Source organism: Nycticebus coucang, chromosome 19 (genome assembly GCF_027406575.1).
Source record: "Nycticebus coucang isolate mNycCou1 chromosome 19, mNycCou1.pri, whole genome shotgun sequence".
NCBI classification, from domain to species: Eukaryota; Metazoa; Chordata; class Mammalia; order Primates; family Lorisidae; genus Nycticebus; species Nycticebus coucang.
Window position 1 is genome coordinate 22,921,327 of NC_069798.1, and position 72,089 is coordinate 22,993,415.

Here is a 72,089-nt window from a genome sequence, read left to right on the forward strand (position 1 = left end):
GGAAACAGCCCAAGTGCCCATCGATCCATGAATGGATTAATAAATTGTGGTATATGTACACCATGGAATACTACGCAGCCATAAAAAAGATGGAGACTTCACATCTTTTATGTTTACCTGTATGGAGCTGGAACATATTCTTCTTAGTAAAGTATCTCAAGAATAGGAAAAAAAGTATCCAGTGTACTCAATACTACTATGAAATCAATATATAATCACCTACACATTCATATGAATGGTAAAACATAACTATAGTCCAGAAAGTAGAATGGAAGAGGAGAGAGAGAGAAGGAGTCGGGGAGGGAGGAGGAGGCAAGTATCTGGGGGGACCTCACCTAATGTGCATCCTGCAATGGTACATTTCAAAACTATTAAGAAAAGATGGATGTGTTAATGTGTTAATGTAATTAATTGTGATGGATGTGTTAATGAGGTCAACGTAAGCATTTCACATTGTATATCAAATCAGTACACTGAACCCCATAAATGCATCAATGTACACAGTTATGATTTAATAAAAACAAAACAATAAAAAATAGAGAAAAAATTAAATATTAAATGCCATGTGCATAAACAAATGAAAAACTCTGTTCAGCACAGTCAGAAAGGAGAATACAGTGATGAATGCAACATTATCCCTGCAATAAAGGACATCACAGTTTGGTTGGAAAAAGAAAATAAAATCTTTTTGAGTTGAAGGATTGACGTAAACAAGGTTCAATGACTCGACAAAAATTTTTACACAGCAAGTTAATAAAACAATCAGTTCTCCTCCTTCTTAGAATAGTGGTTTCCAAAAATATTGGACTTCTGACTGGAGAAAATGAAAGAGAGTACTTTTAAGTGACCCATTATATTGGTATTTTTATTTTTATGAAATAATTAATATTCTGCTTTGAGGCTGCTCAAAGAACAATGGAATATCATCAAGGCTCACCAAATTTGAACTCTTAACCAAAAGAAAATGAGGTTCCCAAAGTAGATTAACTTCACTGAATTGTGACTTGGGTAACACAATTATTTCCATCAAATCTCCATCAAATCCACTCCCAACCTCTTGAGTTAAATATGTTCTAAATGTTGGCCAATAAAAAGCAAGTAAGAATGCTATGCATGAGACTTCTAGGTGGGTGTCTCTAAGGGTGCTCATTAAGCTGGAATTTCCTGTGCATACAGAGCTTCTGAGGGTCTTGTTAAAATTCACTTTCCGATGCAATAGGTCTGAGGTGGGACCTGAGAATCCACTATTCTCGCAAGCTCCCCAGTGATGCCAATACTGCTGGTCTGCAGACAACACTGAGCATCAGAGAGCTAGTGCTGAGCTGGGGAATAGAATAAGGCCCCAGCATCCTCAAACTTACTAGTGCATCAGAAATACACCAAAGGCTTGTTTAGACGCATCCATCCCTGCCCTGGCACTCCTGCTCACATTCCAAGTTTCCTGTTCAGTGGAACTGGGCTAGGGGCCCAAGAATTTGCTTTTCTAACAAGTTTCCAGGTGATGCTGATTCTGCTGGTGTAGGAATTACACTTGGAGAACCTGGGATTCAGAATTCTGTATGGCTTTCAAAAGGTGAGAAATATGGTGAGCAGAGATGGCAGCATATTCCTCCTGCAGGATACCTGTCATGGGTGGAATGTCCTTATGAACTTGGATTTTAAAGGTAGTTTGAATTATATAAATATAAACTTAATTCTTAATTTTCTACAGATTTTAGGAGACGTAAAACCCAGCAAGTAAATCCTCTCATTTCCACTTTGCATTACAGGGTTCCTTTTAGTTTTTCTGGTAGGAAATAACTCTACATGAAATTTTAGGTATAAATTCTAAGACAAACATCACACATCTCAAATAGAGCCTTGAAATTTTCTTTTAGTATTCCTACTTTCATATTCTATCATTTAAAAGCCACTGAACATGGGATACAGGATTTAATTACTGCAGTTACCGGTATTAATTACTGCACCATGACAAAAAAATCTGAAATCCCATGTATTCTTAGCCAAAATGTAGCCCAGAAGGTCACACTTGGTTTTAGTTATGTTTCTTTTTCCTCTAAAAGTAATAGAATAAATGACTTCTAATTCTATAGGTTAGTTTATAAAAGGTTTTTTTGTTCTCACAATCAAAAAACTTTAAGATGTGAAGATTGTAAAATAACTTGATTTATCTCAAAAAATGTAGATCATAAATGTACTTCATATATTTCTTTTCATAACGCTTCTTATCGGCTTAAATTAGTCTATTTGTATATTTGAAAATGGCTATTATTTTATTGTTGGTAATAAGGATTTGAGGTAAGGTAAAGTGTAGGTTTTACATTTTTGTGCATATCCTTTTGAAGAGTTTTTTTTTAAAAAAATATGCTCACTTAATTTTATTGGGCTCTATAAAATATGCAAGAATCGATTTGTTCTTAGTAAGGCTTTCTCCTGCGATACTAGATTTTCTTTTTTTAAAAAAAATTTTCTTACATAGAAAAACAAATACAGTATCTGGTCAAATCCAATGTTCATTCAGATTTATTAGGAAAGAAGACAGAAGAGACCAGAGAAATGCATCCGTAAACACTGTTTGTTTCATTACCTTAATTTCATTTAGGATTTTCCACCATTATAGGACTTCTATAACTAACATACTATAAAAGAGGAGTTAACTTTTTTGTGAAAATAAAAATCTTCAACTCTAAAACACCCAGTTTGAGAACTTTCCAAATGACATACCATATGACATTTTCTACAAGTAAGCGTATACATAGATATCAAGTTTTATAAAATACTTTTAATAAACTCACGAAGAATTAGAAGTTCAATAAGGTTAGAAAGTGTTTAATGAAACTCAGCTACAAGATTACATTGATTTTTTATCTATCTTGATGCTCCCATAAAATTTTTTCACATGAAATATTTGAGATCTGAAATAAGAAAAAGTAAATTGAATTGTGTGTTTTTCTCACTATAAACTGAATTACAGAAAAATAATTCATAAGCATTCATTTATGGACAATTAACTGACAATTAAATAAATCCACAAAATACAATCTTTTGTTTCTTTTATTAACAAACTAAATTTGTGAACAGTCTAGTGAAGTTTCATAAATTTTATCAATCATATGATTAACATTTAATTTGGGATATAATAAATGAAAATGTAGTCAAAGTTTTTCTGTGAGATAAAAGTTAATGATACCTTGAAAACATTGTAAACAGCCCAAAATACTTAATGAAAACTCATTTCCTACACTTTCTAATAATTCTTCTAACATTCTTAAAGGGTCTTTTCTTGGTGATTGAGAAATCTACGTTTGGACATTAATTGTCCTTTTATGTTGTTGCATATTTTCTCTTCCATACCTAAACAAGTATAAAAGAAATAGAAAGACAAACACATATAAATTAATGTTTGGCTAATGATTTTTAATTGCTCCAAGAACATTCTGTACCTACATTTAAGAATATAACTTATGATATTATATTTCCAAATTTATAATGTTATATTTAAAAAATTTTAGAACTAGGATCATTGTCTGAGTAGCATGACAAAAATTGCACCACCCCCACAAATTATCTTATAATGGCTATACAAGCATACATTACGGACACTTTGTAAACTAAAATCTGACTTGCTAAAATATTTTTTCTTGTGTTCCAACTTCATATCAAAAAGCATTTTAATAGAAACATATCTGAGAATAAGATGTCATGAAATTTAAAAGAAACAACCACTCATGTTCAATAGTTAACTAGTTAATAGATTAAAAAAAAACACACTTTTTATCTCGATGACAAATTTCCACGGGACATATACTATTATTGTTTATAGATTTATAGACTTTGCCACAAATGACTATTAAAATACTATTGAATTATATAGTTTCTTTTTATATCAGTAAAATATAATATCCTAATAAAATATTAGACCTAATAATGTAATTACTAATGTGTACATTCATTTATCCATCATTCAAACAATGTTTGATCAGTGCTGGTGTAATAGATTTTAATTTTTTAACATATACATGCCAGTCATTATTTCTGATTTTCTATTTTCTTAAAGCAATCACTAATGCAGACTGAGTATTATGTTCCAATATGGATGGTAACTCAATTTTTTGGCATATTCCAAAGGCGAATGTCTGTGTGTCAGAGTCACTGCCTAATGTTTCAGGGCTAGTCATCCAGAGGCTTGGAGATGCCAGAAACAGTAGGCCCGTCTCAAACTGGAGAATGAATGATGTTGGCAAGGTATTTACATTTTAAAAACAATAGTACATCATGTTGAGCAAACAAAACATATTTGTGAGCCTAAATCAACCCATGAGCCTCAGGGTTGCAATTCTTTCATGGAAATACTCTGGAGTAATCCTTGTAAAATCTCTGCAGCTCAGGTTACCATGAGCTTGTTCTGGTTCTTGTCTTTCCAACAATCCTAGCAGCGGTAGAAAACTGGTAACACATCTACGTGGGCAGAGAGCCGAGCACCCAGGGAGAGCACTCCGAGGAGTGCAAAGTGTATGAGAAACACACTAATTCACCAAACCCAAGACTGCACCTAAGAATACTTAAAAATCGTTTCTAAGCCCACTTTGGAGAGGATGTAATTCTCTGGCACCAAAGAAAATATTTCTAAGAACGTAATTCTCCCCCAAATTTTGAAGAAAATATTTAATTTGTACTTCTGAAATGCAAATTCATCTTTCATTAGCCTCCACAATACCCAGCTCTTTTCCACAGCACACAAAAAAAATAGTTTTCAATTACAAGGTGCAAGAAAGCCCACAGTACAGTCTTGAAAAGGGCAAAATATACATGCATATAAAAGGAAATTCACAAACAACACCTTTCTTTCTAGAGAACAGGGAAGTTACATCACACAAGGAGAATTGAGGGGAGTTTCATATTTATAGTACCCTTATCTCTACCTCCAATAAAAAACAATATTAGCAGAAGCGCTGTCGTTTCACATTAACTTCCACATATGCATTTGTAGCTGTTATTCTATTAGAAACCACATTTATTTCTTTACACAAGTCTTTGCCAACGTCCTAAATTTGGGTTCTAGATGATCTAGAAACTCGAGCCCCTCTTCTTCCTGCCGATCACTGCAACAGCCTACTGAGCCGGCCAAAGACCCTTTGCCTTCATAGTTATATGCGCGAACGTAGTCTTCAGAATGTTTCTGCTCCTCGTCTTGTCCACACAGATACACCTTCTGTATCGAAAAAGAGCACATTGTATTTTTTTTTTAAAAACACCTAAACATATTAGCATAAAAATGATATCTTTGATTTACCTTTTACTGTTTAATTTTTAACCACAGTGTGTCCTCTAATGGATTCCTACATATAAAAAATGCACATGATTGGTCTCTATTATAGTCATTCGTAAAGTATAGCAAGTAAATAAATGCTCCTGGAGAACACATGAATATAAAGGTTACACGGAGACCTAAAACTAATTTCCCATTTTACCATAAGACACGTATAGTAGAAATTTACCTCTGTAGTTTCTTCACATATTTGAGGAAAACCAATACAAGCTATGATTCTTATATATATGGCACTATTATATACCTATAAAAGTATAATACATTAAACTGTCTAACATCCGCATATACTGATTAACTTGAACATAAAACAAGGAACTAAAACCCAAAATAAAGCTTAGCAATCTCTATCTTTGGATTTCAACACTCAGGAATTCATAACCACATTATAAAGTATTTATTATAATTTATGATCCATTTATTCCTCTATAATAAATATTTTCATTCACATGGCTTTCCTGGTAACTTTTAGGGAAAAAGCGATCACTCTTTAATCTTTTCTAAACACACCTACATATCCCACTCATAGATACAGTTTTGTAAACCCTATTATAAAAGTTGAACTTTAAAAGATCGTTTTCCTCTTTGAGATAGACCTGACATCCATGTCTAGATAATTCAACATTAAAAACATGATGAGTTCAAGGTGTATGAAGAGTACAATCCTTGGGAAATCCTGATTGATAACTACCATTTATCTTTCACGTAACATGAACTTGAAGACATCGGAACTTACTTCACCAAGCCGAGGTTGAGTGAAGCTCTGCCAGTCTGTGTATGTGTATCTGCCAGGATCCTGCCCTACTGCCTTGATAGACTCCAAGGTCTGATGTCCACCTCCTTTGCTGGAATCCAAAGTGTAGCCTCCTTTGGTCATCTCAAAACTTTGCTGTGTTTTGATTCCCTGGCCACCAAGAGTACCAACAGACATGCTTGTGTCACAAATGTTCGATGTCTGCATGGGGAGTCTAATATTTGCTTCCTAAAAGTGAAATTAAAATTACAAAATGAGTAAATAAAATTGAAATAAACAATTAGCTTTCTTTTCTTTCCCACCATAGGCAAAACGCTTTCCTGCTATGCTTCTCAGTTCCCTATACAGTAGAACTTCTGTAAGTTGACCATCCAAAGGACTGCAACAACGGTCAACATACAGAGGTGGGCAGGGCAAGGAACTAGGCCTGCTGTACTGATACGTTCATGTGCTGCATGTCCGGTCTATGATAAGTAGGTCAACTTAAGGAGGTGGTCAATGTAGGGAGGTGGTAACTATGGAGGTTTTACTGTGTATAAAATCACAATAATTAAGCATTATGGGTTCAATTATATCTCTCCAAAATGCCTATGTTGAAGTCCTAAACCCCATGACAACAGACCTTATTTTGAAATAGGATCATTGTAGATGTAATCAGTTAAGATGAGATCATACCGGATTAGCGTGGCTCCCTAATCTAATCTAACCAGTGCCCTTATTAAAAAAAAGGGAAATCTGGATACAGACAAGTACACAAGGAAAATGCTGATGATGATTTGATTTATGATCCCGTAAACCAAGGCACAGCCAAAAGCTAGGAGACAGTCCTGGAACAGATCCGACTCTAATTGCTTTAAAGGGAGCATGGTTATGCGACAATAGAATATGACATTTAAATCATTTAAAACATCAGGGCAACTGGAACTATCTATGCTTAGCATAGTAAGTGCTCGATAAACATTAACTGTTATTATTTATTGCTATTATTATAGAATAATTAAATTGTCATCCCTGGGTCACCACACAGTTCAAAGGGAAGTGAAATCTGATTCACCATCACTTCTTCTCCGGGTCCTTCAGTGTTTGATACAATTAAATTTTGCTGGGCTACATCTTCTGGAAAACATTTTTTCACTACCTTCTTAGTGGTCACACAGAAACACGTAAACAGAACACCTAAAAAATAAAAAGGATCAAAATATTTTTCATGCTAATATACATTAAGTCATTTTTAAATGATTTTTGAAATGTTTCTTTGTAAAACTTTTTAAAATGTATTCCATAAATTGAAATGTCTTTGGGTCATACAATTTAAAAAAAAATTTCAGACAACATACATAGGCTATCTCTGTCTTAGTGAGACACATACTAGCTCACTTTCTAGATCCAGAATTAAGTTACATGTGTTTTTTTATTTCTTGTACATTGAAATGCTAACTTCATTTCACTGAAATTTAAGACAGCATTATTGGTCTTTAAAATCACACATTACATATTTAGAAGGGGTTAGAACAGCAAAATAAAACACATTAAGCATAAATACAAACAAGAAGGGCAATTGCACAAAATTTATGTCTGGTTTTGAGAGCAGACATTAACTAACACAGCGCTGAGAGGAATATCCAGTTTAACCTGAAACTTACATCAATGAATTAGGGCACAGTGAAGAGCAGCGGTAAAGTCTGCAAATGCAAATGGGACCTTTGTAGTCAAAAAGTATGAGAAAAATTGAGAGTAAGAGAGAGAAATTGAAGGGAGGAAAGGAGGAAAGAAGGAGAAAGAATGAAAAAGGAAGAAAAGAAAGAAGAAAGGAAGGAAGCTTACGTGTAGCAATATTGCTATTATTTTTGCACCTCCAAGTAACAGTTGCAGGATGCAAAATCTTAGCACTCTTTGCAGGCATTACTTTTCCTGTGGCTCGTGTGGCCATTTTTCACTAGGGAGTGTTTTTGTTTGTATGCTAAATCACTTTACAAACACCTGAGCAAATTTCTGAACAGCCTACTTTCACTAATTCTTTTCATATTTAGATATTCTCTAAATAAGCGTGGCTGGTAGAAAAACTATAGCATTTTATATGAGAAGGAATCTAAATTTTATCTACCTTCTTCATTTTCCATATGGAAAAATGATTTCAAAGAAGAGGAAATGATTTAATGTCTCACAGCTAATTATTGAAGAACTCAAGCTACCACCTCTGAAACTTACTTTCAATTTAATCTGCTGTTACTGGTAAGTTTCTTCATGATTCAGAACCTCAAGTCATCAAGTAAATCCAAAAGGACACATTTGCCAAGGGCAAATATCACTGATAAAAAGAACTGCCATTTAAAACATACGAGATAAAACTTCATCTAACACATTCTAGATAATTATACTTAATATACTTACATAACAACAAGGTAGCACCCAACACCATGGCAAGAATAGCCCATTTTCCAAGAATCACTTTGGGTGGTTCAATATCTCTGACACTTTTCTCAGTCATTCTACAGTCAGATGGAGCTATACAGTCACACACTTTCACTGTTAACACATGTTTTGCAGCTAAACCATGTCTGTCCTTTATTTGCATAATCACAGGGTAATAGTCATAATCAAGATTTTGCCGTTGACGAAGAATGGCAGTTTTACCTACAGGGGGATAAAAGAGAGAGAATACAGGGTGTCCATAAAGTTCGTGTGTAATTTAAAATAGTTGGCCATTGACCTTTCCATAGCAATCTTATTCCTACTCAGTATTCTTCTGGGAAAACATTAATTTAAAATACTCTAATGGTTAATTTTTATTTTTTTTAAATAATTTTGATTCCTCAGAAAACCTGGAAAAATAATTGACAGTGTTTTATACTCTATTAGATACTACTTAAAGGTTAACTTAAAATGGACATAATTTTTCATATAAGATTCGGAAAAAGAGTCCAAGTTTAACATAACTATATTAATTTTGTTAAAAGAAAGTGATCATCCTTCTCCTAGGGCCAATAAAATAATCTCCTAAAACAAATACGTAGCTATTATGATAAACTATCTGGAGTCCCTATTGATTACAAGATTTAGCAAAATTACATACCATCCTTTGCTTCTAAGGTCCACAGTCTGCTGGAAACATTATCCAGAAGAAATTGAAAAGGTGGACCATTTTCAGGCCCATCTTCATCTATAGGTTGCAGAACAGCATAATCCTTATCTTGCTGACAAATGGTCACTTCTTTATCAATTTGGGGTGGGTGATCATTATAATCTTCCAAATGAACTACTAATGTTCCAGTGCACGATCGGCCAGCTGAGATAAATTACAAGTAGGTTATTTCTTTAGTTAAAAATATGTTTATTTTCAACAATTTATACAGAGTGGCAGTCTATTTTAAATTGCACATAAATTTATGGCCACCCTGTATAATAGCAGTTGACACCTACTTTCTACTAGCTGTCTGAACTTGATTTTGCACATATGATTCCCAGATCTCAGACACCATTACTACAAAATAGTGTCGTATCATTGTGCCTTGAAGATTGGGGGTGAGATCAGACGGTCTCTTTCAGGTAGTTTTCAAAACTAAAAGGTTATCAGGAATGTCACTATAGATTAACTTGTTGAATATAAAATCGATTTTCTTACAATTTTATTTACGAATAGCATATATTCACCCTTAGAATACAAACCCTGTCTAGGTAGCTCTCAATCACCCTGGCTTCTTCTCCTTTTCCTCATATATTCTTTGCTTGAACCTTATCAAACTTCTCATTAAATCCCCACAGTGAACTTCTTCCTGTTTGCTTTGGCACATTTTGATGCCATTGCCAAGAATACTTTTCTCCTCTTCTTGGTCAGATAAAACCCTATTGTCTTTAAGAATCTACTCAAATGTTACCTCCTAATGAATCGTATGACTTCTGCAAACAATGATAGCATATGCTTCTCTTTTCTCAGAATGTTTTGCTGATCCCTTGGCTCACACACTGGACTCTGAACACAGTGGAAACAATAGTAAGTCCTATTCACCTTGACAGCCTAGTGATCTGCCCAGTGTTTCTTGGCTGACTATAACTTAATACTAACTCATTGAACATGTTACGTTTATCATTTTTAGTACTTGAAAAAATTTAACTAGATAAGACCAAAAAAAGTTTGCACCCCCACCTTCGTGCGATTAATACGTTGTTGTTGTAGTACTTCTTTTGTTGTTTATTTTTTCTTGTTTATCTTGCTCTATCATTAGAGTCCTAGTGGTATGATCATAGCCCACTGTAACTTAGAAAACTTAGAACTCCTGGACTCAAAGAATACTCTTGAATAGCTGGGACAACAAGTGTACACCACCATGCCTGGCTAATTTTTTAAAAAAATTTTACTCTTTGTTTTAGACATGGGGTCTCACTATGTTGTCCAGATTTATTCATCTTTATTATTTAGGGCAATTTGTCTCAAATGTGTATGGATGTAATTGATGTGATAAAATGAAAGAGTGTAAATTTTATTTATTTTTTTAATCAACCTCTTTAATATCTATTTTGTGTATTTTTATGACATATACAATATATTAGCATAGTAGCACATATATTTAAACATACTAACAAAGTTTTTAAACCTATTAATACATAGATTTAAGCATATTATAAATGGTTTTATTGATAGTAGTAGATGTTCAAGGGGTTTCAAGATCATGACTTCACTGTATGTGGAAGCTATTCTTTACAGAATAGGTTCTAGTATCAACCTTGAAGAGAGGTTGCAAACCACAGTGAAGGACTTGAGTCATTATTTGACCATTTCTTTATGAAATAGGATAAATTATTTGTTTTTCATTAAGCTCAGAACAAATTTACCTTGAACCCAATTGCTATAAGTAGGTTGAACACTTTCAGTAAATTCCAGTCATAATAACCTAAACCTGTGGTTCTGAAAAACAGGGAGATGTAACCTAAACCTGTAGTTCTGAAAAACATGGAGATCCTGGAGTACCCCACCTTTTCCTCAGTGGAAACTAAATAACATATAAGGTCCTTGAAGCCCTAAACTCACCACCTCATAGCTTTGCATTCATTACTGACGCACTGGAGCCTAAATTGGAGTCCTCCAAAAAAATGGGCAATAATAATGCAAATATTGTTTAAATCTAGAAATGAACATTTCACCCCACGGTATATATCCTATATTTATATTTTATTTCTAGAAAATGGCACTCACCTGCATCCATTGCAACAACTGAAACATTGTATTGATTGTTTTTTACGAATTTCGATTCTCTGTCTAGTATTTTTAGAGTTCTCAAGTTGCCAGTGTGTTCATTAATTTCAAACCAGTTATCTTCATCTCCTAACTTCTTATACCTGAATTTTTAGAAATCAAATGTAAACAATCAAACCAAAGAGGGCACATAGTCTTAAAATTTGTCATTTTGAAAAATACATGGAACTTTCCTAAATTTAAGAGACACTCTCATGAAGGAGCTTTTTGAAAGTAAGTTACCTTAAGCCTTCACCACTGTGTGTTTCTGGGTCCAGTGCTTTGTACCCTAGGAGTTCCTGGCCAGCGGGGACGCCATCTGCACTCTGAATAACTTTTACTGGTGGATTGCATTCAGGGCCCTCGTCTCTGTCTTTGATTTTCACAGTGACAGTTGTAGTGCACATGGTAGGAGTTTGTGAATTGGCTGCTTTTGCAAACTGTGCTTCATTAAGGACACCAACCTTCAAAACCACCTGGCGAGTGACTTCATAGTTCAGTGGCTGTTCAATAAACATGCTTTAATCAGTCAACATATGCCCCGTAGAAAACTTATGAGTATCATTTCAAGCTTCCATACAAAGAAAAAATCGTATTTGCATTTAAAATTTAACTAAGATTTGGCACTAATATGGTTAAAGACTAAAAAATTTGCTTCCTAAAATGATAAACACCGTTGAATGCAAAATTGTTGATTTTAAAATTCAATCAATTTTTCTTCTCACTTTTCTTTCAGAACATCCTGCCTTCATTGTTTTCACTACAAGTGTAAATATTAATAGAGATACAGAATAAGCATTTGAGAAAATGCAAATTATCTCATTACTCATCATATGGGATAGGAGTGTTAACTAAAGTTCTTCCAAGTATAAAATAATTAGAGATTTGCCTGTAACACAGCAGTTACTCCAAGAAACTGAGTCAAAGATACAATATTATTTGGTACTGTGGTCCCCACCCTGCAGGCTATGGGATCAGTACCAGCTTGTGGCCTGTTAGGAACCAGGCCAGGCAGCAGGCAGTGAGCATGGGAAAGTCGGAGAAACTTCCTCTGTGTTTACAGCCATGCCCCATCACTCGCATCACTGCCTGAGCTTCACCTCCTGTCAGATCAGCGGTGACATTAGATTCTCATAGGAGTGTGAACTCTGCAGTACACTGCTCATTCAAGAGATTTAGGCTGCATGCTCCTTATGAGACTCTAATATCCACAAATCCCTACCACACTCACATCCTCCCCCATCTGATCCATGGAAAAATTATCTTCCATGAAAATGGTTCCTGGTGTCAAAAAGATTAGGGGCTGCTGGTTTAGTATCACCTTTTCAAAGCATGTTGGATTTGCATCTGCTTAGTTCCTGATCAAACTGTTCAGTACCAAACTGTACAATTAGAAAGAATCCTAAAGGAATTGTTAAACAGTGGAGGAAAATCATGAAAAAGAAATCTAGAAACTAAGGTAGGGGACAGAAAGGAGGAGAGGAGAGGAGAAAAGAAGACAGGAGAGGAGAGGAGAAGAGGGGTGTGGGGTAGGGAGGGGAGGAAGACAAAAAGAGAAAAGAAAAGTAAGAGTAGATATTGCATTAATTAAAAGACAATTTCAGGAAAATATAAGTTCTGCATAAAGCTTTTAAGATCATACACTAGCTCTAAGAAATTAATGAAGGAAAATATGCAAGAAGTTAGGGAGAGCTATGGATAGAAGGACCCAAAAGGAACCACATCCACTTAAAGGAATTATCTTCAGAGAGAATAATTGCAATTTTATTTCAAAAATTCGAAAGTACTGGTTACCTGGAATTTAGGGGGACATATAGGAATAAGTACTGAGTATTTAATACAGTAGTTTTCCTTACAAAATACATAGTAAAGAGGTAGAAGTCAATGATAATAGTAACATGAAATGAATTGAAAAGTCAAGGTTTGATTTCCAGTAGCAATTCTTCCATTTCTCTCTGTTGTGTATTTGTATAAAATAGGTATTTGGACAAGTGAGTGTCTATGACTACTCCTGAAGTTAATACCAGATTCAGTATTCAGTGGCCAGTACTTCTTTATTTTGGTTTTCTCATGTAAGAACAAAGAGTTTTGTATCTTCCAGGACCTTCCTCTAACAGAGAAAATGTGTGTAATGTAACAGAGAAGAAACAGTTTATATAAACAGTCATTTCAATCTTTCATTGAAGTATTCTCGTCATATACATAGAAAAAAAATTTTTTATATAAGTATAAATTAAGATGCTTTAAACATGGCTTGAATGTTTAAATGTTTTTGTTCGTTTACCTTGACAACACACAACACTTCCTAAAATTTTTTTTATAAAAGTATAAATTAAGATGCTTTAAACATGGCTTGAATGTTTAAATGTTTTTGTTTGTTTACCTTGACAACACACAACACTGCTTCATTTGTATTTGGGTCTGTGCTGATTTTGAAGTTTTCGTGTTCATTTCCCTGCAGGATCGTGTACACAGCCTTTGAGTGGGGGGTGTTTGGCAAATCGTTGTCATGAACCTTCATTCGTAAAATCTCAGCGTCAACTCTGTTTTCTTCTACTTCTGTAACATACTAAAAGATGCCTCTTATTATTATACGTAGACAGTTTTAACAACGTGTTTTTTTACTTTAAAACTTGCATTTAAAGGAAAAGTAAGTAAAGTGGGGGGATGTGCACTCGCTGGGGAAGAGTTTATGAATTTAATGCACAGCTTCCTCCCTTTCCCCTAAACTGCTCTTTGTGTCTTCTCCAGCCATCAAGGCTACCTCACACCTTAACACCTGTACTTCTCTGAGGTGATTTTCCTGGTCATTCTAGTCCTCAGATTTGTCTCTCCTCTGAATCTCTACAATCTTCACACTATATTTCCAATTTTTAGGCATAGTAAGCACTAAAATGCTTTATGTGAATGTATTAAACAGTATTTGCAAATGATGTTTGTTTCTTTTCTTGAGACAGAGTCTTACGCTGTCGCCTTGGGTAGAGTGCTATGGCGTCATACCTCTAAGCCCAAACTCTTGGGCTTAAGAAATCCTATTACTTCAGTCTCCTGAGTAGCTGGGAACACAGGAATGTGCCACCAGGACTGGCTAGTTTTTCTATTTTAAGTAGAGATGTGGTCTCTTGCTCAGGTTGGTCTTGAACTCCTCAGCTCAAGCAATCCAGCTGCAGTGGCCTCCCAGAGTGCTAGGACTACAGGTGTGAGCCACTGCACTGGCCTAAAATACACTGATTCTTATTTCTGGATGACTTGTTTTGACACCAATGTTTTAACGTTTCCTTCTGATTCACTGGTAAACCCAGTGAAAAAATTTTAGATAAAAAAGATAAAGAATTAAGATAAAAAATTTCCCCTTTTTTTGAGAAATTCAATCATAGCCTCTCCTCCAGAAAAGAAATATGATTACCAAAGCATATGATATTAAATGACTTTCAAGTGGTAAATCAGAATTTGCTAGAGATGTAGGAATCCTAAAAGGATGGCAGACATTGGAGCCGAAGGGATATAAATTCAAATCCTAGTTAATCATTTCATTGTACATGGTTCGTATGTGTAAGATCTTGGGCAGGTTACTTAACCAATCTTCCATTAGCTCATATGAAAGATGGGATGAAACAGATCCTCAGACCCTGTGAGGACTGACACAGACAAATATCGGACTGTGACTATCATTGTACTCGCAGGTTCTTTCTTTCTCTTTCCATTGCTTCCTTTTTTCCCTTCCGGAACTTCCCTTCCCTCCCCTCCCCTCCCCTCCCCTTCCCCTCCCCTTCCTCTTCCCTCCCCTTCCCTTCCCCTCCCCTCCCCTTCCCTTCCCTTTTCCTTCCTTCCTTCCTTCTTTCTTTTCTTCTTTCTTTCTTTCTGACAGAGGCTCACTCTTTCCCCTAGGTAGAGTAGAATGGCATCACAGTTCACAGATACCTCAAATTCTTGGGCTTGAACAATCCTCTTACCTCAGCCTCCCCAATAACTGAGACTACAGGTACCTACCACAACACCTGGCTCATTTTTCTGTTTTTAGTAGAGACCGGGTCTCACTCTTGCTCAGGCTAGTCTGGCACTCCTGAGCTCACATAATCCACCTGCCTCAGCCTCCTAGAGTGCTGGGATTACAGGTGCAAGCCACTGCACCTGGCCTGATAGGTTATTTTTTCTTTGACATATACTCTGGTGTAGATTAATGAAACAAATTAATGCTAACAAAATCTCCTTGTAATTGCAGAAGTCGAATGTGATTTGAGTATTACAAATTTCATACATTTTTTTGGTACCCTCTGTGTATATCTTATATGTTTGTTGTCTGGGGGAAGTTTGCTCATACATGATACAAGAGACTTGCATGGAGTGCTGGTGGGCTAGTCTGTACTACTGGCTCCATTACAGGACAGCTGAGCAGAGGATATTAACCTTGTCCCTTTTTCATCTCAAGCAGGAGAAATGTGAAGGACAGCAGAGAAAGGGCCTCTTTTCCTTCACACCATAAAAGGAATTTAAGTCCCAGGAACCTGATACTGGAGCTTAACAACTAAGAAAATTTCAAGCACATGAACTTCATCAAGAGCTAAGAAGCTGTTCAGTAACCAAGAGCAGGGTTATTTTCCTAGCATCCACTTTATTTTTATAGAAGTGATATTTTTCTCCTTATGTTATTTGCAGCTATTTAAATCAAAATGCATGATCTCACAGAGAAACCAAATTCTACATTTGAGTTTTGAAAAGTACATGAATCTAGATGCATGAATACAGAGATATACTCACAAAAGTTTCTGTGAAATATGGTGCATTGTCATTTTCATCTATAAGTGAAATAGTAATTGTTCCAGTATTAAATAAACCAAAAGGTTGGCCTCCCATGTCTCGTACTTCCATTATTAACTGGTAAGTATCACATTTCTGGAAAAAAAAAAAAGATATACTAAGGAACACTTCTATTTCCCATAACTCAAAATTCTCATAGACACTGCTTAGGCTGTAATTATTTTATGCATATTCTCTTTTTTATGAAACAGAGTCTCACTTTGTTGTCCTGGGTAGGGTGCTGTGGAGTCATAGCTCATAGCTCATGGCAACCTCAAACTCTTGGGCTCAAGTGATTCTCTAGCCTCAGCCTCCTGAGTAGCTGGGACTACAGACGCCCATCACAATGCTCAGCTACTTTTAGAAATGGGGTCTCACTCTTGCTCAGGCTGGTCTCAAACTCCTGAGCATAAGCAGTTCACCTGCCTTGGCCTTCTAGAGTGATAGAATTACAGGCGTGAGCCACTGCACCAGGCCAAATATTCTTGATACACACACACACACATTATTTTAAAAAACCACATAAATACAAGTACATAGCAAGAGACTAGCCAATCGGTAAACTGAGTAGCTGATACATTTAATATGACATTTCGAAAGTTAAATCTGCTTTGTTTATAATTGCCAAAATTTGGAAGCAACCAGAATGTTCTTCAATAGGCAAATGGATAAATAAACATCCAGACAATGAAATATTATTCAGTGTTAAAAAGAAATAAGCTATCAAGCCATGAAATGTCAAGGATGAAATTTAAATACATATTGCTAAGTGAAAGAAGCCAATCTGGAAAAGCTACACACTGTATGATTTCAAGTGTATGACATTCTGGAAAAGGCATAACTGTGGAAACAGGGAAAAGATCAGTAGTTTCCAAGAGTTAGTAAGGGGGGAAGGATGAAAAGGATTTTGAGGGCCGTGAAATTGCTGTGTATGAAACTATAATGTGGAAACCTGTTGTTATATATTTGTCCAAACCCATAGAATACACAGCACCAAGAGTAAGCCCATAAACTATGGACTTGGGATGATAATGATGTGTCAATATAAGTTCACTGTTTACAACAAAGGTAGCAATGTTGCACCATGGTGCAGGATATCCATAGTAAGGGGGTGGGTATGGGCGTGTGGGAACAGAGCATATGTAGGAACTATCTGTACTTTCCACTCAATTTTACTGTGAATCCCTAACTCCCCTAACAAAGTTTATTAATTAAAAAACAATTACACATACTGGAGTCAGAATACTTTTGCAAAACAAAAATAAAATAAAATAAATGTAAAGCAATTTTTGTACCAACAGATCAAGTTAGGTCAGTGATCTCAAGTGTGATCTTGTCTAATATCTTGAACTTTCCAAACATCTCTATAGAGACAAAAGGCATCTCCAGAGAAGCCCTACAGAAGTAGACTTAGAGCTCTAACAGCCAGGTATTGTAACTCATCTTGGTATTTTTTTTTTCAATTTAAATACAGATTAAAGACTGAAAGATTAGTTAAGGAGTTCGTTACTTCTCTGTCCAGTAAAGGTGTAGCTGTGGTGATGACGCCAGTGTCTGGATGAATGGAGAAATGCTTTGGGTGATCCGGGATTTGCTGTAAGATTTTATACTTCAGACGAGTGTGCAGTGTGTCAGGTTCATCAAGGTCTATGGCAGTCACTTGTCCCACGGAAGTTCCTGTTTAGATAAAGCCAATATTGCCAAAAATTTTAAGTTGAGATAGAATTGAATTGTAAACAAAAATAAAATCAAGACATTGCTAAAGCAAACCCTCTCCCAAAGCACAGGCAGATTAGTTTTACAGATAAGTGGAAGAATAGGTAGGTTTTTCTTCCATACTTCTCCAAGCCCAACTTGATAGTGTTAACCAGAGGAATAGTCCATCTTTGCCTATGGTAACAAAGCTTTTATACTTTTATAGTTTAATACATGTGCTGGACACAAACATAATGCACAATCTGACTATCATCGGCCGGGCCATGACAGTGTTAGAAATGTTATCTATGTGTACGCACTTGGCAACAGAATGGAGGCCATATGAGTTAGGAACATTTATTGCAGATTTTTACATTTGTATGTTTTTAAAATAAACTGGACAGTCTTGTTACATCCCCTGGTAGGCCTACCCAGATCAAAATCTTGGCTATATGTAGCAGCAAACCAGTTTAATTAATTTTTTTCCCATTAGTTTGGAAGATATGCCCCCCAAAAGCAATGTATATGTTATTATAAATCAGATCAATGTTTCCAGGCCATAATATATTTCTGAGTCCTTGAAAATGTATTGAAACTTTATAAAGATTCAAGTCATACATTGTTTTATAAGTGCATATAGGACACATCTGTACATGGTGAAAATAGAGGATACAAGCAGCCATTTATTGAGTGTTGAGAGCCATTGTAGATTCATCTAACTAGCTAGTAACTTTGCATCAGGTAACTACCTTTTATATGCATACAGGAAGATGAGAACTAAAAAGGCTTGCCTTTGAAAATTGGAAGATCTTATAGGACTAGAATGTTTTATATAATACATCCTTGAAAATAAAGCATTTTACAATGTTCTACATAATTGTTGTTAAGACAATGAGGCATTCCACTGAAGGAAAAAAGGTAGTGTTCCTAAAATTGCCATCATACTAGATAAGCTTACAAGCTTAGGCTAACATGAAAATTAATATCCAACAGTCATTTAATAAAGAGAATTCAGAAAAGCAACACTGACATCATAAAATTTCAATAAAAACTGATATTTTGTATGCATACCCTGGAAAAGTCAAACCCCTTGAATTTCAAATGTTTTTTAAAAAAAATTCCCTGACATCATAAAATGGATATTCCTGTACTTTTTGTCATATCACTCTCCTTTGGAGTATTTTCTTTGCTTAGAAGGAAAGACTGACTTTTTTTCTAAATGAGCCTTTCTCATATCCTTAGGTAAATAATAATTTTTAAAAAATGACTAAATAAATGAAAAAAAAATCCCTCATTTTGCTGAAAGTTAAAAATGGTTTTTGGTCAACTCATAATTTCCTTGTTATATTCTTTCCACATTCCTAGCTAGTCCTTTTTATACTGAACAACTAATTTCTCCCAGTGGAAAAACTGAGCAACCCTCTGTCCCCTACAGACTTTCTGAGCATTCCCATGGAGATCAAACACAAACTTCAGCAACAGCCTCAAAGAACTATTACCAGAACTATAAAGTCATGAAATAAAAGGTAAACTGTATGAAATTTTATCTTTTGAATATGTTTCAATTTAAGAAAATTTGCTCATAGTAACTTAAGACTCTTAATAGTGATGTCATATAACATGAATTTCTAATGGGAGAAAAATCTTTATGTTATCAGAAATATCAAAGAAAAAGGTCAAATGTGGTGGTTCATGCCTGTAATCCTAGCACTCTGGGAGGTCTAGATGAGAGGATCCCTTGAGCTCAGAGGTTCAAGACCAGCCTAAGCAAGAGTGAAACTCTGGGAGTAGTGCGCCAGCCACAAACCCCAAAGGTGGTGGGTTGGAGACAGCCCGGGCCTGCTAAACAACAATGACAACTACAAAAAATAATAATAATAGCGTTGTGGTGGGCACCTGTAGTCCCAGCTACTTGGGAGGCTGAGGCAAGAGAATCACTTATGCCCAAGAGTTGGAGGTTGCTGTGAGCTGTGACGCCAAGGCACTCTACCAAGGGTGATATAGTGAGACTCTGTCTTAAAAAAAAAAGGGAGGCAGAGACAGGAAGGCTGACTGAAGCCAGCTTTCCACAGAGGCTCCCATCCAGAAAGAGAGTTAAAGGACAGAAATTTAGAAAGTAACCTGGTAGATTAGAGCTGCACCAAGAGAGAAGGTTGAAGAATGCACATCAACCCTGCTGAAGCGAGCTGTGACCCCAGGGATACAAACAAAAGGTACAAAATCCAGCACCAAGCGGACGGGAGTCCCCACCCCCATAAGAACGGCTCAGAGTGCCCCACAAACAAACGAGCAGAGTTCAAAGGTCCTCCCACTACACTACAAGGGAGAGACCCTCTAAAAACTGGACATACATCCCCTACTACCCTGTTTCCCAGAAAATAAGACAGTGTCTTATTTTAAGGTGTGGTCCCAAAGACGCGCTAGGTCTTCTTTTCAGGGGATGTCTTATCTTTCCTGTAAGTAGGTCTTATTTTCGGAGGATGTCTTATTTTCGGGGAAACAGGGTAGGGTGCCATGGCGTTCTCCTGCCAGGCATAAAACTGTATATATTCTCTACCTGCAACCCTGAGCTCCCAGCACTCCCCTCCACTCTCACTCTGAGGTCTGGAGGCCTGTCCCCCAGGAGTCCAGATTCTTGGGTGATTTCTCGAGGGGTGTGGACAGGGCCTAAACTGCAGCTGGTCAGTGCTGACTCTACGGCACGGGAGTGAAGAGAGTATGGTCGGCTGAGAGGGAACCACACTGGAGTGGCGGTGCCCTGAGGCACAGAGCAGCAGCCATCTTTTGGCAACAATAGGGCTCACTCCCGGATAATTTGAAGCCACACCACCTGTCTCCCTGGGCAAACAGAAGAGGCCGGGCATCTACTCAGGTGGAAACCACCACGGAACAGATCTGGGACGTAAAACGCAGGCCCCGTGAGGAAAAGGTTTGCCTGAGGCGGTACCAGCCTGGGTGGAACGCGGGGAGTAGAAACGCACGTGCAGAGCTGGAAAGTTCCCAGGGTGGGGCTGATCCAGAGGACCACTCTACTGAGCTTAAGACGCGCCTGGCCCTCAGGGGATCGTCAGCCTATAGACAAAGGAAGACAGGAGGCTAGACAGGTAACCGAATACAAACCTGCATGAGCAAGACAGGGCCTGAGGCGCAGGCTCTGGGAATGCAAAAAAGCTTCTCTTCTGCAGGGGAATTTAGCAGGGACAGAAACAAATTCCCACAAAGTTGTTCTGTTCTGTCAGTAACATCAATCAGGGGCGGGGCTGGAACTCAGTGAACACTCCCCAGCCTCCATCAAGCACGTGAGGTTGTCAGGCCTCACCTCCCCCTGCTAGATAGAGGCAGAGCACAGTGGCCAGGCTGAGCAGAAATAGATTTCCCTGTGATTCAGGCAGGCGCAAACCCCTGGAGTATCTGTTCACTACAGGCAACTGGGTCAAAGCCCTGCGGGACTATCAGTGACTGGCTGTGACAGAGGTGCAAGGTGGGGAAGGAAGAATCAACCTTCCCAGACTGATCTATTTGCTGGGTGGGTACTCCTGACTCCACAGAGCACTGGAACAAGCCATATCTGAGTAGTCACCAACCCCCTGGGAGCCAGTTGCCAGAGACATTTTAAACTCTCCCACCTAAGACAGGTGCTGACTGAGACAACTGATTTGGACCTTTTGAACTGAGCCAGTCGCCCGAGGTCTATTTAGGTGGTGCCCTGGCTGCGTGGTTGTAGGAAGGTTTGATTTTCCTTTTCCAATTGTTGCCTCTGGGGGGGTAGGATGACTTAATTGCTGGTATTTCCCCACAGCTGAGACTTAAACCCAGAGTAACTGTTTCACTAGGGTTGAACAGAGACCAGCTGAAAATAAGACAGAACCACTCAGCCCCACCACACCAAACAGGTCCCCAGTTTCTCAGGCCATAGCACCGTATGAGTCCTCGACAAAGCTCCAGGGGAAAAATCAAACGGTGTAAAACAATCATGGGGCAGAATCAGCTGAAAAACTCTGGTAACATGAATAACCAGAATAGATCAACACCCCCCAAGGAAAGATATGGCAGATGTAACTGAAGATCCCATTCATAAACAGCTGGCCAAGATGTCAGAAATCAAATTCAGAATTCTATTGCAAACAAGAGTAATAAAATGGAGGAAAGTTTGGAATTAGAAATTCGAGCAGCAATTCAAAAGTTGGAATTAGAAATTCAAGGAGAAATTCAAAAGTTGTCTCAAGAATTTAACAAATTTTTTTTTTTTTCCTGTAGAGACAGTATCTCACTTTACCACCCTCGGTAGAGTGCCATGATGTCACAGAACTCACAGCAACCTCCAGCTGTTGGGCTTCCGTGATTCTCCTGCCTCAGCCTCCCGAGCAGCTGGGACTACAGGTGCCCGCCACAACACCCGGCTATTTTTGGGTTGCAGTTCAGCCGGGGCTGGATTTGAACCCACCACCCTTGGTATATGGGGCCGGCACCCTACTCACTGAACCACAGGCGCTTTAAAGACAAAAACCACCAAAGATTTTGACGCACTAAAGCAAGAATTTGCAGCCTTCAAAGATCTGAAAAATACAGTAGAATCCCTCAGTAACAGAGTGGAGCAAGCAGAAGAAAGGATTTCTGACATTGAAGACAAAGCCTTTGAACGCTCCCAAACTCTCAAAGAGGAAGAGACATGGAGAGCAAAAATGGATCGTTCTCTCAGAGAGCTCTGGGATAATTCGAAGAAGGCTAATATCCACCTCATTGAAATTCCCGAAAGTGACGAAGTGGCCTCACTAGGCACAGAGGCCTTTCTCCATGAAATTATGAAAGAGAATTTTTCATACATGCCAAGAGATTCTGAAATTAAGATAGCAGACAGTTTCAGAACCCCAGCATGACTCAATCCCAATAAGACATCCCCCAGACATATCATAATTAACTTCACTACAGTTAATATGAAGAAGAAAATTCTCAAAGCAGCCAGACATAAGAAATCCATTACCCACAAAGGGAAGAATATTAGAATGACTGCAGATCTCTCTGCTGAAACCTTTCAAGCCAGAAGAGGGTGGTCATCAACTTTTAATCTCCTAAAGCAAAATAACTTTCAACCCTGGATCCTGTATCCAGCTAAACTGAGTTTCATTTATGATAGAGAAATTAAATACTTTAATGACATTCATATGTTGAAGAACTTTGCCATAACCAAACCAGCTCTTCAGGATATTCTCAGACCTATCCTCCATAATGACCAGCCCAATCCTCTACCACAAAAGTAAACTCACTCAGATACTTTTGATCCAACTCCAACTTCCGCAGTGGCAAAAGGATTAAAAATGTCCACTGGACTTTCGAAAAACTCGAAAGCCAAAATTTTACCAGACTTATCAAAATTCTCCATTAATGTGAAAGGCTTAAACTTTCCTCTAAAGAAGCACAAGTTAGCTGACTGGATACAAAAACTCAGGCCAGATATTTGCTGCATACAAAAGTCACATCTTACCTTAAAAGACAAATATAGACTCAGGGTATAAGGATGGTCATCCATATTTCAGGCAAATGGTAATCAGAAAAAAGCAGGTGTTGCAATTCTATTTGCATATACAATGGCTTTAAACCAACAAAAGTAAGGAACGATAAGAATGGTCACTTCATATTTGTTAAGGGTAATACTCAATATGATGAGATTTCAATTATTAATATCTATGCACCCAACCAGAATGCACCTCAATTTATAAGAGAAACTCTACAGACATGAGCAACTTGATTTCCTCCAGTTCCATAATAGTTGGAGATTTCAACACTCCTTTGGCAGTGTTGGATCGATCCTCCAATAAGAAGCTGAGCAAAGAAATTTTAGATTTTTTTTTTTTATCGTTGGGGATTCATTGAGGGTACAATAAGCCAGGTTACACTGATTGCAATTGTTAGGTAAAGTCTCTCTTGCAATCATGTATTTAAACCTAACCATCCAACATTTGGACTTAGCAGACATCTACAGAACATTTCATCCCAACAAAACTGAATACACATACTTCTCATCAGCCCATGGAACTTACTCAAATATCAGTCACATCTTAGGTCACAATTCTAACCTCAGTAAATTTAAAGGAATAGAAATTATTCCTTGCATCTTCTTGGACCACCATGGAATAAAAGTTGAACTGAGTAACAACAGGAATCAAGATACTCATACAAAAACATAGAAGTTAAATAACCTTATGCTGAATGACAGCTGGGTCAGAGATGAGATTAAGAAGGAAATTGCCAAATTTTTGGAACAAAACGACAATGGAAACACGAATTATCAGAATCTCTGGGATACCGCAAAGGCAGTCCTAAGAGAGACATTTATAACACAGCAAGCCTTCCTCAAGAAAATGGAAAGAGAGGAAGTTAACAACTTAATGGGACATCTCAAGTAACTGGAAAAGGAAGAACATTCCAACCCCAAACCCAGTAGAAGAAAAGAAATAACCAAAATTAGAGCAGAATTAAATAAAATTGAAAACAAAAGAATTATACAACAGATCAATAAATCAAAAAGTTGGTTTTTTGAAAACGTCAATAAAATAGATAAACCTTTGGCTAACCTGACCAGGAAAAATAGAGTAAAATTCTAATCTCATCAATCAAAAATGACAAAGACAAAATAACAACAGACGCCTCAGAAATTCAAAAAATCCTTAATGAATATTACAAGAAACTTTATTCTCAGAAATATGAAAATCTGAAGGAAATTGACCAATATCTGGAAGCACGTCGCCTTCCAAGACTTAGCCAGAATCACGTGGAAATGTTGAACAGGCCCATATCAAGTTCTGAAATATCATCAACCATACAAAACCTCCCTAAAAAGAAAAGCCCAGGACCAGATGGCTTCATGTCAGAATTCTACCAAACCTTTAAAGAGGAATTAGTACCTATATTAGTCAACCTGTTCCAAAATGTAGAAAAAGAAGGAAGACTACCCAACATGTTCTATGAAGCAAACATCACCCTGATCCCCAAATCAGGAAAAGACCCAACAAGAAAAGAAAATTATAGACCAATATCACTAATGAATATAGATGCAAAAATATTCAACAAGATCCTAACAAACAGAATCCAGCAACACATCAAACAAATTATACAACATGACCAATTCAGTTTTATCCCAGGGTCTCAAGGCTGGTTCAATATACGTAAATCTATAAGCATAATTCAGCACATAAACAAATTAAAAAACAAAGACCATATGATTCTCCCAATTAATGCAGAAAAAGCTTTTGATTATATCCAGCATCCCTTCATGATCAGAACACTGAAGAAAATTGGTATAGAAGGGACATTTCTTAAACTGATAGAGGCCATCTACAGCAAACCCACAGGCAATATCATATTGAATGAAGTTAAACTGAAATCATTTCCACTCAGATCAGGAACCAGACAAGGCTGCCCATTGTCTCCTCTGCTCTTTAACATTGTAATGGAAGTTTTAGCCACCGCGATTAGGGAAGAAAAGGCGATCAAGGGTATGCATATAGGGTCAGAAGAGATCAAACTTTCGCTCTTTGCAGATGATATGATTGGATATCTGGAAAACACCAGGGATTATACTACAAAACTCTTCGAAGTGATCAAGGAATACAGCAGTGTCTCAGGTTACAAAATCAACATTCATAAATCGGTAGCATTTATATATACCAACAATAGTCAAGCTGAAAAAACACATAAGGACTCTATTCCATTCACAGTAGTGCCAAAGAAGATGAAATATTTGGGAGTTTATCTAACAAAGGACGTGAAAGATCTCTATAAAGAGAACTATGAAACTCTAAGAAATGAAATGGCTGAAAATGTTAACAAATGGAAAAACATACCATGCTCATGGCTGGGAAGAATCAACATTGTTAAAATGTCCATACTGCCCAAAGCAATATACAATTTTAATGCAATCCCTATTAAAGCTACATTATCATACTTTATAGACCTTGAAAACATAATACTTCTTTTTGTATGGAATCAGAAAAAACCTTGAATAGCCAAGACATTACTCTGCAATAAAAACAAAGCAGGAGGAATCACGCTACCAGACCTGAGACTGTACTATAAATCAATAGTGATCAAAACAGCATGGAACTGGCACAAAAACAGAGAAGTAGATGTCTGGAACAGAATAGAGAACCAAGAGATGAATCCAGCTACTTACCGTTATTTGATCTTTGATAAGCCAATTAAAAACATTCAGTGGGGAAATGATGTATTTAACTCATGGTGCTGGGTGAACTGGCTGTCAACCTGTAGAAGATTGAAACTGGACCCACACCCTTCACCATTAACTAAGATAGACTCTCACTGGATCAAAGATTTAAACTTAAGACATGAAACTATAAAAATACTAGAAGAGAGTGCAGGCAAAACCCTTGAAGAAATCGGTCTGGGCGAGTATTTTATGAGGCAGACCCCGCTGGCAATTGAAGCAGCTTCAAAAATACACTACTGGGACCTGATCAAACTAAAAAGCTTCTGCATAGCCAAGAACACAGTAAGTAAAGCAAGCAAACAGCCCTCAGAATGGGAGAAGATATTTGCAGGTTATGTCTCCGACAAATGTTTAATAACCAGAATCCCCAGAGGACTCAAATGTATAAGCAAGAAAAGAACACGTGATCCCATTGCAAGCTGGGCAAGGGACTTTAAGAGAAACTTCTCTGAAGAAGACAGGAACACGGCCTACAGACATATGAAAAAATGCTCATCATCTTTAATCATCAGAGAAATGCAAATCAAAACTACTTTGAGATATCATCTAAGTAATCCATTAAGATTAGCCCATATCACAAAATCCCAAGACCAGAGATGTTGGCATGGATGTGGAGAAAAGGGAACACTTCTACATTGCTGGTGGGAATGCAAATTAATACATTCCTTTTGGAAAGATGTTTGAAGAACACTTAGAGGTCTAAAAATAGATCTGCCATTTAATCCTATAATTCCTCTATTAGGCATATACCCAGAAGACCAAAAATCTCATCATAACAAAGATATTTGTACCAGAATGTTTATTGCAGCCCAATTCATAATTGCTAAGTCATGGGAAAAGCCCAAGTGCCCATCGATCCATGAGTGGATTAATAAATTGTGGTATATGTACACCATGGAATACTATGCAGCCTTAAAGAAAGATGGAGACTTTACCTCTTTCATGTTTACATGGATGGAGCTGGAACATATTCTTCTTAGTAAAGTATCTCAAGAATGGAAGAAAAAGTATCCAATATACTCAGCCCTACTATGAAATTAATATACGGCTTTCACATGAAAGCTATAACCCAGTTATAACCCAAGAATAGGGGGAAGGGGGAAAGGGAAGGGAGGGAGGGGGGACGTGGGAGGAGGGAGGGTGATTGGTGGGATTACACCTGGGGTGCATCTTACAAGGGTGTATGTGAAACTTAGTAAATGTAGAATGTAAATGTCTTAACACAATAACTAAGAAAATGCCAGGAAGGCTATGTTAACCAGTGTGATGAAAATGTGTCAAACGGTCTATAAAACCAGTGTATGGTGCCCCATGATTGCATTAACGTACACAGCTATGATTTAATAATTAAAAAAAAAAGAGTGAAACTGTGGCTCTACTAAAAATAGAAAGAAAAAAATTAGCTAGGTATTGTGTCTGACACCTGCAGTCCTGGCTGCTCTGGAAGGAGGCTGAGGCAGGAGGATTGCCTAAACCTGGGAGTTTGAGGTTGCTGTGAGCTAGGCTAAAGCCATGGCACTCTACCCTAGGCAACAGAGTAAGACTCCGTCTCAGAAAAGAAAAGAAATAGCAAAGAAAAGCATGAAATGCAATGATAAAATTCAACATTCTTAATTATACTACTTAATAAGTGTCAAATAATCTTATCTATTGTATCATTGTAAAATGTGAACTCACCGCTTCGGCAATTTTCAGGCACATTAAAGACAGTCTTCTGGTATTCGAAATATGGGGCATTATCGTTATCATCTTCTATCTTCATTAACAAGGGGAGGGGATACTCTGGTGCATAGCCATCTGCTGTTGTCGCATAGCCATACAGCTGAAAGGAAGAAAAATACCATCACACGACAAATCATATTTAGGAGTAAGCCTAGCAGTGGAAGGAAATGTGATGCTTAGAAAATCATTCATGGAGGTATCGGGAACCAAGAAATGAAGCAACAGGGAGATAACACGTGGGCACACCCTGAGCCCCCCACGGGGCCTTGATCCCCTCTTGGCAGTATTTCTCATTGTTCTCCAATGTACTCCAGCAAGTCCCAGGCCCTCTGTTACTGAGCACTGCTGGTGTCCTCTGAGCTAGCAGCATGGTGTTCTACTTGTTCGAATGCATGTAGCCTTTCCTAGTCATGTTAGTAACAAGAATTTTTTAAAAGTATATAAAAATATATGATTCTATTTATTTAGGGATTTACAGATACCATATAAAAATACATCACAATTATTTCTAGATGATTCAATTATGAATTCTTTTCTCTACTTGTATTTTCTCATTTTTCTTCCATAAGTATTAATTTTTTTAAAATAAAAATGCAAATAAAAGTGTACACATTGCCGGATATGGTGACTCATGCCTGTAATCTGGGAGGCCAAGGCAGATGGATTGCCTGAGCTCACACGTTCAAGACCAGCCTGACCACAAGTGAGACCTCATCTTTAAAAGTAGCTGGGTGTTGTGGGGGACGCCTGTAGTCCCAGTTACTCGGGAGGCTGAGGCAAGAGAATCGCTTGAGCCCAAGACTTTGACGATGCTGTGAGCCATGATGCTACAGCACTCTACCAAGAGCAACAAAGTGAAACTCTGTCTCAAAAAAAAGAAGGGTAAATATTTTACAAATTCCATTCCAAATATGGTATGTCTTATCCCCAACTGCCAGGATTTAATGTCTTTTCCCTTTAAACTGCATTAGATTATTTCTGCACTCTCCGCAGGTGGTTTTTACATAGTAAATGTTCAAGAAATAGGTGTGGAACAGATTTTCTTCACTGACAGACCAACTAAACATGCCCCAGTGAACCCTGTGTTGACTCAGTTCTTTACCATGCCTAGCTCTTCTTTTCCTTCCATAACCATTCCTAAAACACGAACTAGGATTAAAATCTCAGGCATCAAACTTCTCCTTTCTCTTTAGCCTGATTCATCAGTTACCAACTTCTAGAGACTGTGGCATCTTCTTTCTGTCATCCAATTGTCTCTCCTATTCCCACTGCCATCAGCCCCGTGTAACTCCAAAGGTATCCTACAAGTTGTTTTACCAACTTTCCTGCAATTGTTCTAACTGACCTTCCCTTCTCCGATCTATATTGTACTCAAAAGTCAGGATTTATTTTCATAAAGCACAATTGTAATCCTGATACTTCATTGATCCACTTCTTATCTGCTAAAGCAATCACAAAATCCTCACGGTTGTGTTAAAAGGCAACAGTCCCTCTTCACTCTTCGTGCTAACCCGGAGAAGAAGAAACTTCCACAATAACATTTGCAATGGAAAGTATTAAGATAATATCCATGTTCTCTCTGCTCTTTTATTCACTTTCCCCATATAACTACCGGGTGGTATTTTCAAGTAAAAAAATATTTTTTTATTTCCATCAGCCTGATATCTGTATCTTATTTATCAAAAAATTCCAAACTCAGGAATGGAATATAGGGATGTATCATGACCATTTATCACACCATCACCACCATCACCACTATGCTGACTGTCAATGTCCCCATTACTGTCACCAACAGCACCACCATTGTCATCACCATTGTCATCCATCCCATCATCATCATCCCCACCAGCACATCCAGATGTCACATGATTTACTTTTCCTAACAATCCCTCCCCTTTTCTCTGTATAGATTATGTGGATTTTTCTTTTCTAAAATGCTGCTATTTTTATAGTATTGTCTAGAAAAACCTACAAAACTGTTTTATATTTCTATTACAATTGTCCTCAGGCAGTAGGCCTGAGACTTACTGATATTTGTATTTCTGAGGCACCTAACACAGTAATACTGAGCCTAATGTTGGCTAAGTCTTCAATACATAGGGTTTTTTGTATTAAGTTTTATCCGTCTTTCCCTTTAAGGAGATAAATTGCCCCTTAAGTTTGCCCTTTGTAAATGTTATCATAATGATTCTATTGTACCTCTTATAATGAATTCTTCTACTTCAACACAATGGAATTAAAATGTTTCCTTACCCTATCTGAACTAAGTCCATCCTGCTATAATTTACACTGATTTTTGATAGTTTTTCTTTTCGGGGAAAATGAAGATCATCTGCTTCTCAACATATGATCACTTATACTTTGAAATAATAATATTGCTTGCTATGTGACTACAAGTAAATATTATTTTACATTCCGCTGAAATATTATTTCACATTCAGCTGCAGTGATTTTGCTTCAGGCTCTATTCTTGACTTTTTATTTGTTTGTTTTGCTAATATGAGCCACATATCTCCAAAATGAGTCAAAATTGGAACCATTATTGTAAATAGGAAAATAGAAACTAGGAATATAAGTAAACATTAAAGCATGACATAGCTTTACAAGAATCTACTTATGTTCATATACTAGAATAACTGATTATAAATATTTTCATACTTAGTCATGAAAGCAACAGTTTAAAAAATCCAGAGAGGTAATGGTTTTTTAGTCTAGTTTCTATTATTGTATATTAAAGAATATACAACAATAATTATACTTAAATGTTATAAAAAGAATAACATAAAATCTTAATAGTCATATTCTTAGCTGGGTTAGAAAAGTGTCATTTAATATGTGTTATTGTGAAATCCTTTCCCTTCTGAATTCTTCTGTAGCTTGTAGAACCTTATATCTTTTAGCCCTTTCACATTGTATCTTGCTGCAATTGTTGTCTTTGGGAAAATTCAAACAGCTACCAACAGGAGCTGGGACTTGACTTTGGCCTTGAAGTGAGAGGCATTCAGGAAAGAAAGCAGTGACACCAAGGGGAGCGGGAACAGAATGTGAATTAGCAGCATACACATGAAGACCAGGCATCAACCTGTACCTCTGGAAAAGAAAATCAACCTTACAAGATAGTAAGGTTCTGGCTGAATAGTCAGAATGGGCCAGACTGAAATTGACTTATCCCAAGTTACAGATTCTCTCAAGTATTCAAAGAGGAAGAGAGTTTGAAGCTGCTTTCTTTCAAAGACTAAGTTGGAATTGTTGAAGAAATCTCTTTTTATACAACTGTTCTTTGAGAAACTTGGAAAAATAGCTTTGTATGAATTTCTGAAAAATTTTATGATTTTAATGGTTTAAGACAAACTCTCCAAACTACAAATAATGAAGTGACTCATCAAAGAAAATCTTTGCAAAACAACATGGGGGTAAGAGAGAGACCGAGGACACAGTAAGGCTATGTCCAGAGTTGGATCCATGGCTACCATTCTCAACAGCTGATACAATCAAATTATTTCAAACAATAATCCTCTATTATTAACACTTACTAGGTATATAGGTTACAGAAAAGAAAATGATTGGGTAATTATATTAAAATCTCCAAGTTTGAGGACAACATTCTGGAACTTATACTTTGTTCTACCATTACAACGGCTCTAAAGACCTTTACACTGAAACAGTGGTATCAGTAACACCATGACATTTACTGATCACAACCACTTGGAGGTAGGTAAGACAGCTACCAGCAGCCCACAAACAAAGAAAACAAATTCTTGTAGGTTGTTACACGTCCAAGTCTACAGGAAAACTGGGCAAATACTTAGGATCTACTAATTCTACGAACATGTTTAGAGAATTTGTGAGGAAAACATATCATGAAAAACATCTCACTATAATTCCACATTCATTTTGTATTTAATTATGTATTAACATTAAATATATTTAATTATGAATTAATATTAAATACAAATTATTTTATATTAAAAATGTGTAAAGTAGAAAATTTATGTTATATCAAAAATTTCACTATCTGATAGTGCTTTGGTGAACATGCGCAGGAGAGAGTTTGGTCTCCTTGGTATGAATTTTAAGATCTTTCACACTTTGGACTTTACCTGCCTCTCGAGCTTTGAATTTCACACTCTTCCTTAGCTTCCAGCAACACTCTAGCCACGGTTTGTTGTTGCTATTATTACTGTTGATTCTTTTTAACAAGTAAGTCCTTCCATTGTGGATGAATATACCTGGAACGCTTAGCCACCTACTTGTCCTCCCTATAGTCGTTAACTTCTGTCACAGCTTCCTTGTTGTGGACACCAACTCTTACTCATCTCTTATGTTTGCTTAGATATCACTCGCTGAATCATCCAACATGACACAAGTTTCTCTTTCATATCCTCCTTTAACAAAGAATTTTACTGTACTCTCTAATAATTCAGAACAATTAGCCCATAATTAGTTTCATTACCCATCACCCCAAAAACCAATGTGAATTCCTTTTACATGTCAGATTAGACATTAGAACACCAAAGAGATATGTAAAAATTGAAACAATAAACAAAAAAAGGACTTGATTTATGAAAGAGTTACAATTGTTAATGGGTAGGGTAAGATAGAATAAGATACCCTGGTAAATTTGTTCTGCATTACTAAAGAAATAAAATGGTAGCCAGGGATCTCATTGCTGAATAACAATGAAAGAAAAGAAGCAACAGCTTTATGCATGGGCTAACATAGTGAATCCAGTCCTCATATACTTAGAGCTTGCATGACTGGGGCCCATCCCAGAACAATTAAATCATAATTTCTGGGTACGGGCCCAAACGTCAGTACTTTTTTAAAGTTCTCATGTAATTTATAATGTACAGCAATGACTGAGAATAATTGAGCTATTTTATCATAAAGAACTTAAAACTTAATAAAACTGTTGTTTCCACAAGATTCTACAGATCAAAATCTATCCTTTAACATTACGCCATTATATTTTCTACACATGATCTTAGCCAAAAGGCCGAGAAGCGATGCGCCATTATATTTTCTACAATTTTCACTCTACCTTAACATCCCTAATTTTATACACTGTCTTTCTCTATCAATGGCACCAATAGAAAATAGGAATTCATATCACACATTCATAATATTTTAAATATTAAACCAAATATTTGATTATAATATGCAAGGAAGCAGAATTGAAAATATGAATAAACCAATATACAGGTAAAATTCTGAATTAATATTTCAAGAATCCTACCAAAAACTGATCATATTGCTCACGGTCAATGCTTCGTGTACAAAAGATATCCCCAGTGTCTTTCTCTATGAAGAACAAATTGAAGGGCTCTTTGTCCACACCAGGTCCACTTATGGAGTAAAAGATCGTGTAGTTCTGTGCGGCATCAGATTGGATCTACAGTGAAAATTTAAGAAGAGAGCAGATGTGTCATGATAAATATCTTCAATCCAACCTCTTATGGTAGTTTGACTTTTAGCAATTACTCCCTTTCCTACTCCCTTGTCTGTCTTTTTTCTTCTTAGCTACTTATCATCCGCCATTTTTTTTTGCAATGTTCGAAGCCACAGATTCTGCCATTTATTTGATCCCAACTTATTTTGTTATTTGCATATTTATACAATTTGTGGAGTAATACACCTTTACAATTCCTATGTAGCTAGTCTTACTTTGACAGAAGTATAGTGACAGTTTCAGTATTTTGAATTATTTGGCATTGAAAATTATGTGATTAAAAAAAAAAGTGACACAACCTTCCTTACACAATTAATTCTTCAAGAATTGCATATTTTCAAAACTGTCTTTATGTTTGCATTCCAGCTATGTGCAGTGGGATAATCTTGGTAAACAGAAATATGGGGGATTTTTTTGTGGATGTTAATTGAAGTGAGAGATTAATTATGCAAAATCTGCAGGCATGCCTTCTGTATGTAAGTGCTAAAAAGTCTAGCGTAATATTCAGGCAAATTAGGACATAGATGTAAAGGGCATCTGGAATTCAAAATATAAAACTTATTTCTAAACGTCTAAATATTTTTTCTTAAAGGAAGTGATAAAATGTAGCATACTGGATCACTTCTGTGTGACCCTAGTTCTGGTGAATAGATGATCCTTCTAAGTACCAATTTAAAGCCTCAATTCCGTATACTGTGCAATTCAAATGGAAAGTTTTAACAACAAAATAACTCTAATACATATAAAATCAAATAAAGTGAAATATACCTGCTGAACATGTTGTGGAAATGGCCCCAACGAGTTCTCCATCAGAGAACATGGAATAGGAGCCCATCGTCTCTTGCCACGCTTGAGGGCTGTGTCTTTGGTATGCCTCTTCTTAGGCCCCTATATTTGATGAGAAATAAAGAAATATAGCATTGCTTATCATTCTTGGAATTGTAAACTTTCATGCATACATCAACAAGGAGAAAATAAGTAAGGCTTATGCATAACAATATCGTGGTTAATCCCCAAAGCATTTCTAACACACACATAAAACCTCAGACTGTGCTATACCCCCAACCCCACTTATTTCCTGAATTAGTGATTTAACCAACAATAAATGTATAGGGTATTGGTAAAGATGCTACCTTCAGAAGGTACAGACCTCCCTAAAAATAGATAACCTGCTAATAAACATTTAAGAATTGATTTTATTCCACTAGGAATGGTGTAACCGAATTCTGTTAAAACCCTTGCTACAGTGCAGCTATTTTTATGCCTATATAAAGGTACAGTCAGCGTTTGTTCAAGTGCACTTTATTTTATGTAATGTAGAGATTCTTTAAAATTTGGATATAAAATATTTTATAACCCCTAAGTATATTCTAAATTCAGTGGAAAGTAGTTCTTGTAATCAAAAAGAATTTAGCTGGGAAATCTTTTTATAAATCGAATCACTTACTAGTAAATGATTTTACAAGAGCAAATTCATTATGCTGAGTTTGCCTCATGTAAGATGTGAATTTCAGAAACGTTTTTCCTTCTGCTCCTTGAACCAATCACCACCCCTCCCTATAAGAAAAGGAGCCCATAGTCCAATAACCCTGTACTCTCTAGAAGACAGGGACTCAGTCAAATTTTGCATTAAGATAAGAGGAAGCTTTAGAGGATAGCTTCACCTTTTTGTTTTGTTTTGTTTTAGAATTTCAAACATTTTATTTACGGTAAATATTGTATTTGTATGTATACAAACCAAAAAATATTTTTAACTAGTGAAATTTAACTAATAAACCTATTATTAAAATTTTACCACTTCTTCCATAGTAAAAATTCATTATTTAACACAGCTGAGATAACTCCCCACAGTAACTTTTTTGTGCTTATGTGTGACTGTGGTATGCTTCTCCTTTTTAAAGAGACACCCAAACCCACCGTCAGTTGGCAGAAAGCCGCAGGCAGGGTGGAGGCCATTTCTCCAGTCAGAATCACTTTTCTCCACGTTTTAGACCCACCCGTCTTGTCCTAGTTCCTCAGGATGGTCGTTCCTACCGCTACACGAAAAAGCACTGTCTGAAACCCTCCTATAGGTTTTCTCCCTCGCTGCAGAGTTGTCCATTTTATGAAATTTTGCTAATCCTCTACTACTCCTTAACAGTCTAGTCTTTATTTATATTAATTACAAGTGGAAAAAGACAAGCAAATGATCATTCAAGAGCGATGATTTTGACCTGAAAGGAAGCATACAAAATGAAAGACTCTTCCTAAGCAGATTAATGTTCTAGGCGACTTCAGTGCTTGGCTATTATACCTTGTTGTCTCTCGCTGACAGTACAATTTCTATCTGCTTTTGTTCTTGTCTCTGACTGTCTGAGAGAAAAATGAAAAGGCTCTTCCTTTCAGAAGGCAAGATGAAGTCACGTGTGGTGTAAATTGAGCCATCTTCTAGAATGGTGAAGGCAGGGTCACTGGACAGGATTAGGCTGGCCGACTTGAGACACTCCTCCAGATTCACTGCAGGGAAGAAATGGCCCAGCAATTTGTCAGATGAAACAGGAATAGAACAAGTTTTACAGGAATAGCAACCGCGAGTCAGTGGAGGAGAAGCAGAAAGAGGGAAGTTACACCTGGAATGTGTGTGCACCTGCTATTCTAAAACTTAGTGGCCATGAAAATTAAATAACACAATCAATGGAATTAGCTTTTCCACTACCTTCATTATAAATTAATTTAGGACATAAAATATTTTCCTAGCGTCACTGGATTCATTCTCCTTATTTTTATGTCTCATTTAAAAAGGGTATGTATAAGTAGGATAACTTATGATATCAGTGGATTTTGAACTTGTTTGGAGTAATTTTTGATAGCTAAAATGATCTTGCTACCAGCGAGAAAACAAGTCTATTCTTAAGGAATGTTTCTCACTGATGTTGCATATAATCTTTCTGTAACACCTTTTGAAGGTTTAATAAAACCAATGACTTATGTGCCTTGTGGCTGTTGTCAAAATCTTTCCTTTATAGATTCATATTTAACATATCTAGTGTATTTATTACATGTCTTTAGAGTGTGGATGGTTTATATGAATTCAAAACCTTAGAGCACTGTGAAAAACACTGTCTGACTTAGAAAGGATACTATTTCTGTATTCAAGGTGTATTTTTCTAAATGTGCACTCAAGCCAGTGAAAAAAATTGATGAAAGCAATGTTACCTTCGGATTCAGCACAACCCACCTACACGTCAGGGATGGTTGTAGCAGTAAGACCTACTGGAATTGTATTTGCTTTCACAAGCTACTCTATGAAATATATCACACACATTCTTGGTGGATACTTAATTGTTGTAATCAAACTTAAGAACAAATTTGGGGCATTTAACTTTTGACACATCCATTTCATGTCTGATCAATCAAAGAACCTTGGCTTTGGAATTTTGGCAGCCCATTAGTTTATATTAATTAAAATATGCTTCTGGTGTTGGAGTCTTGCTGTGTTTGAACTAAGCCAAGAGAACTTAGCCCTCTGATGTTTGCTAATTTTTCTGGCAAGAAAAGCATACAACTAACTTTGCAAGTTTAATTATTTCTAACCACTGCTGAAACAAAAGTAGCCTACTTGTATTATATGTCCAATTTTAATGCCAAGGAGCTACTAGGTGGCTTTTATCCCAAACTTTATACACATGAGAGCAGCCTAAAGCTAGACGTAGAAGTTACAACTAGACATTCTTTATGTTGTTTCTCACCTTTGCCTACAAGTGTTTCAGCTTGAAGATGAGAAGGAACTCGAAGAGAAATTTTCTGACAAGCATCGCAAAATAGTGTTAGAACCTCAAAAGAAAGAAAAAAATAAGGAATTACATTTGATCATAGATTCTCACAATACAATTTTGTCTTATTGGTAAAAATATTGTCAATTTTGGAAAGAAATTAATCTTTTAATCCTTTAATTGTTTTCATGTTCATCTCAAAAGGAACCTGCAAAGAAAATGGCATAAGGGGCGTCACTACCATTTAATATGTATGAAAAAATGAAGTGAACAGTAGTTTTTAGGACCTAAATCATGTTGCATCATTGTAAGAACATGTGTTATAAACCTTTGGCTTTATGAATAGGTTATATGTATATCTCTAAGACCATTAATAAACGCCATTCTGATTTTTTAACTTGGAGAAAATACTTAACTCTAGAATAGAATAATCACATGTCTATAATAATTCTCAAACCATCATTTTCACTATTAGAGGGTATAGTTGATGAAATCTTTTTTAGATTTTGAGCCTTTCTAGTATTCGAGCCCTTTTTTAACCTCATAAAGGATAATGCCTACAGATACTCCAGTGTTTTCAAATCACTTTTCAGACTGACTTGGCAAAAACTTCAAAGTTTAAATGATCTCAATTTACATGACTAGTCTAACAAGAAATATATTTCAAAATATAGAGAGTAACCTTCAAATGGGTAAAGATTTGTAATTAAAGACATAACTATTGTGTTTAAAAGCTAGGTAGTTCAAAGAAGACAGATATTATCTGAAAAATAAAAGCTAGCACTTCAAAGGTATCAAAAAATGCAAAACATATTTTCTTCTTCTTCTTGCCATTTCCTGTTCATTTTCTTTTTCTTTCCTTTATCAAAATTACTGCTCTTTTATTACTTAAATATAAACTAGAGCAGAACTAGATTTTTCTGAAATGTATAGGTCACTTTTCTGATCAATTTCTCTCTGAAGACCTTTCTAGAATTATTGGTCCCATTATCTGTGAGCAGAAAAGAGAAGGATGTTCACTTCTTTTCCAACTCAATTCAAGTGTATTGATTATGCTGTAATAGCCTTTTAAAATAGGTAATTTCATAAATTGCGCTTAGGCAGATAACATAAAAAGCTAGAATTTTAAAAGTCACACTTGTGTTCAGTTTTCATTTAAATAACTACCTTTTAAAACTTGAGAACTTCTTATTATTTGACTTGTTAAAATGTGTTTATCCCTGATGCTAGGAAATCTACTAAATTATATACAGAGGGTATCAACAAAATGTACACACATTTTAAGAAAGAAAAAAACTGCAGTAAAATTGAAATACTCAACTTGTGTTTGACTTCTGCAATTATAAGAGATGCAAACAAACATTATCAGTATATATTTTGTATTACAATTTTGCAAAGAACTTTATGAACATAAACCATTCTGTTAATAGTGGTCTAAATATATAATGTGGAAATAGCATTTTGTAATTGGAAACATACACACGCATACATAGGCATATTTATACATATAAACAGGTATGCATACGCCTGTACATAGACCTATATGTGTACAAATCTATATTCATATATATAGAGAGAGAGAGAGACAGCCATATGTTGCTTAATCATGGAGATATGTTCTGAGAAATGCCTTGTGAGTTGCTTTTGTCATTGTGTGAACATTATAGAGTGTACTTAAACAAACCTAGATGATACAGCCTGCTACACACCTAGGCTATATGGTACAGCCTACAGCTCCCAGGCTACAAACCCATATAGCATGTTGCTGTATTGAACACCGCAGGCAATTGTAACACAATAGTATTTGTGTATCTAAACATATTTAAACATAGAAAAGGCACAGTAAAAATATAGAGATGAAAGATAAAAAATGGTACACTGGATGGGGCAGCTCCATGATGATCTTACAGGACCACCATCATATATAGAGTTCAAAAGTGATTGAAAACTTGCTATGCAGTGCAGGACTATATTACACACACACACGACATGACCATAGGGTTACACACACACACTCCCATTCCCATTCTCATCTTTTTTCCCCACTGTCCTGGACCCCAACTGGCTGGTCTTCCCTCTGCAGGCAGAGCCACTGAGTGTTTCCACCCATTACACACTGTTCCAGTCTTCAGATTAAATTGGCAGCTAAGTAAAGTGGAGGGACTTGGGATCTGGTACCCTTTTAGTCAGCCTGGGGGCCAGGGATGAATGGACATGGGATGATGGGTCAAGGGATCCTGGATAAGGCAAGGAACCAAAGCAATATAAATTTGTCTGGAAAGCAGCCTTGGAAAATTTGTACATTTTACCTAACTAATACCAACTTAAAATGTTCTGACTTCTTATAGTTACAGGATGAAAAGTCAACATGCATCATATATAAGGGAAAAAATGTGTATCACACCTTCAAATTCTGCAAATACAATTTAGAGCAAAAATATTTTGCTAAAATGAAGGGCGGAAAGGAAATTAACAGCTTGGAAATGCCAGAGGCAGATGTGGGACAATTCCCCTCTTTTTCCCTCTTCACCAAAGAAAAAATAGCATCTTACACACAATTACAAAGCTATTAAAAACCCATGTGGAAACCAAGTTCATGGTGTTTTCAATGACTACCACATCTTCGTTATTATTCATAAGTTAAAATGCTTGCCTGAGAGTTTTGCCATTTCTCTTGGCATTTCCTGGTAAAATTCCAAAAGTCCTGGGTAATTTGCATACTCACCCAGAATCCTTTTCCTCTTTTTACAGATCAATGGGACCATGTGAACTAACATGAGTCTATTTAATGACTAGTAGCAAAAAACAAACCTTAGAACGCTGTGGGCCAATGGCCTAAGGAATAAATTCATTTGACTACTCCTTAGAAAAACACTACAGCAGAGGATTCCCTCGAAAAACTTTAACATCCTTGTTGTGGACATTTGCGAAGTAAGCCAAATTCATCCCCTCCTAATCCCAACTCTCTCAACTCTTCCCTGCATGATCCTCAGATCTGTTTTTGTTTTTCCCTGTCGGTCTCCTCTGCCTTCCATCCACACCCCTTGTCTCTTTCGGGCCCAGGCTGAAGGGAGGAAGCAGGTAGTAACATGCTTGAATTCACTAAGCCTCTGTTTGTTACTCACCAGGAGAGAGAAAAGGAGCTGCTTACAGAAGATGCTCCCTGGGGCAGCGCAGGCCACAGCCATCAGAAGCAGTCCCAATGGCCAGGCACGGTGACCAGAGAATAGGGCAGCCTGGGTCGCACGGGGCAGCTAAGCAGATGCTGGCACTTGGGCAGGAAGTCTGCTGCCAGCGTGGTGCAGCTGAGCTTGGACGAGAGTCAGAAGGCGAGTGACAAATGAGGGAGCTGCAGGAGAATCGCTTTCCCCCTGGTCCCTGGCTGGAATCCTCCCTCCAGTTCAATTACCTCTGAATGCAAAGAGGTTTTCCTACAAGTGACGAGGGTGGGGTGCAAGACACCCCAAAACCCAGTCACTAGCTCCTCCTCACAGCAGCTTTCAAAATTTCTCCTGCCACTTAACACATCGGCAGAAGCAGAAGGGAACACCCTCCATGCTTGGCCCTCCTCCCTTACCCCCCCACCCGGGTTGATGGGGTGAAGTCCTCCCCAGTTATTACTCCCACAGCCTCCCCTCCTTCTTGGCCTTATTATTCTGTCTTGCCCCTGGGTACAAACCTAAACTGTGCACAAACTCCGTGCAAGGAAGCGATGCGTCCTGGCTGTTATTGGCTAATCAGGGGACATAAGCGTGTGTGATCACACCCCTCAGAAGTTATCTCCCCATCGAAGCGCTTAGGTGGCATCTATCAGAGACAGCAGTTTGGTTCTGCCAGAGAGCTGCTGTTTCAGTTTACAGCAGAAACTTCACAGCAGCCCTGCCTCTGCCCCCACCATCGCCTGCCTGTCGTGTTTTGGTCCTCTAGATCTTACGAGGAGCTTACCAGAGTGTACAGACCTTGTAAATGCAAAAAAATAAAAAAATAGCTGGGATATAATTTCCTAATTGCTTTCTTTTTATTCCATGTGAAGCTATTATTTTTATCCTTATCTTTTTTTCAAAGATGACTGTGATCTGGGATAACAAGTCCCTTGGAAATCACTCTCATGGTACAGTACCACCATCAACTTTAGGTTTTTCTAAACAGCATCGTTTTTCCTGGGCCAGCTGAATGAGCTCAGTGATACCAATCGCACTTAATGGCAGTGATGGAAATTAGGGGAGGAGGATAAATACTTTTAAATTTTAATCTTACAATTTTGGGGATTGAGAGCGAACTAGAATTCATTTTTACCGAGACACTGCTATAAATCAGGGGCCCTGACAGGTATTTAAGTGCATCCTGCCAACTGCTCAAGAAGGCTCCTTTTAGGAGATAACGAAACTGGTGAGAGGAAGTAATTGCCCCTTGGCCAGTGGACCCAAAACAAGTGAAGAAATGGACATTTGAACCCAGGTCTGTCTGCCATTAAGTGCTACTCTTTTCACTCTCATGGTATTTTACAAAAAATACAGAGGGTGCCCAAAAAATACATACACATTTTAAGAAAGAAAAAAACTGTATTAAAATGATAATATTCACTATATGGCAATAACAAAAGATGAATACAAGTCATGTTTGAGCATCTCTTGTAGTGCAGACGTCTAATGTGACTTGAGAATCACAATCTTAATACAGCTTTTTCCTTTCTTACAACACGTATACACTTGCACTGCATAGCAAGTTTTCACTTTTGCACTCTATATATGATGGTGGTCCCGTAAGATCATCATGGAGCTGCCCCATCCATTTATTGGCACTGTCTTTATGTACCAATATATTGAAGAGGAGAGGAAAATGATGTTCCAGGTATGTGAGAATTCTGGATAGATGAACAACAAGCCAGTCTGAGACTAATAAAATACATTTAGAGGCAGTTACAACCTACAGCTGTTAATAATAGCCAGTCATCCTACAATACCGGGGACTTCGTGGCTTCTTTTGTGAGAGTCATTCTATAGTTAAGTAAGATATTAGGTGAAGTATTTACTGTATGAATTTGTATATGTGAAACTATTCTTTCTGCTCTTCCTTCTTTCATTTCTATCTCATGTTCAGCTAAAAGATAAAGGTACAGCCCAACAGCCATGCTGATAAGAAAGGAAGGATAAAAGATTTTCTTCTGCTGTTTGACAGTGAGATCAATTTCTTCTCGTACGTAGAAGTAGAAATAATAATGTAACTGCTTCTTTGGAATTAGATGCCAGGAAGATTTGGAAAATTGAGGACCCCAGAGAAAAAATAAAAAGATGGTTTTATTGCCTACAAATAAACATATTTTGTGTCTGCATTGGAATTTGATTTGCACTGGAATTTGATTCAATGCAATTTGCATTGGAATTTGATTCAATCAGGACATATAGTCGCTTTAATTGAATATTTTTATATGTGATTTTTTTGAGAGAAAGATTGGGAATATAGAAAGAGGAAAAATTGCCTAGATGAATATGTGTACATCCATGTGTAATTCTATGTAGTTTTAAATATAATTATCTATATATCTAAATAAATGGATGGATTGGATGGATAGATAGATGATTGATAGATAGATAGATACAAAGATATTCTTGTAGCTTAAAGGATTCAAAACTTAAGTTCTGTAGCCCTGAAGAGTGGAGATACATTTTTCAACTAGTGAAATTATTCTTACTTCTTTTTATAGAATGATATTCTCCACTGAAATGGGAAAGAATGGAATGACAAAAATTAAATTGGTGATACTGGGGGAAAATGCACATTATTAGTTGTCTGAAGAGATGCCAGGCACTGCTAAGCTCAAGTGAATATAGAATGCGTTCAATGGTTCTGAAAAATGTACATTTTTGATTCTACTTCTTTTTTTATTTTTAAGAGACAAGTTCCCCTCTGCTGTCACCCAGGCTAGAGTGTACTGGGGTTATCATAGCTTACTACAGCCATGGATGGCTGTCCTCAATGGATCCTCTTGCCTCCGCCTCTCAAGGAACTCAGACTATAGGTGTGAGCCTCTGTGCCTGGCGTCTTGATTCTACTTCTTTTAGCGTGCCTTCTATATGTTCTCTTTTATTATCTTTTTTCACAAAAGTATTAGAAAAAGTTATACAAGCTAACCTCGTATCATTGGTTTGCACATCTGTTACATCAATAATGTTTCTCCTATTTTGCTACTTGTACACAAAGTTTTCCTTTAAAAAATCTAAATACTTTATAGGAAAAAATATTTATTGGTATAAATGGTTGACTTTAACTTAAAATTGGCTATATCTTAAAATTAAGTTAAACGAAAACAAAATTTATCTCTTCCAGTTTCCTGCCATCAGATTATTCAGCAAGAGCTCCGTCCTAGTCTATTTTTTTGTTACTATAACAAAATACCACAGGCTGAGTAATTCATAAAGAGCAGAAGTTTATCTGTCTCGTGGTTTTGGAAACTGGAAAGTCCAAGAGCATGGTGCCAGCTTCTGGTGATAATCATCCCAGGGTGGAAGGCAGAGGGAGAAGTGAGTGCCTAAGATGGACAGGAAGAGAGCTGAACTTACTCTGTTGCCAGGAACCCACTCCCGTAACAACCAACCCACTCCCCTGACAACAGCAGGAAACCTTAAAAGGTCCCACCTCTCAACACTGTTACAATGGCAAGCAAATTTCAATGTGACAAGTACATTCAAACAATTGCAAACTCTATTTTTATTTTATCTCTATGTTTGTTTGTTTTGACCTCTGCCTAAATTAATGGGCCTAATTAAAATACTGATAGTGTAGTGCAGAGGTTAAGAAATTGGATATGGGAGCCAGACTGCCTGGGTTCAAATCCTGGCTTTACAACTTATTATCAATAGGCAAGTTACTCAACTCTTCTCTGCCTGAGTCTCTTTATCTGTAAAATGGGGATAATAATAGCTACTAATTCATGTGTTATAATGAAGATTAAATGTGACATTATAAGGAAAACACTTTTGACAAAGCCTGGTCAGAACAAGCACTAGTGTTTTATACCATATAATTGTCTAAATATGCAATAAAAAGTTGGAGACTGAACTTTAAATGAAATAAACACAAAATCTTTGCAAACCTCCAGTCTCTTATGTACAAGCTACCTAATAATATACAAACAGGTTTGTTCATTGAACAAATAGTCAAGAGTTCTATAATGGGCTCTGGCCTCTTCTGGGAAAAGAGAAAGAACAAAGAAGACAGAAATTTTATGAAGTTTTTAAAAAAGGCACAGTTGATGGTAGAGAATGCAAACATAGTCCCCTTTCCAGTTTAAAAGAGACTAAAAAGAAGCACTATAGCCTAAAAATCTTAGGAATTTAGAGATAAATTCAAAACAGATAATGATTAAATTCTTACTGGAAAGACTCCTATAAAAAGAATTTATTTTAAATACGTAAATAGTACGTAGTCGGTTTTCTAACACAGATTTATTATCATTTAGTGAAAGATTTAAATGTAAAAATCCACATGATGCTTGCATTTCTTTAGTTTTTAGTTTAAGGTACGTCAAGAAAATATGCCTCTCTATGAATTTAAAGTATGTATTTTATGGGAGTGACAAATTTCTTAAGGGATGTTCATGTATGCCCAACTTGAAAAAGGGGCTCATTATAAATAAATTCAAGGACTCAAAACAGCAGTTTATGGATAGATTATCCATAATTACCCATTAATGTAGACATAATCTATCCATAATAGATAATATATCCATTATCCCTGTCAGGTGACTCCATACATGTTCTAAAAGACTCTGGACTGCTAACAATGCTGTGCGCATTGATGAAGCTATAACAAGCTACTTGGTGTTAAATACAAATGATTAAAGACAGCAGAAACTCCAAGAGTACAAACGAGGTGTGTGATCTCGGTATGGGAGAAGGGCATGAACAAAGAAAAAGAAGTATTTGCTATAAAATACCAATATCCTGGGTTCTGTCACTTCAATGTACTATAGTTAATTTCACTTCACTCCTTCACTTTCATCTGGGTAAAGGGTTGTTAAAAATTAGGAGTAACGTATGTGTACTAGTAAGTACTAACAATAATTTCTTAAGAATTTTGCATAAAATAACAATTACATAAAATGACCATTCCCCATTATTATCAACACTATTGCCAGCCCTATAAATAGAAATGTCAGCATACTTCGATGGTAATTTATAACTCTTGCTTCTCAGCTCACATATCTAACTCAAAGTGGCATAAGAATAACAAAACAAAATTGTTCATGGCAAAGGAATTTCTTAGGCTCTGTAACTGGAAAGTCCAGGGATGTCCTAGATTCAGGGGGAGATTCTCTCCTTCTCTTAGCTCTGCCTTTCTTTGTGTTGGTTTCATTATTGTTCAGTTGTCCCAGTGTGAAGGCAAAGATGGCCACCAGACTGTGAGATTGCATTCTCTTGGTTTAGCAAGTCACTGTTGAAAAAGTATGTCTTTTTCCTAATAGTTTGAGCAAAACATAATCATCACTCTGGTCTGATCTTAAAGCCAAGGGGTGGTCCAGACCACATGGGCAAAAAGTGATGTCATTGCCCAAAGAGCACTGTTGGCTCCAGACAGAAAAAGGAGGAATAATAACTGGACAAGAAAATCAACAGATGTCCATAAACTGACCCTTCTTTATTGTCATTTTAGTAATACCCTTCAGTTATCCATCAAATAGTTATTAACACTTTCCATATACTATGTTCTATCTATGCTGAAGAAGATATGATCTCTGCCCTCATGGAGCTTACAATCTGCTATATGTTTTGAAAATCAGCTAATGTAGTTTCTATGATGGTCTGGATTAAAAATCCTGATGAAATGAATGTACTAAATATTTTAGACTTTTTAATCCATTTTCTGCTATTTCCTTCAATAGTTTTTTTGTTTGGTGACTTAATAAAAATTAAATAATTGGAAACTATTTCTTGTGGTTTTTAAATGCGAATGCAATCTTCCTATTGATTATTTGTTTATATACTGAGAATCACATTATTAAACGTTGATTTTTAAATACAAGAATATATGCCCACTACCTAAATTTTGTTGAGATTAAAAATTAAGAAAAAAAACCTTCACTCACAATCTATACGTAATTTTCAGTATATGTTTTTCCAGTGTATAGTTTTGTGTATATAATTTTTAACATTATTATGCTTGCACTATGAGTGTAATTTGGTAGCATGCTTTGTCCCTGAAATAATATAAAATCTGTCCTATGTCACGTCTTTGTCCTATGTTTATAACAAGCATGATTTAGATACCATGGTAGTGACTATAATAAATTCCTTCAAATAAATACCTCACAATGAATTTAACCACTTCTTAATATTAAGCATCTAAATTGTTCTGAATTTTTTATTATTATAAAGATCACCATTGTACATAAAGCTTCTTTTTTCTTTTGAGACAGTCTCACTATGTTACCCTCATTAGAGTGCTGTAACATCACAGCTCACAGCAACCTCAAACTTTTGGGGCTTAAGTGACTCTCCTGCCTCAGCCTCCAAAGTAGCTGGGACTACAGGTGTCTGCCACAACGCCCAGCTATATTTTGCCTGTACTTGTCATTGCTGTTTGGCAGGCCCAGGCTGGGCTTGAACCTGCCACCTCCGGTGTATGTGGCTGGCGCCCTAGCTGCTTGAGCTACAGGCGCTGAGCCACATAAAGCTCTTTATGTGGATTCAGGACTATCTGTTGAGGTAGAGTTTATCTGTTGAGGTACAGTTCCATAAGTAGGTCAGACTACAAGGGATTTAATGGCTCTTTTTACATAAAGCTAACTTACATTACAAAAGCAGAGTACCAATGTACATTTTTATTGATTATTGATAACAAATTTGAAAAAAAATCCTACCAAGGATTGTGTATTATTATATTACTTTAAATATTCTATTTGTATAAGCAAGAAAATATAGGTATAATTTGAGATATTTGCCTAGTCATGATGGTGAGCACTTTTTGAAGACTGCCAAGTCATTGCACTTCCTCTTATAATATATGTGCATTTTTTGTATATTGGAATGTATTTGGAACCATGAGGAAATTAGTACATTTAAAATTAATGCTTAAAGGCTCAGCACCCATAGCACAGTGTTTACGGCGCCAGCCACATACAAGGAGAGTGGTGGGTTCGAACCTGACCCCGGACAGCTAAACAAAAATGACAACTGCAACCAAAAAATAGCTGGGCCTTGTGGTGGGCGCCTATAGTCATAGCTACTTGGAAGGCTGAGGCGAGAGAATTGTTTAAGCCCAAGAGTTTGAGGTTGCTGTGAGCTGTGATGCCACAGCACTCTACTGAGGGCAACATAGGGAGACTCCGTCTCAAAAAAAAAAATTAATGCTTAAAATAAGTAAGCCAATAATTGAAACTCCTTCTATGGGGCTTCTTTTTGAGATGAGAGAATTGTTCCTCCTTTTAGTTCTAGCCTTTTGTTAAACTTTTGTGATTGAATTTGATGACAGTGAAATAGTATTTTTGTCCTATAGTATTTTTGTCCATTGAAACCCCAGTCTTCCCTGAGAAACTATTGGTATTTTCTGAAGTAACAGCCACAAAACTCAGCCAGAGCTTCATAAATTGATTTGTTGGCTAAAATGAAATGCACGTGTTGTTATTTCTTTCTTTTTTTTTTTTTTATTGTTGGGGATTCATTGAGGGTACAATAAGCCAGGTTACACTGATTGCAATTGTTAGGTAAAGTCCCTCTTGCAATCATGTCTTGCCCCCATAAAGTGTAACACACACCAAGGCCCCACCCCCCTCCCTCCGTCCCTCTTTCTGTTTCCCCCTCCATAACCATAATTGTCATTAATTGTCCTCATATCAAAATTGAGTACATAGGATTCATGCTTCTCCATTCTTGTGATGCTTTACTAAGAATAATGTCTTCCACGTCCATCCAGGTTAATACGAAGGATGTAAAGTCTCCATTTTTTTTTTTTTTTCCTACGGCGAACATGATGCATATTCAAGGGAACCATTTCCAATTTCTCAGCCATTAAACTAAAAAGTAAACTCATTCCTCAAGGTTTCTACTTCTTATTTTGGATGTAACAAAAATCAGTGTCTATTGATCAGTTTCTGAGTAGTGTTCCTTGAAATACCCAAGAGAATTTGATCTTACCTGAGATGAGCAGAGCAAACAAGCGTAATCTCAACAGCCTGGATGCTGCTTTTCAGATCTCAGGGTGAAGATGAAGGTTAGGTGGATGGTCTTTCCAAGGCCTTTATTTTTTTGTGTTCCGAAAAGTAATTAGAACAATTAAAACAGAAAACGGAAACCCTTGAGCACGATCAAATAAAACAATTTATTCGGTGGGAATGTGGATGGAGAAGAGAGAAGAATGTGTTGGGGTTTTTGCTAAGTTTCCTTTCCTCTATATAAATTTAAAATAAAATGTTTGTGAGGAGTTTCGCCTGTACTTTGAAGATGTTTGTGAGTGCCTGCACGCTTGTCTTCCTCCTCAGACAGATCAAAGGTCTCAGGTACAAGAAAAAGCAGAGCTGTACCTCCGCTTAGCTTGGACTGCTTCTGACTTTCTGGCCATCTTGTTGCTATTCTGGAAGACATGCTGTAGAATGTTTTGCTAAAGCCCTGGTGGTGTTATCTTAAATGAAATAATTTGTATTTTAGGGAACAGTGTTGCTCTATCACTCTGTCCTGTAGATTACTCAAGCACAGAGGGCAAGGGTGGATGTGGGACTGTCCTTCATCCTTGTCATTAGCAGATAAAGTTTTCCTGATGAGAAGGAAGTGGGTAAAGATTCACACAGTGAACAACTGAAGATAGGATATTAGGCTAAGCTAGAAAGTAGAAGGATCTATGAGGGACTTCTTATGACTTTTATGTAATTATGCTTGGACTTGACTGTAATTCTCATGCTTTGGATTTTTTGTATTTCTCAATGTCATAAACAGAAAGAGTGTGTGTGTGCATGGGTGTGAGCTAGTGCACCCAGCCAGAATAATTGAGTTGTACTACTAAAAAAATGAAAAGTAAATCCTAGTAAAAGTAATTCTATGTTAGATTTAAAAATGAAATAGTTATATATATTTTAATAAACTACAACAGTTAAAACCACAACACTCAAGATTTTTAACTTTATAGCAAAAAATCAGCAATGATGGTGATACAGGAATTTCATCTTCAGTAGGTTCTTGGTGTTGGTGATTCGAAGAGTGAATCCATGGACCACAGATCCGTGGTAAGACAGGATTTAATTACAGAAAAGAATACAAAAACACCAAAGCTCCTGGCAGAGAGGAAACCCAAGTCAGGGCAGAAAAGCTCTCTCTCTCTTTCTCTCCGTCTCTCTCCAAGCTCTTTGTCCAGGGATATATATAGGTGCATGGATTCCTTGTATATGAGGCCAGGAAATGAATGGATATAGTCCTTTCCACTGGGGCAAGGTCAATGAGTAGATTAATGAATGAATACAGTCCTTCCTCTGGGGCAAGGTGAATGAGTGTATTAATGAATAGACACAGTCCATTCATGGATTTGAGGCCTAGGAAACTTACAGGAAATTGACCCAGGCATAGGAAATGGCAGTTCCCTGTTTGGTCATAAGTGCTAGGGAAGGAGACGACAAGGGGCGGGTGTCTCCCCAGCAGTTGTCCAACCCTTCTAGCTACTGGGGCCTCCCGTGTGGGGGTTGGGGGGTAACCCTTGCCTACCCTCCAGGCCGCTGGTTCCTCCGCCGGCTGCCCCCGCGCTGATACCGCTGGGTGGAGGCGACGGGTCCTCCTGCTCAGCTCGGCTGAGCTGGCTGGGGCGCCACCTGTCCTGAATCAATGGTAAACAAGTTAATGGAAAATGCTGAAGGTTATAAATTTTAAGTTATATGCTTAGCTAAAATATTAAAAATAAATAAAAGGAAAGAAAAGACTGGGGCAGAAAAAGAGAGAAGGCATGAGAAAAAGTGGAAGAAAAGCGGATAGAATAGGAATGATTTATAAAAATTCAGCTGATTTCATGGAGTGCTTATTATGTGCTGTGCATTGCCTCAGGATCTGTTCAAATAAAAACCCCAAATGATATTATTATGGTAAACTCAGGGTATGATGACAGCAAAATGGAGGGACAACTCCAAGGCTTAGAACAGAAGGGGCAGGGGGATCGGTCCAGAAATTTTACATTTGAAGTGACACGTAGGAATTTGTCAGTAGGAAAGAGAAAGAGGCGTTCAGTGTTGACAGAGCAGCAAACAATGGCACAAAGGAAGCAGAGAACAAGATTTATAATGTGGTGAAAGCAGCGCCACACGCTAGACAGAAAGAGGAACACAATAAAACTGAAAGCTGATTTCATAGCTAGTTAAGAAAAATACCATAAATTAACTTCAAATAATGGGTTGAGCTATTCAGATATCCTGACCTACATGTTCCTAATTTCTTTAACTAAAAAGTCTAGAAACTGTTAACTATGAAGGTTACTATTAACCTTCAATATGGCCTGATTTAGTAGGTCTCTGCCTGTAAGTTTGTGGTTCTAGCTGACTGGTTAGAGTGAACAAATAGATGAAAAAAGTTTTAAAGATCAAAGATTTGTAGGATTTATAAACAGAATAATTGAGTTGTACTACTAAAAACATGAAAAGAAATTCTAGTAAAAGTAATTCTATTCTAGCCTTTTAAAATTAAACACCTATATATATCTTAATAAACTAAAACAGTTAAAACTATAATGCTTAAGATGTTTAACTTTGTAGCAAAAAGTCATCTTTGATAGTAAACAAGTTAATGGAAAATGTTTATGATTATAAATTGGATTTATAAATGTATAATTGGATGCTGGGGTGTTTTATGGTCTCAGAGTATTATTCAGATTTCTAAATTAAGCAAACGTTAAGAGTGAATTCAGTGATAGACAAACATCAGAAAGAAATATTTTCTTAGACATCTATATTTCCATTTTCATTAATAAATTATATAAGAACTTTTAACTTTCAGGTATAGTCTAGAGTCTAGAATTAGATACGGGTGAAGAAAGAGAGAGAAGATAATAACCCATGAATTTTTGTAGGCTAAACAACATTAATGGACTCTTTTCTACTTTCCATTTGTGTTTACTGTAGTTTTCTTTTCGCAAATGTATTAAGAATGATTAATGTTAAACAAAAGAAACTCCACCCTTTAAAGCATACTCCCTTTATTAAATAGCCTCAATTAGCTACTGGGCTCAAACTATCATTGCGTTATAGTGATTCTGCAATCAATTGGTAACATACAATTCTCCTACAGTGAGATAATTCAGAGAAAACGAGCCTAGAAAATGCTGATTTAAGAACTCCCTGATTGTATTCTCTGAGTTTAGATTCAGATTGGGATGGGGCCCACTATTTTGCCAGAGACCTTGCTACTCCAGATTAAATCCACTACTTACTAACAATCTTCTCTGTTGAGTTCACTGCTGGAAAATGCGAGAAAAACAAAATGGATAAGGAGAATAATTGTACCCTAAAAATGCATACAGTGTTGTTAAGCAGACAAAACGTGTTTATATCAAAAAGAATCAAAAAGAGATACAGCAAGAAATATATTGCATGTGAAATATCAGTACTGAATTTAAGTATTTCAGGCATTCAGATGAGGAGCATTCAATGAGATACTCAGAAAACTGATCAGTCAGCACCATTAGTGAGTCAATACTATGTTACCTGTGGGGAGTACAAGCATAAGACAGGGGTCCTGAGCTTAAGCAAACTAAAAGTACATTAAAATGAGGATAGGTGAGCCAATAGTATCCCTTTGATTGTACATAAAAGAGAGATTCAAAGGAAGATGAGTATATTCTCAGTCTAAAGAAAGACTAGAAATGTAGATAGAAATTAGATAAGCAGGAAGGAGGATAAAAAACACCTGAAATAGGAGGGGCACAGAGCCCTATATGAACAGAAGAACAAAGTGGACCAGAGGGGAAAGCTGGTCCATGTAGGACCAACTTTATTCAACCAACATTTATTATAGACGCCCCTTCTCTGTGTCTGGGGGCACTTCTGGGCTTTCAGGATTCAGACATGACCTTTCATCACAGAGTAATAAAAGAAGCAGATGAGAAAAAAGATAAGGCAGCATGATGAAGTAACGGGTATGTGTAAATGCCATGAGACCACAGAGAGGGCAGACAGCGACTGAGCATGGTAGGTAAGGAAAGCAATGTCATTAGACATGGTGTGCACCAGGCAGGTGGTGATACTGTAGTGGTTCTTGAAAGATAAGTAGAAGTTAATCAGGTAATGGGGTCCAAAGGAAGGTTAATCTTCAAGAAGTGTATGGTCACTGCCAAGGACGTCAAGAAAGCCTGTCAGAGCAATGTTGCTTCCTCAGAAAATGACTCAAAGCTCTATTACTCAAGCAATGGGTGAATTGGGAATTTTTGTCTTAGAGAAGATTAAATAGTGACATTATACACCAGTTGTTTTCAAATAGCACACGGGGAAAGCTTACACTTATTTTCTTGTTCTTGGTTTTATGTTTTAGAATAGGTTTAGGTTTACATAAAAATTGCAAAGACAGTGGAGAGAGTTGTCATACATTTTGTACCCATTTCCCTTTGTTATTAAAATCTTTCATAATTAGTATGGTACATTTGTTAGAATTAATGAACCAATATTTGTAGTATTAATAACCAGGCACGGTGGCTCATGCCCAGCAATTTGGGAGGGTGAAACAGAAGGATCCCTTAAGGCCAGGAGTTGGAGACCAGCCTGAGCTACATAATGAGACCTTATATCTAATAAATATATATTTGTGCTCCTATAATTTAACTACTTGAGAGGAAGGAGAATTGCTTAAGCTCAGGAGTTCAAAACTGCTGTGAGCTATGCATTCCAGCCTGGGGGACAGAGTGTAAGTATTATTAACTGAAGGCCATATCTTTTATCTTTTTTCCAGATTTCCTTAGTTTTTACCTAATGTTCTTTTTTCGTTTCCACGTCCCATCCCAGATACCACTTTACCTTTAGTTGTCACACCTCCTCAGACTCCTTACAGCCATCATTCTCTTGAACTGCCCTTGTTTCGGATGATCTTGGTGGTTTTACGGTGTACTGGTCAGGTATTGTATGTCTTACTGGGATTTGACTGATGTTTTCTTCATGCTTAGAATGAAGAAAAGTTCTATTTTCATCACATCACACCAAGGGTACATACTATCAACATGACATCTTAAACTTGTTTTGAAACACACTTAAGAAACAGAAAAGCATTCAAAGAAAGTTAAAAGAAAAATTTAAAAATGTTATTAAGAAGACTCAGTCTCAGAGGAACGAAGCTATTTGCCTGAGTTCACACGACTAGAAAGTAGCCAAGACTCAAATCTAGTTGTTCTGATTTCAAATTTATTGGGCTTTTTGCACTTCACTGGGGCATTATGGATATTAAGTGAGCTAATGTCTGCAAATTTCGCTCTAGTGGTGTGCTGAGCCGCTTGCCCTGGTTTACTAGAACCACCTGTGCATGTCCTTTAAAATCTGAGCTTGAAATCAACAATGCTGGGAGTATTTACATTACAGAAATCATCAACATCCTGGATCAGAATTTTTCTAACTTTTGTTTTTTTCTCGAAACCTGGATGTTAAACACTGATCAACATTGATTGTTCCATTTTTTTCTAAATAATCTGATTTTTATCTCTGATTGTGAGCTTAAATTCACACACACACACATACATACTTATCCGTGTATATGTCACTTTTTTATAGAAGAATGAAAATGAACTAAACATGCTGAGCCTAAGTTAAATAACCTTTCTTTAGAAGATTTGGAGATCTAAGTTGAAAAAAAAAAAAAAAACTAACCACAGGTTAAAAAGGAAGACTATCATGAAAAATGAAAATAAAGAATGACAACTCCAGGGGCGACTGTCCCCAAATGTGTTATTTTGTTATTGTTGCTGTTGTGTTGATGATTAGGTTTTATTCATTTTGTTAGTTTTGTTTGTTTGCTGAATGTGGAAATATCTGGGGCAGTGCTGCCCTGACCTTCTGGGTCTATAGCTGTAGCCTTTTGACTGAATCCAAATTTTACAAAACAAATCCTTTTATTAAAAGGGGGACAACAGAGAAAGATGAAGGTTTTCACGCTTCCTTTGGTGCTTAATAAAAGAATGATCTTAAAATAGGAAGGCTGCAGATTCCCCACCCCTGGTAGATATTTATCTTAGTAATATAAGTTAAAAAATGTGCATCTCTAGAACCTCAAGCTGCTTGAAGAAGTGTGACTATCATAACACCGCAAGTCAGTATACCACATGTCACCTGTTTACACATTCATCAGATTGGTTCTTGAAGGCTTAGTGGATAAATCAAATACGCATAAAAACCCACATGTGGAAAAAGAAGTTTTAAAGGAAAAATTTTATTTTGCAACAACAGGTACTAATGTGAGTTTGGGGAAATTTTGTCATTAAGCACAAAACAGGCTGGTCTAGCTCGTTTTGCATTTTTTATTGGCTGTTCTAGATTAGTGTTTCCCAATCTTGGCTAATTGTCAGGTGCTTGTTAAAAGTACACATTTCTTTAGTCCTCCACAGACCTACTGAGTGAGGTTCTTGAGGGAGTGGTCTAGCAATCTGTGTATTTAACAGGTCCCCCAGCTGATCCAATGAGTGGCCCAGGCTGAGAAATGCTGCCTAGATCAGGGGTTCTCAATTCTGACACACTTACTTAGTTGTAGAGTTTTAAAAAAAGGAAAATACACTGATGTTAGGGCTCCACCCCAGACCAGTTAAATCAGAAGCACTGGAATTGGAACTCAGGCACATGTATTTAAAAACTGTTCCAGGTGACGCTAATGTGCTACCAAGATTATGATGCGCTGGTTTAGCTAAATAGTATGTTAATAGGATACTACTCTAAAACAGGATCCAGTGAAATCATAATGAGCACATGCCTACTGCCCAATCTTGTGAGCAACTATAGAAATTTAGAACAAAAAGAGGCAAATTTGGTGCATTTCTAGACATTTTCATGAATAAAAATGGGTGCATCTATTCCTTCTGCTTGCCACTCGTGTATGCATTTTGGAACAGAGAGAGAAGTAGAGGAACACAGAAAATAAAGTGCAAGAAGTCACCTGCGTGTCCTAAGTATTAAAATCTCTGAGGATAGCTCAGCTATTCTCCTAATAATTAAATTTACGCTTATTCTATGTATACATGTCTTTCTTATATAAGAACTTCCTTTTTAAAATTTTAATAATTTTTTGATTGAAACATAACAAGTACATGTGTTTGTGGATACATGTGATTTTTTGTTATTATTCAATTATATATTATTATTCAATAATAATCATTAATCAATTATATATTCATTAATAATTACATACTAATTATTATCAATCATTAATTATTATGTATAATTATATTAATCAATTATATGTTAATTATTCAATAATAATCATTATTGCAATAATAATTTTTTGATTGAAACATAACAAGTGCATGTGTTTGTGGGGTACATTTAATACATACATATGAAGTGTAATGATCAAATCAGGTAACTGTGATATTTATCAGTAGTTGTATTTGGAACATTCCAAAACAATTGCAATCAGTGTAACCTGGCTTATTGTACCCTCAATGAATCCCCAACAATAAAAAAAAAAAAAAAAAAAGAATTTTTCTTACTTATCCAGTCTTATAGAGAAAATGCACTCCTTTAATTTGAATACATTAAACAGATAAATAAATTTTATTTTCAGTTTAGATTGATTGTAAATACCATTATTATTTATTGAAGAAAATGTAGAATTAATAGAATTATGAAATACAATTTACAAAGCTGGCATATTTACCTGTACCTTTTTTTTTTTTTGCGGTTTTTGGCTGGGGCTGGGTTTGAACCCACCACCTCCACCATATGGGGCCGGCAACCTACCCCTTTGAGCCACAGGTGCCGCCCTACCTGTACCTTTTTTAAATAGGAGAAGTGCTATACTTTGTACTCACTGGATTAGAAAGATTTATTTTGCTTTCACACAGTCTGTGGTATATCTAATTAACAGGCCCTACGAAACAAAGTGTAGCATTTTTGCTCTTTTTTTCCCTAATTTTAGAGCACATTGCCAAGTTATAGCAAATACATACATTTATGTATGTTCATTTCATTTCATACAATATTGGAGGTATTTCTGAGTTTATATTTGTATTAGTTTGCTAGGCTTCTTGTAACAAAATACCACAAATGGGGTCTCTTAAACAACAGAAATTTATTGCCTCACAATTTTGAGAGCCAGGCCTCTAAAATCAGGCAGCCAGCAGGGTCAGTTCCTTCTGAGGACAGAGAGGGACCTGTTCGAATCCTCTCACCTTGACTTGAACCTGGCCATCTTCTCCCTGTGTCTCTTCACATCATTTTTCTCTCTGTGTGTGTCTGTCTCAAACCATCTTAAATCTTAGAGATGTTTTCATGGTCACACGATTTAAAGTAGCTTCCATGGTCCTCATCATTTCCTCTACCAGTCCCTTCTTCGCGTCCTTCTTAGAAGTTACTGCAGCTTATTATACTTCACTTTTGTTGAATCCTTAGACTAGGACAGTAGTATGAAGAATTTTCTAACATATGAGGGAGAAAAGGGGAGGGTTACTGGAGATGCCAAAGAATTGTATATAAGCAGAAAAAGAAAAGTGGCTTTGGGTACTTTGGGTCTTGATTTTGATATTGCTCAGAATAAGTAGGAGCATCATGCCAAAGAAGAAAGATAAAGCTAGAGGTCAGTAGCAAATCGGAAGTCTTTGATATAACCACAGTGTGAAAGATAGTAGTTACTCTGGCTAAAGCTAGGGAGCATGGACGTACATAAGCCCCAACCTACTCTTTCATGATTATTATATCCAGCTCAACTCAATAGTTTAATTGAAGTGAAGAGAGGATAAATTCAGGTTAGAGATTTATTGGTTGGGTCCAATACAAGCCCAGAGGTCAAAAGGCAAGAAGGGTGATGATGTTACAGATGGTAGTCCCTGAGCTAAACAAATACCATCATCATTATTATAACCACCATCATGATTATCATAAATATCATTTATTGACTGGTTTCTATGTGTTGGACCTACTGCTGAACACTTTACATGTATTATGTCAAATTGTGCTGTTAACCACTCCGTAAAGTTGGTACTGCCATTAGTCCCTTTTATAGACAAGAAAACTGATACCCAGAGAGTTAAACTTCCCAAAGATCAGAGAGCTGGTAAGTAGTGAGACAGGATTTGAATTTAGTTGACACCAGCCAGAACATTGTGAATGGTATAAAATGTCGGGATTAAATATGAGGAGTTGGAAACCCGCTAAAATAAAAGTGAAAGAATAAAAGGATTGAATTGTAGGAGGTTGGTTATAGTCAAAGAATAGAATAGCCTAGTTTACTATATTACCCTTCAAATAGTTTTCGGCCACAGATATCCTTGAAATTTGGATGGACATGGAAACGGTCTATAGTAAATGAAATAGAGATGTTGGGGGTTGAGCACTAAAAGGTTTGGGAAGTGAGAGTTTTTAAATGAATTTACTGTGTGACATAGTGGAATCCATCATCTAGGTTGAAGGTATATTGCACCCTTGAGATTGATTGTGGTTGTCCTCTATAGACTAGAGTTGGCAGTAGAAGATGCTGCCACATCTCCTACAGGCAATGGGGATAATGAGATTCCAGAATGGCAGAGGCCAGATGTAAGTTTGAGGTAATCATCATAATGAATATAAAGGCTAGAGTAGTAATTAAAGTGTCTGGACCCATCTGTCTCTGTGGTGATGGACAATAAATTATGGTGTTCTGAGAGTTCTGATAGATAATCAGCCCTCAGGATATTGCTTTATCAAGAGGTGCTGAGCAGAGGGCTTACAGCCTTCATGGTTCCTCATGCAGATTCCAGGTAGAAGTTTATGACCCAGAGTCTATTGATTGAAGGGTAAGTTGGGTCTACCGACCCTGTAATGTAACTGAGATTTTCCATCATGATCTGAGTGTTATAAAATTCACAAGATACAGGACCAAGTAATTGCATGAAAAATCCATTAGAAGATGTACATCAGGAATTAAACCCAAGAAGGCCCAGAAGACACAAGGAAATTATATAACCAGATAACACAGATGCTGGTGGCACCTACTTCTTTTGTACACATGCCTCTTAACCAGATAACACAAGTGCAGGTAGCACTTATTTCTTTTTTATTCATGTCTCTTCCCCAACTATCCATGCAACCTCTTGGGGATTAACTATGATCAGCTGATGAAATAGAGAAAGGAACACATGCCCTGGGCTCACCAACAAATCCACACAATATGCTGGAGGTGGCTGCAAATGAACTGCTGCAGATTGTAGCCCTACTCAAGGGAAGGCCTGGATACAGTGGGGAAGAGAAATTCCCCAAGAGCAGTTGCGGTGGTTTTCACTTCATATAGCAAAAGAATTGGCCTGAATGACAGATATGTATGAACTTCTGGGCAGCGATGCATGGGTAGCCTGGTTCATCAGGATCCTGAAAGAAACAAGAATAGAAGATTGGGGAAATCTGGGATAAAGGTGGTGGTGATGATAGCTGTGGTGAAAATAAGCAATGATGTTCAGACCCACGTGCTTATATTAGCTCCATCTCCTCTTCTAAGCAGTGTCCTTCCTTGGTTAACTCAATCAGCCTTTCAGCTGTCCCTCTCCTTGCCTTATTGTCCATATGCTTTCTCCATCTGGGAGGCAGTGTTGTTCCTACAGTTTTAAAAAGTTGAAGAGGACATCGATTTCTGCGGGATTGTATTGTAGTCAATTAAGAGTCAACAAGAGAGTTTTCTGATCTAAGAAACATGCTCTAAATACTCTCTCATCCTCTGCTGCAGAACACAGTAGTTTTATTGGAAATTTCTGAAGTCTGTAAATACATGTACAAATAGTTGGTGTGTTTAAAACATTGAATCTTCTAATTCAGGCACAAGCTATGATCTCAATTTGTTATTTCATAGTTATTGGAAATTTTGGGAATTTTCTTCATCTACATTCTGCTATATTTTATTTATGTTATTTCTAACTATATTATATTTTACTGTTGTTGTTGATCTCTTTCCATAAGTCTACTCCATATGTTTATTTGGGTCGTGCCTAAAGTAAGAACAGTGCATGGGGAATGAGTGGTGAGTGGGAAATGAAATCTAGTCCTAGTCTTCTCTCCTCAAGCTGTGGGTCCCAGCATGAGCTTGTGGCTACTGAAAGGAAAAGCTTCTTTTTCTATTTCTCACAAAGGTACCTACTGAATATCAGGTTCTCTGCATGTGGGGAAAGGAGGGTGTTTTAATCTGGCAATGTTTATATTTTGAAATATGTTAATTTTTATATATTCTTCCTCCTTTTCATCCATTTTACAATATTTTAAATTAGTCTTTCTCCAATAAAACCTACCACTTTTTTTTGGAACACAGTTCCACTTGGAGGCAGAAATACTAGCTGGTGTTGCTTGGCTTATAGCTGTCAAAATTATGACTTACCAAGACCTTGTACTTATGGTTCACAGTAGCTTACAGGTTATACTCAAAACCTTATAAAGAAGGCAAAAGGATTTATTAAGAATGACTAAACTTACATTCTGTAATTGAAACTGTAGTCGCTGGACTAAATATTTACATGAAGTAAATTATAAAGCTATGCTTAACAAAGGTTCCTGTGAAACACCAATAAAAACCATTAGTTCTCTACTAATTTCAGGTCCAATGAGGTGTTGATTAAAATGTTATGTGCAAATAGTAACAATGTCTTTCCGCTCCTTTTCCAGTCCTTTCCAATATTCTATTTCTTCATTTTAGGCTGAATTTCACTCATCAAAATAATGTTAAATATTAAATTGATTAAGCATTTTTATTTCCTCTCTTATTTTAATTGGAAGACCTGTGTTCCATCTTCAAGTGGTTTCTGCTCCACCTGAACGTGGTTTTAATGGAATTGTTCTTCAAACGCAAGTGTGAGTGGCAAAATTCCAGAAAGGAGCAATAGCTCTGTTTCTGGCACTATCAGGGTATTCGCTGTTATCACCAGCTCTAAGTGCCTAGCTCAGGGCCCCTTTCATACACCTGTCATTTAGATTTGCAATCCTAGGCCGTCCCACTACAATTGTGACTTCTGCTGCTGTCACCATCCTCCAAGCTATCACCATCCCATCTCCAAGGTCAACCGAGTCTTATGATTGAGTGTTATATGATACTCTAGATTTGGGGCTATTTCTCTTCATCCTGGTTCTACTCAACTGTGTGATCTTGACAAGTAAATTAATGTGATTATGCTTTAGGTTCTTTTTGTCTATGTAAATGCATAACAATAGTCTCTATCTGATAGATTCTTGTGAGGCTTAAATAATAATATGTAAATAATTATGCAAAATACTATACATAATTAGCATGTGACCTACAGTATGTGCTCAATATTTATTATTTACAGAACTGGGACAGGAGAAGGCAGTCCTGCCTACTCTGGAGTCAGGGCAGCTCTTTCTGTGATGCTCTCAGTTTTGCATTAGCCAGTCATATGTGTTCCTGAAGTTGACGGCCTGGCCTTCCTGGGCTGCCCTTTCTCCATTGTCAGTGTACAGACCTTTACATGTATAAACTTAGTCCTTTATTGAACACAGCACCATCTTACAGAAATATATGAGCCTATTTGTCCTCCCTAGGGTTTAGAGAGAAGAGAATAGATGATAGGAACTTGGAAACAAGAATAGTAAAACAAAACCTTATAATATTAAACTTCTTAATAGCATTTACCCAACCAAATTTCTTTCTTTCTTTCTTTCTTTCTTTCTTTCTTTCTTTCTTTCTTTCTTTCTTTCTTTCTTTCTTTCTTTCTTCCTTTCTTTCTTTCTTTTTCTTTCTTTCTCTTTTTCTTTCTTTCCCACTAATTTCTTAGTGAGTTTTGTCATTCTTAGGCTTTGGGCCCATGTAATGGTGCTTGAAACCTTCTCTTTTTTCTCTTTACTCTTCTACTTAGGCTTTGTCCTCTGTTATATTCTCCTATAAATTCCATGGGTACTTTTAAGGTAGAGTGGTTTGTGGTTTACGCATTTCTTTGTTTCCTTCCTTATTTCCTTCCAGTCCTTGCTGCTTAAATCCTCACCTAATATTGCCAACAAATCTATTAAGGTATCAAGGATAACTGCACTACACCCAGAGGGCCCCTAATCAGGCAATCAAACAATTACGAGGTTTCCTGTTAGGCTGGGAGAACTTTAAGCTTAAAACAACATAGTTCTTTTCCAAGATTTAATAAATAATAAGGGCATTTGGGTAGAGAGTGTGTTTAGGGGAGGAGCAGATAAGAAAGGAAGTGAAATGACAAAAAAGAACAGTTATTAGTAATAGCTGCCAAACTGTGTCAAGTGAGTTATCTTCTGAAACAGTATTTTTATTACTTTTCTATATATGGATAAAAACATCCCAGCCTCTTTTACCAATCTCCAACTTCATCTTGTGACAGTTCTCTTGTGCCTTTAAGTCGATTGCTGTATCTATTTGTGTATTTATTTATTTATGAAGAGAAGCCAATGATTTCTGAAGATTAGTGAAAAGAATATTCTTTGTTTACCTAAATCCAAGACTCAAAACCTATTCGACTTTCACACCAAGATTTTAGGCCCAGACAACTGGTCCATTGGTTTAAACACAGAAAATAATAAGTAAATAGTTTTAACATGTTCTTCACATGGTTCTAAGTGTTTCACATCTGCTGACTTTTACTCCTCACAACAATCCTATGACATAGATATTATTATTATCCCTTTGTAAGAGATAACAAAGGCATAGCGTGGCTATCTAAGGGCACACAGCCAGTAAATGGTAGAGGCAGGATTTGAAATGTCTTTATTACTGGACTGAACTTCCTCTCTAACAAACCCCCTCTCTAATGCATAGAGGAGCAGTTGATAGGGGGAATGTACTTCAAGAGAAGTCTTTTAAAGTTAAAATATCTTCTGGGAGAGGGCCTCATTGTAAGCTTGTATCAGTTATCATCTTAGAACAATGAAGACAAACAGGGACTGATCTGAAGGGCATTTGGGTAGAGAGTGTGTTTGGGGGAGGAGCAGATAAGAAAGGAAGTGAAATGACAAAGAACATTTAACAGTTTTAATTCTACTCACACTTCTCTACCACCATGAACAGGGTCACAAGAAACATTGCACTTCTACCCTTCCTACACTTGGCTTAAATTTCCAGTCCTTGTGTTAGTTCCTGAGGATATACACAAGTGCTCTCAGAATGGCATGTGGATTACAAACCTTGGGAACACCAGGTGCACAGTAAACCTGAAATTCCTGATTTCATTTCAGACCAGAAAAATCTGTCCTGAGATGGTGAAAGGGGAAGGATGAAGTAAAGTGCAATTTTAGTGAGCATCGCTGAAGCGTTTACACACACAGAAGAGTACGAACTACTGCTATGCCACTTTTCTGCAAGTCAATCTCCTGCAGCAGCTTGATTCGGTAGTGGAATCACTCCAAAGCATCTCTCTTTATCTAGAGACTTAAGACTGGAAATCAGGGCACAATGACTTCCTACTTAGAGCTCATTGTTTCTTTTGGTGACAAACAGGTTGGAAAACAAATATTTCCCTTCTTGCTAATGAGTAAAAAAGATTGGTGTAACTGATCCAACCCTAATGAATCTGTAGGCAGAGAACTTTGCAGAAAGATAGAATCCATTTTTCTACACTTATATCTTCTGCCAATATTTCTAGGTGCCCTAAAGTATCTTTCTTCATTTGCATAAGAAATATTTGTGTAAGCACATCACTGTGCATCTCTATAATCAAAGCTTTGTGATTTAAAATATATTTTCAATGCCATAGTATAAAAAATGTTCCTAGCATAAATATTTGTTGCTAGGTTAAGTGATGTTATGATCCTACCACTTATCATAGCAATAGGATCCTTCAGATTACCCAAACAATACAGGCAAAAGAATGATGCCCCATATCTGTAAATTAATGAGAGTTAAGTAAAATAAACCAATTGAATAGTCAAATCAAATTATGTTTCCACAGTGAATTTTATAATTTCATAAAAAATTATTTTGTAAAGTCATCTTCAACTTTCTGTTCTTCAGTTTAACACTAAAGGACAACTAGAATTCCTTTAAGACTTAGAAGTTATGCTAGGCCTGGTGGCTCAGGCCTGGAATCCTAGCACTTTGGGAGGCCAGGAGAAGAGGATGGCTTGAGTCAAAGAGTTTGAGACCAGCCTGCGCAACATAGCAAGCCCCCATCTCTACCAAAAATTTAAAAATTAGCCAGGAGTGGTGGTAACTACTTGTAGTCCCAGCTACTGGGGAGGTAACAGGGTTGCTTGAATCCAGAAATTTGAGATTACAGTAAGTTATGATTGTGCCACTGCATTCCAGCCTGGGTAACAGGGTGAGACCCTGCCTTTAAAAAAAAAAAGTTTCAGATAGTAAAGTGAAACTGTCAAGGTTCCATTGATTTGGCATAATCATATCTGGAATCATTTGGATGATACTGACACATTTAGTGTCTTCTTCTGTTTGGTGGTTGACTCTTCCAAGGCACATAATTGAACAAGTTTTTACCTGTTATCATTAGTGCTCATCCCAACTCAGAGTATGATTCAGTCTATCTGTGCATGTAGAGCAAGTTTTAGTTTCTTGTTAAGTAATCATCACACAGGGTACATCTCACTGTGAATTGACAAAACATTTGCTGATCCAAAATAAGGAAGATACCAGCAAGTGGATGTCTTGAGTTCATCTCCTCATCCAGTTTTCACAGAGAGTATCGTTTAAAACCCCCAGTACAGGGCGGCGCCTGGGGCTCAGTCAGTAGGGCACCGGCCCCATATACCAAGGGTGGCGGGTTCAAACCCGGCCCCGGCCAAACTGCAACCAAAAAATAGCCGGTGTTGTGGCGGGCACCTGTAGTCCCAGCTACTCGGGAGGCTGAGGCAAGAGAATCGCTTAAGCCCAGGAGTTGGAGGTTGCTGTGAGCTGTGTGAGGCCACGGCACTCTACCGAGGGCCATAAAGTGAGACTCTGTCTCTACAAAAAAAAATAAAAAAAATAAAAAAAAAAACCCCAGTACACAACCCCATGGTCTGTTTTTTATAATAATACTTTACACTATCAAATTATCTTTCATCAAGGATCTCAAAGGGATTCTGCAAACACTAATTTCACCTCTTCCTCAGGATGTAGAGATAGTAATTCCAGAGGACCAGGCAAAGGGTTAGAGAACGGTCCCAACCTGTTCAACCCTGGAGTGACTGGGAGGCTGAAAGTGAGGCTTCTCTGGGAGGGGCGGGCACAACGCCATCTAGGATTGAACATCATCTCAACTGTTATCCTGGCAGAGTTTCAAAAGTTCTCTTTTGTTTGGAATTTTATTAGGATCCAAAGAAAATTTGGGTGAATACACATCCCTTATAAAACTTCTCGAGTGGAAGTTACTGTAAGACAATACTTTCTCATGCTGTGCATAGAAACAGAAGCCACGTGTGTTGCAGTGACTGTGATCACATCCCCAAGTGACAGTGATCCTCAGTGAAACCTCCCAATGGCTAGGAGTGTCCTTAGACTGCGGTGACCAGAGCTCCAGGTGTGCCCAGTCACAGGCTCTACCTTCTGTTGGAACATAATTGTAACATCAGCTCCCATCACTCACAAAAATGTTATGGATTGGGTTAGAATTTATAAGGCCACCTGAACCTACATGCAGACTTCTACACTTACAGAGCTTTCTTTAAAAGCAAGAAAATAATTATACTTGTTGAATAGAAAATGCTGTGCTTATCTTCTCCAAGCCATAAGTTTCTTGTAATTAATACAGACAATGGCATTCCCTTCACGGTGCTGTTAGGAGGATTAAATACAGTGATGTGTGTAAAGTTGCCAATCCTCACTCCCCAGAAAGGGCTTGGAACACGGTAAACTCTCAAGTTCAAATCTCCATTCCTTCACTTCTCTTTTTTCCTTCATCACACTGAAAGAAAAGTATACATGGATTGTTGCACAGAAATGTAGGTGAGTTAAACCATCTTCTTTACCTTATAGAGTCCTCGGTGACACATAGATTTACACACAATCCCGGAAAGCCTCAGGGACCCCACTCCTCCCTTTTGGAGGCTGTAAGATGAGAAAACAAGAGGTTGATTCCTCTGACAAGTTGTCAGGAATGTGATCATCTGCAGATGGTGGGAGCCCAACTATCAGATGGAGCCAAAACTCTGCTCAGATTAATTTCGATTAAATAAAAGGAGAACCTTCTAATTAAACTGTTTATGATGGAATGAGAGGCCTCACAAGGTACTGAGATTTTTGCCATTGGCCAAGTCAATCGGTGCAGGAGGTTTGCACTTCAGATGGGTGGTGAGCCTTGTACCAAGAATCTTCTTCCTTTTTTCTGCCCGTGTATGTCCTTCATTTTGGTGCTGTACAATTCTGATATTTTTTCAGGAAAACAGACTTTAGATGTATATACCTTTCCTGAACGTCTAATGAAAATTCATGAAAGGTATGATTTAGTGCTTATGTTTTCAGATGATGTTGTAGCCACCCTATATGTTAATTCAAAGGGACCTTGCCCTGCACTCAGTTTGACTATTCCTCAATTCCTATCTCCAAAGCAGTGGGTGCTGACCAAGAACTTAGCAACTAGAAAGGCAGACACGTTCTTGTAGATTTTCTCATGCCTGTCACAAATACTAATGGGCTCTATAGTATCATTGCCTGTGGCCATGCACCATATTATTCATGTCTGCATATGATGTAAGAAACATGGCATTCAGCAAACTCTAAAAATGTGTTGGTCTTTTAATTATGACTCAAACTTTTGACTTTTGAGACTGAAACTACAAGAGGCTGTGTCAACAAGGCTCACAGAAATAAAAACAAAAATCATAATACAGCTAAACATTATAGTAACTATTACACATGATCCTGATTAATTACCCAAACATACAAATACATGAAAAACAATTGTAATTGTTATTCAGAACATCAGACATCTTGGGAGACCCTTGTTACATAACAGCTTTGCAAATATTCAATATGATTCGGTCAATTATAAATCGCAACTAAAATGATGGAAAACATAGAATGAAAGTGACAGATTCTGGCAAGAATGTTGTTCATTTCAAATCACTGACAAGTTTTTGTTAAAATAATTAATTAACCAATAGGTAAAATCTCTCTCTCTATTTTTTTTTTTTTGAGACAGAGTCTCATTATGTCAACCTCCATAGAGTGCTGTGGCATCACAGCTCACAGCAACCTCTAACTCTTGTGCTTAAACAATTCTCTTGCTTCAACCTCCCAAGTAGCTGGGACTACAGGCGCCCACCACAACACCCGGCTATTTTTTTGTTGCAATTGTCATTGTTGCTTTAGCTGTCCCAGGCTGGTTTCCAACCTGCCAGCCTCGTTGTATGTGGCTGGCACCCTACCCACCGAGCTATGGGCACTGCTGTAAAATCTTTTTAAATTGAAGAAAAACTTACCTACTATCAGAACTTCAAAATACATGAATAATAAATTTAGCTTACTTGGGAAGTTTTCCCCCAAATTAATGATATTTTTAAATTAAAATAAAATATTAAAATTAGTCTGTAAGAAATTCTGTGCAAGTATTTATATTTGTACAACACCCTAATTATAAAATATAACAATAACTGTTGAGATTTTCCCTTTTCTCTATTGCCCTCTCTTGGTTTAGCTTCTTATTTTTCCAGAGAATATCCAGCAATAAAATCACTTCTACCATCCCCCTCTCCCTAATAAGTGTGTTATATGAGAAAAGCAAAAAATGTGAACTTTCCTTAAATGGTATGGGAAATCTACGGCATTTTGAATTCTTATTGAATTTAAACGTGTTGTTGCAATTTATAGAAACCCAGTATACACTAACTATGGCCAAAAAGAAAAGCTTTTTGATTTACAGAAATTAAAGATATTAAGAATTAGGGATATGGGCAGGGTTCATTGATTTCCAAGAAAGGGATGCCAACCCTGCCAGCATTCTATTTTGCCCTTTTGGGGTCACTCCCTTCACCTTCACTGTCTTCTACTCAGATTGTTTTGTGCCTTCTCAGCAGACAAATGAAACTGCTTTTCTTTTAAGTGCTAATTTAATTAATCCCAAGAAGACTTTGTGCAGTACTTCTTGAATCAGGTAACTACCCTATGACTCAATGGGAGGAATATGATGATTAAGATCTCCCCCTAAAAATGAGAGGTTAAAAAGATGGATTTCCAGGGTAAGGGGAGTGCTGCCAATAGGAGAATGAAAGAATGGTAAGGAGAGAACACTCTAGTTGATGACTGTGGCTAATGAATGGTCTTGGGCCCAAGACGCTGGGCTCTGGCCTAACTGGAATATCAAAAAGTGACATGAGCAGAAACATCTGTTCTTGGTCTTTTAAGTATGTAGCCCATTGATGTAATGAGCAAGGGCACAATTAGAAGAGTGGAAAAGGTCTTGGAATACTGGGGTTTATAAAATCCTATGTAAACTGTCATTGATCAATAACATGTCCCAACATGCTGTGGGCTTTTATATTACAAAGACCAAATGCTATGGTCTTTTTTATGTTATTCATGAACACCAGCCAACTGCAGAAATCCTTGTACTACTAATAAAAAAGAAATGTATCTTTCATTAATTCCTATTGGGTATTTATTCAGAATTTAATTGAGACATTAAGTTCCCATTTTAAAATATTCCAATAATCGTTATGGCCATGGAGTCAGTTGTAAGTCCCTAATTAAAAGGTAAATGAGTATGCCTTTTAATAATATCAGAAGCTCAGAGGTTCTCTTATGTATGTCATAAATGAAACATTGATAACATAGTCTACAGAGACATAGCTTGAAATTGAAAATTATTGTGGCTTCCTCAATCTAAAATTCTAAAATGTATGTTTACGTATCTTAAGAAGCTAGACACTTTAGCTATCCTAGCTGGGTGGGTTAGCTTACTTTCTAAATAGCCATCTTGGAAAGTTAACATATCTTTTTAACACCCAATATTTCTGAAACACTGGTACACACACACAACATCAGAAAAGTCTGAAGAGTTTTTAAAATATACTAATGCTTGGGTCCACCTTGCCCATAAGTCTGTGTTGAGTCCTTTCATTATTTGTTTTTTTTGGTTTGCTCCTTTTTTAAAAATTTCCTTTTTTTTTAATGTCATTGAGATATATAGCTATGTTGGAAACCGTGACATTAAACCCAGATGTCTAATCTCTCTGCAGATTTCATTAGCAATAATTTGCAAAGTGTATTCATCTTATGTAACTCACAGAATAACTCTGTTCTTGAAAATCAGACTATAAGTAGAGGAGATAGGATTTCTTTCCTGGCAGTGAGATGGTACTGCCCAGTGCTATATAACGATATGTAAGGCCTTTATATTCTTGTCTACCAAATGCAATGGTTTGCAAGGTTCCTTGAAGCCATCAATTTATTTAACTCATGTAATCCTGCAGAATTAGATGAGAAAAAGAAATATGAGTAGTAATTTTTATTGTGATTTTCACCAAAAATATATGGGTCATATAAATTGCTATGAAAATGTAAAGGAAATCAAAAAGTCATACACAAAGGCTTAGTTCCTCAATTGAAAAAAAAAAAAAAAAGTAACCACGATCACAGCTGAATCTATTAGGAAGGTCAGCTTTAGTCATACAATGATTTAACCCCTGCTTTGATCAGCATTTTATATAATTTCCTCGCCTATCCAGAATGTTGGCTGGTGACATGTCTAGAAAGTACTCGTCAGTGTGCTGAGCTTGGGCAAAGAACAGTTTCCAGGATGGGTGGGGTGAACTTTTTTTTACTGAGGTGTCACGCCTATCTGATTAGGACGCTATGAGTCACCTGGTAGTTGGCGTGCTCTCAACTGAGAAACACCTTTGCTTTTCTCCCTGTGGTCTCTCTCTCACTTATCATCATGGGAAAAGATAAAATTCAAAAGCTGTAGATGATGAAATTACTCAAAAGAAACATCCTCACTTACCAGAACGCCACACTGGTCAGGCTGTCTTCAGCCTAAAAATATTATCTGTGATAAAAAGCTCCGAATTTTCACCTTGCTTTTGTTATTCTTAAGCATATTCACTTTTTTGTGCAACTAAAAAATGAGCGTGTATTAAGTACTTAGCAGTGATTGCCAGAAATTCCGGTGGCCAAATTACAAATCATTTCTTAAACTTTCAAGATTATCTTTATCTATGATCTCTTTTACATCCCAAAAGACCCTTAACATCATACTTGTATTTCTCTCCTACTTAATGTTATTATATAGATAATGAAATCACAGTGAAGAATAAAGAAGAGAAATAACCATGTATTTTATTTAAAATAAATAGCTTTGAGGCTGAGGCAGATGAATCACTTAAGCTCAAGAGTTCAAGACCAGCCTGATCAAAAGCAAGACCCCCCCAACTCTACTAAAAAAAGTACAAAAAATTAGCCATGCACTGTAGCAGGCACCTGTAGTCCCAGCTACTCAGGAAACTGAGGCAAGAGTATCACTCGAGCCCAAGAATTTGAAGTTGCTGTGAGCTATGATGCCACAGAACTCTATGCAAGGTGACAGACTGAGACTTTGTTTCAAAATAAATAAATAAATGAATAGTTTTGTCTAAGTAAATTCTACAAGACATTACTTATGTTTTCTCCAATTTTCATTTACTTAAGGAAAGTCTAAGACTCCTCCTTGTGAGTTATTCAGCAAGAATCAGAGTCTTTATTGCAAAGACTCTGGACCTTGACAGTAAATTGACTTCAATCAGATAATCACAGTGGAAATGTTCTTTCCCGTCCATTGATCCTACTGTACAGATCTAAGGTTTGACGTCAAAGCAGCTCCAATAGCACCACCTCCTCCTTCCTTCCCTTAGGTCTTTATTCTTCAAATCCAAATAGTCCTATCTCCTTGCTCTGAAGAGCTCAGAAGTCTGGCATCAACTTACAGATTTATACAAACTGAACAAATTTGATTTTCTTCCAAAATTCTAACTGACTTCTGAAGCTCTTTTCATATATGATTGGGTCACCTCTCTCGTGTAATAAAAAATATCTTGTTGGCATATTCAAACCTATCTTTAGGTGTAGTGCTAGTAGTTTGGTGAAAGTAAAAATTCACATTTACTAAATGTACCCCAAATTGCAAAAGTCCCTTAGACTTTAAGACCACAGTAAAGCAAAAATGTCTAAAAGCTGGGGCGGCGCCTGTGGCTCAAAGGAGTAGGGCACCAGCTCCATGTAGCGGAGGTGGTGGGTTCAAACCTAGCCCTGGCCAAAAACTGCAAAAAAAAAGTCTAACAGTTGCATAAAATGCAAGATTTAGGTGTGTGATGAATACTGATGTGGAGGAATCCATGTTGTGTTTCTGGCCTGTGGAGAAAAACAGCAGCCAGGCTGCCAGAGCAGCCTCGAGGTCTCTCCCAGGCATCCTACTAGTGATGGTTCCTGTGCACGCATCTGTGTAAAATTCTCCACTGTGGCACCCAAGCCCACAACTCCTCCTTGTTGGGACTTGCCCCATTAGTCTTTTGAGGGAGGACCAAACCCAGGGAAAGTCTTGTTGCTGGCGGAGATAATCAGGAATAACTTGATCGCGTTTTGCAACTCTCCAGCTGGGCAGTGTTGGTGGTTTAATCATTATAATTGAGGGAAGAATTCTACCGTGCCTTCCTGAGTCTGTTATCCAAATCAAAAACCTTCATGTTTACCTTGCCGCTATTAACTTTGTCTTGGAAAGTATAAACCCTGCCAACTTCAGGAAGTCCCTTATCATGAAAGTCTGACAGCTCTATCTGCATTAGCCTTGACCCATAGTTTAGCAAAGTTTCTTTATTGCCTCCTCATATGATAACCCTTGATGTTACTAAGGCGCAAAATACACAACAGGAGAACGCAGTGTTCCAGCCGCCTCCATTGTGACTCTTTCACTATTTAAGAAATTTCTGGGCCTTTATGCCATGGGTGCTCTCTGTGTTAGATAGAAGTCTATTATGGGAATATACAATACATAAACATTTTTTAAAGTTTCAAATAAAAATAAAAGCTAGACCTTTCTACCATTTGTGTTTGAGTGAGTTTCTTGTGGTTGGTTTCATTTCAAATTCATGGAGTTGCTCTACCTAATGAGCATCATGGCAATTAATTTTAGTTGATCTGAGCTGCCTTTGTTCAGCTAGTTATTATAAAATATTTTAAAAGCATAAATGGGGAAATATGTGTAGCCATGGGAGGGTGGGAAATAGAAAGTAACGATTTCTCCACATGCAAAGGCAAAGCAAAGGGACCCAGATTCAGTACTTATTTTTTTTTAAGCGGACTAATGGAAAAATTATTGATTTACTTATTTATAAATAAATTTATAAATTTATTTTGACAGATAAAATTGTACATATTTTTGTTATACAACCAGAGGTTTTGATATATATACAAGTTGTGGAATAACTAAATCCAGCTGTTTAATATATGCGTTACGTCACATACTTAATGTTTTGTGAGATAAGAGCACTAAAAATCTACTCCCTCAGTAATTTTCAAGGATAGACAGTATACTGTTATTGTTGTCACCCTGCTGTACAATGCAAACCTTGAACTTATCCTTCCCCTCTAACTGAAATTTCAAATCTCGCCCATACCCTTTCCCCAGCAGCCTCTGGTAACCACACTCCTCCTCCCTGCTTCTATGAGTTCAATTCTTTCACAATCGGAATGTGAGATAACACAGTATTTGTCTTTTCTGGCTTATTTCATTTAATGTAATGTACACCAGGGTCATCCTCAATGTCACAAAAGCAAGATGTTCTTTTTTTTAAAAGAAGAGTAGTATCCTACTGTGTATATCAACTATGTGTTCTTTGTCCATTTATTCATTGATGGATATTTGGGTTAATGCCACATCTTGGCTATTGTGAATAATGTGGCAATAAACACGGGAAAACAGGTATCTTTTTGGCAAACTGACTTTATTTCCTTTACATATATACCCAATAGTGAGATTGCTGGCCCATATGGCAGTTCTGTTTTTAATTGTTAGAAGAACCCCAATCTGTTTTCCATAATGGCTGTGCTATTTTACATTCCCACCAACGGTCTGCAAGGGTTCTCTCGTCTCAACACACCCACCAGCA

The 72,089-nt window shown here is 37.0% G+C and overlaps 1 protein-coding gene across 2 annotated transcripts; it reads right to left on the reverse strand.

Annotated features, from left to right (window-relative positions):
• Positions 1 to 2,914: 2,914 nt before the first annotated feature.
• Positions 2,915 to 40,202, reverse strand: DSC1 (desmocollin 1). 2 transcript variants are annotated; one of them, XM_053571615.1, is made up of 17 exons: positions 40,075 to 40,202; positions 36,926 to 37,010; positions 35,491 to 35,693; positions 33,966 to 34,085; positions 32,985 to 33,140; positions 27,704 to 27,848; positions 17,618 to 17,784; positions 16,069 to 16,203; positions 13,694 to 13,879; positions 11,554 to 11,813; positions 11,272 to 11,414; positions 9,154 to 9,366; positions 8,472 to 8,714; positions 7,135 to 7,256; positions 6,063 to 6,308; positions 5,294 to 5,339; positions 5,096 to 5,212 (listed from the first exon to the last, which is right to left on the reverse strand). In XM_053571615.1, the coding sequence occupies exons 1-16, from the start codon at positions 40,135 to 40,137 to the stop codon at positions 5,304 to 5,306; spliced, it is 2,523 nt and encodes an 840-aa protein (XP_053427590.1). In that variant the 5' UTR covers positions 40,138 to 40,202; the 3' UTR covers positions 5,096 to 5,212; positions 5,294 to 5,303. The 2 variants fall into 2 exon arrangements, with proteins under 2 accessions (XP_053427588.1, XP_053427590.1); XM_053571613.1 differs by lacking the exon at positions 5,294 to 5,339 and having other exon boundaries at positions 2,915 to 5,212.
• Between the last annotated feature and the right edge of the window lie 31,887 nt (positions 40,203 to 72,089).

Excerpts from the sequence above, each read along its gene's own strand:
- DSC1 (XM_053571613.1), bottom strand. The coding sequence starts at position 40,137 with ATGGCTGTGGCCTGCGCTGCCCCAGGGAGCATCTTCTGTAAGCAGCTC. Across the intron at positions 37,011-40,074 it reads AGCTCCTTTTCTCTCTCCTG|GTTCTAACACTATTTTGCGA; the intron begins GTGAGTAACAAA and ends CTTTCTTTTGAG. Across the intron at positions 27,849-32,984 it reads AGCAATATGATCAGTTTTTG|CTGTATGGCTATGCGACAAC; the intron begins GTAGGATTCTTG and ends TCTTCCTTTCAG.